The sequence below is a fragment of the Alosa pseudoharengus genome, unplaced genomic scaffold (assembly GCF_046254945.1).
Source record: "Alosa pseudoharengus isolate Yale_2024_CS ecotype anadromous, Long Island Sound unplaced genomic scaffold, YU_APseudo_1.1 YU_APseudo_1.1_scf_1, whole genome shotgun sequence".
NCBI classification, from domain to species: Eukaryota; Metazoa; Chordata; class Actinopteri; order Clupeiformes; family Clupeidae; genus Alosa; species Alosa pseudoharengus.
This window is the reverse complement of record NW_027468564.1, coordinates 23,725,405-23,776,331: the sequence shown is the minus strand read 5'-3', so window position 1 is coordinate 23,776,331 and position 50,927 is coordinate 23,725,405. Positions and strand designations below refer to the sequence as shown.

Below are 50,927 nucleotides of genomic sequence, written 5' to 3'. Positions count from 1 at the left end.
GCACGGTCAAATAGATTTTAATCAATAAAGTTGAGGAGCTGGTATCTATTAATGTTCGTGCAAATAGGCGGATTCATGTCCCTTGCAGTTTGCAACTGCGAGGTACATGGCAGGCGCCCCACAGAACGGTTTCATTTTGAGAGGTAGATATCCATGCTGGCACCCCCTCTGCGATGCGTTCGTTTCATGCGCCAGTTTCATGAGCTTTTATGACAAAACCGTGACTGTGGTAGTTAACAATCTACATCCTAATAGAAAACTGTTAGCTTTCCTGGTATCAAATGACAAATGGTATCAGTTAGGCCTATAACACAACATAAATTGTGCTGGCGACCCAAATAAAATCTCCTGCGACCCACCCGTGGGTCGCGACCCAGACTTTGGGAAACACTGGGCTATGTGAACTAAATATGCAGTTACCCCCCATCACCAGCAGAGGGCAGATCCATGTCATTCAGATAGACACCCATTCTGGTGCTCTTTTAAAGGGCAAGGGTTTTGGTGTGTGGAGACCTATTGAATCATGCAAGTTGTTGTGCATTGGCCATTTGTATATTAGCTTAGAAATCTAGACACACCTTAGCGGCAGCAAATGTAATTTGCAGCCAGGGTCGTCTAGCAACTCTCCGTTGGCTTGCGGGCTGGAAAAAACAAACTCTAGTCAGGCCAATCACGTTGTGTATAGTCGGCTTAACATAATGACGGCAGAGTTGCGATGGTTCCACGTGAATTCCCTGCTGCTGCTAAAACAAAGAAGATGGATGCTGCTGCTGGCGAACAGCGGTCTTTGAATCACTTTTGGCCGTGACTCGAGTTAAGTTTTTTTGAAGTTGGCAAAAGTTTGATCTACCAACTAGCTCCGCTGGGGGGAAAATGCATGGGACTCATGGGTTGTAGTGCTATCCTATTGCATGCAGAGCTTTTAATACAGAATGATGTTTTTGGTCTTGTTTTATTTTTCTTATTTATTTTTATTTATCTTATCTATTTTCTTGTTGCTGCTACTAATGCTGTCTTGCCTCAAATAATCACACTTTTGTGTAGATGTATGGCCTTTAAAGAAGATGTATGGTATTTTTCTTTGTTCAGGACTTTGGCTCAACCCCTGTTGTTTTTAAATGTGCTACATAAATAAATGACTTGACTTGACTTGACTTGCAGAGGGAATTTGAAAGACAACAGTTTATCCCGCCCCTCGGATTGAGCACTGCCAATGGTGAGTGTCCAAATAAATGTTGTGATATTACTGATCATGTGAAGATGTTAATTTGCTTGTCGGCAATATGGTCTGACGAGACTGACGTGCTGCACTGAATACCTGTGATGGTATTCATTCATTTTCTGTTCAATATTCATGGTATTCATTGATGTAATGCAAGACATTTGTAGCCTAACACGATGATTTGTGTAATCGGAAGTCTTATAATTTATAATCTCTTGGTGTATACATAATTTGCCATCTATCATTGTTTTTTTATCCTTTTTATTGTAAACAAACCACATCTGCAAGCATATACGTTTGTGCGACTTGTTCAACTTGTCATTGTCCATCATAATCTCCACTCCTGTTTGGGACTCTCTTGTCTGACCTACACGCACCGTTACATCTGTCACAATTGTAGAATTGGCACAAGATGCAGAGCAGTTTTTACAGATACCCTAATGGCGTGTCCATTATCCCATACATATATGTCCATCAAGTTTCACAAAGACTGCAACACAATCAGTAACAGGGCGTTTGTAAAGACACCAAAATATTACTGCCGTTCTGCTCCATGACAAGACATCTGAGTGACTGATATCACAGTGAGGGTAACATTATATAATACTAGATGTACCGCCGCCCAGTCCAGCACATTTTTTCCACAAAAATAAATCACGCTGAAAGGCATATATGATTCTAACTGTCTCACTAAATTGCATTATGCACACTCAAATCTCACTGGTATCTGCTAGACAACAAGTACCAAAACATGATTAGTTCATAGATTTCACATGTAAAATTCATTTTATACAACCCCACCCCCATCTTGCCTGTTCATAATTCTGAGAAATTCATGAGATATTCACAGAAAACTGTCTCCGGCCACCTACAGGCCAGTTGGTGTATAGTAACATAAATTAATTTATTGTGTGGCCCCCCATGAACGGAATTCCACGAAACTTGGCGTGCATACAGAGGGTGTCATAATGATCCTACACTTCAGTACAGTTTTGACTTTGTTAGGTCACAGATACCTTCAATTACAACACCTCATTTTTACTTTTTTGTGTTTAACTAGGTGGCGCTATACATGAAATGAGTGGTTATGGAATGGGTTGACATGGCCCCTTGAGATCAACATACAAAAAAAAAAATGGTCCTCCTAAACCCTACGGTTTTCGAGATATTCACAGAAAACTGTGTCTGCCCTACCCTCCTTTCGGGGGGTCCAGTCCAGCGGGGGGGCTACAGATCAAAACGAAAAACGATGGTTCCATGCTATCCATGTGGGGTTACATGCCCACCAAGTTTCGTGTACCCCGGTCTTTCAGTGTCCCGGGAATCCTTGACGGAAATTTGGCCATGCGAAAAAGAAAAAAGAAAAAAAAATGACTAAACCTATTTGACAGCCGCTTCGTTGCGCGGCGGTCATAATAAAGCAAATCCCTAGAGCGTGTGTGATTCTGTGGTGTGTGTGTGTGTGTGTGAGTGAGTGTGTGTGCGCGTGCGTGCGTGCGTGCTTGTGTGGTGTATCTGTGTACTGTATCCTAGTGCACACAACATATGCCATGTTGCCATCTATACTTTTTTATACTGTGCAAGCTGTATTAAGTATAGTACGATCTATTTTTGGACTCAGTTCTCGTAGACTGTGTCCATTTCCCTGTTTTGCTCAACAGCATCCTTATTGGTTTTGAACTCAGCATTCACGTAGACTGACTCAATTGCCCTGTTTTGATAAACAGCATCCTCATCAGTGTTGGACTCAAAGTTCTTGTAGACTGAGTCCATTCCCATGTTGTCGTCACATTGGTCATATAAGTAGATGTCATCACCCTGAAATGAAGAATGCATGGTGGCATTTAGACATTTTGCTCTTAGATCCTAAACTAAAATAAAAGGTTGGTACAGTTAAAAATTGGAAGTTTTAGTGAATTGTGGTGTCCCAGACTAGCATCTCCCTGAAAGAAAATATAGGTGGGCGTGGCTAAACTAGCACCAGAGACCAAGACTTTACAGCAAAAAGTGAACTTCTGCACATCAGATAATTCACTGCACAACTGGAGTCTCACCTGTTTGTCCGACGTGTTGGTCTTTGTATCGTTCAGGTCTTCTTCATTTGTCTCTTTAGCAGTGCAGTGGATCCTGTAAGGAAAACCGTACTTGTGTATTTATGTATTTGTGTATTTACAGTAATTTCCTGCGTTTTAGCCGCAGTGTGTATAAACCGCAGGACAGTGTTTTATGGAAGTTAAAAAAACGAAACCATATTAATACCATATTTAATGGCCTTGTGTATTATCCACATAGCTGAATACATTTTGCAAAATCAATGTATAAACCTAATCGTTGGGAATTACGGTAGGTCATTTAGAAATATATTTAATTTATATTATTTCAGAAAATCACATAGAGGACATCAATGTTTTTTCAAGTACTGTAATGTACTCATGTGTGTATGGTATCATGAAAAATAAGTGAACTCTTCATGAACTCATATAAAGCTGAAATAGGTTTGTTAGTGACAGTTGATCTCACCTCATCCAGAAAACCACACAGAAAAGGCCAGCAAAGCCACAGATTGTGGAAACTCCAATCACAGCATACATCATGATGCTCATGTCCTCTGTTGGAGATAGAAAAGATGATATGAAAGATGAAGAAAAGACACGATCAGAGAATTAACCGAGGAAGAGAGAGGGCTGGAACTGAAAACACCACCTGCAATTCTGATCGTCATGGCAGCAGATGTCCCGATCCCGAGTCTGTTCATGGCCTCACAGTAGTACTGTCCTCCATCCTCAGAGCTGATGTTAGTGATGCTGTACTGCTGTCCTGATCCTACTGGAGTGGACTCATTCACCTTAAACCAGGTGTAGTTCTCCACTGGTGGGTTGGCAACACTGCTGCAGGTCAGAGTCACTGAACTGCCCTTGATGATTGAACTAGATTGGTTGGTTGATGCAGATGTGTTCTTAGGAGAATCTGAAAGTAATAAAAAACAGGGATCAAGAGATATTTTCAAAAGTAGGTACTAAGGAACATTTCAAAGATAAGGAAGTCCTTATCCTTACCAGAAGCTGAAAAATTAACCCACGCTTTTGTGACTTCAAGGATAGACTAGTGCAAGTCTTGCTCTATACGCTGGCTGCAACAGCACCTGTCTAAAGAGCTTACAACAGGACCAAAAAATATGAACATATTTCCCCCAACCTAGCATCTTTACACTTACTACCTGTGCTTCGGTGTCCTGTGTTACTACCTTACTACGGTGGCGCATCGCATTTACATCACAAAAAAAAAATAATCAGGTTATCTCATAATTACGAGATAGTATCTCATAATTATCTCATAATTACGAGATAGTATCTCATAATTATGACATAGAGATAATTATCTCGTAATTATGAGATAATTATGATTTATGACACATTTCCAATTCTGCCCCCACTTGTGTGTGGCAATGACATGGTCTAGCTAGCAACATTAGAGAAGAAAGACCTATCAGCTTCCCAAGAGAAAGTCTGAAGCTGAAGTTCCTTTCAAACCTTTACTTAGGATTCATTGTAAAACTAAGCAGACCAACAGAGTACATCTCAGTTATTTCCTTCGATGTTTTGTTTAAGAGCAATCATGTAGACTAGCATTTCAAATTACAGAATATAAACGAATGTGTTAGCTTATGGCTAATGTATATGAGAAATCCCATAGAGATGCTAACGGTTAGCATAATCAATAAAAGTAGATATTTAGAGCCAACTTCAGTCCATTTACGAAAGGGTTACATAAGAAGAGTTCTTTGTTTACAACTGACTATTTTCTCTCAATATAATACGTGTAGGAAAAATGTGACTGTTTAACTCATCAATGCCACTTGAACAAGTAGCGTAGCTGCACAAAATAAAAAATAAGCGTGCATGTGACAACGTGGATGGAGGTAGCCCTATGTAGTAGTACCTCCACCTACTGGTAGGACTGTCAACGTGCAACATTGTATTGCCTTTGGGCAAAGAGTAGCCTTTAGAAGCTTCTATACTCTTTGCTTTGGGGTTGTTGGCAATTTGACAGGCTTATGTTTCATGCCACTTAAAGACATGTTAATCTTAAAGTCATTCAAAGCAGGAAATCAGTAGGAAATATGTGCTTGCTTTTATTGAAAGGCTGTTTACATCCTCAGCACGGATCCTATCCTTATCTCATAATTATGAGAACCTGATTTTTTTTTTTTTTTTTTGTGATGTGAATGCAATGCGCCACTGTAAAAGTCACATTTACTTCAAAACATTTCTTCTAACATACGAAGCCATAAATGGCTGGGCACGTGCAGGGGCGGACCTGCCATTACTTCATTCCCATATCGTTTTTTTTTTTTTTTTATAATAAATGACCACCGCATCCAAACTTGAAAAAAATATTTTGCCACATGATTGCTCATAAACTCATCATAAAATCAAATGACTGTAGGTCCGCTTCCTGTCATCATAGCAGCAACTAGCTAGTCTGAACGAGGTCTTGGTGAGGTGTGGAGTTGAGCGATTGACAGCAGCCATGAAACGTTTCCAGAGTGGAAGTGATAAATGAAAAAGAAAAAGGGATTAGGAAGAATTTAGAAAGAAATTGCCTAAATTAACCAACTTCTTCCAGTCGAAGAATTCTTCCACGGAAGAAAGTAATTTGGACAGTGATGCAACAACATCTGCAACATCTGTTGAGCTGGGTGGTGTAGCTAATGCTAGCTGCAGCAGCTGTGGTACTGATGCACCACCACCGGCAACTTGCACTACATATCATTCTACTGATGATTATGATGATTATGATGTTGATCTAAGTGAAACAGTCGTGAGGGACAAGATCACTGTCACTGCCGAAGTCCCCACTGGTGCTGTTGGTGCTGCTACGGACACCATTTCAGTAGCAGAAGCTTTGGGTGCAACGAAACCAGTAACGTGAGTAGCCCTAACACCATACATAGTAGCACTACAGTTATCATTGACGACCCTGCGTTATGGCAAGACACTGTAGGCTAAGAGATGCAGAGCGAGTTGAAATCGTTAAAAAAGGCCCCGTGCAAGTTAATAACTTTGAATTCCCCAAAAATGCAGATAAACCACCCAGAAGATTCACGGTTGAACATTATTACATGACCATGAAAAATGGAGAAAAAATAAACAGAAAATGGCTAGTTTATTCGGTCAGGGCATGCGCTGTTTATTGTTTTGGATGTCGGCGTTTTGGAAGATCGAACACCTCATTTAGTTTGCACGCACGCACACACTCACTCTCACTCTCTCTCTTTCCCTCTCTTCTACACTGCAAATGAATTCTAACCAAATGTTATTGATCTTATATTAAGATTAAAAAATCTAATTTTAAATCTAAAATCTAGTTTTTAGTATGAAAAGACTTACCTAGAGCCCTCTCAAAAGATCATTTTGACTTAATTTAAGAAGCCTTTAACTTATTTTATTCCACTGCTTGGTTGAATTTCCCATTGTCCTACGTAATTTAGAACGACCATTAACCGTATGTTATCTGCACACCTATGAAGTAGATCCATTTTTTTGGCCGTATCACACTTGTATATTAATTCGCCGAACTCGTTAAGTTTAAATGAACTGTCACGTTGCATCCGAGCTGTAAAATGCATACGTTCAGAACATTGCAACATTGTAGCATATGACGGAGGTGGCTTTTAGCTAGATGGATGACAGCAGGCTAAGTAAAATAGCGATGTTTCAAAGCTAAAGTTCATCAGAATCTTGGGATACGCCCGCTTGACAACGGGAGAGATAGAACTAACGACTGGCCTTTGGCCATAGCAACCATCCATTTAGAACTAGTAACGGCAGTTTATCCTGTGAGTTGAGAAATTAGTTGTGTCGGAAGAAATTAGTTCTACAAACAAGACAGTTTTAGTGATTAAAACGTTTAAATTGAAACAGGAAATGAACACAACGCAAGTGGCAACAGTGGAATAAGCGGGATAATGGACTTCACGGTGGTCTGTTCACAGAAGTTAATGCACTACGAGGTTTAAACGGCCCTCTGCTTCGCGTCGGGGCCGTTTTACAACCTCGACCGTGCATTAACTTCTGTGAACAGACCACCGTGTCGTCCATTATCCCTTACTTAAGGAGTCTTATCAAGACAAATTTGCTCAACGCACTGTCAGACAAATTTGCTTGTTTTCAAGATAAGATGTCTTAAAATAAGTGAATTATTTTTTAAATTAAGTCAAATTATTTCACAAGAAAGCGCTAGCTAAGTCTCTTTATAGTGAAAACAATACCAACTAGTTTTTCTTATCTTGATATAAGATTAATAACACTTGATTAGATTTTGTTAGATAAGCAGTTTTTGCAGTGTACACATAGCCTACACGGACAGACTCTCATACAGTACATAGCTACATAGAGTATATTCACACACGCCCCTAGCCTTCACCCTCTCTCTCTCTCTCTCTCTCTCTCTCTCACACACACACACAGACAGACACACAACATTGATAATTGTAGCCTAATACTTTCAAAGGTTTTTACTACCGTTTCTTGATTGTCATCTATGGCAAAAAATATTTGTTGTATTTGAGTATGCCTCAGTGTCCCATTATTACAGAATAAAGAGTGTTTTAGTTTTAGGGTTGTGGTGTGTGTGTGTGGGGGGGGGGGTCTCGGAGGGGCCTCGGAATCCTTTGCCTTGGACCTCAAAGTGTCCAGGTCCGCCCCTGGGCACCTGAATATATTAAAGATCCCCTAGTGTCTTATAACCCACCTAGACCCTTACGATCACAGAATACTGGACTTGTAATCCCAAGAATTTCAAAAACTACAGGAGGCAGTGCTTTCTGCTACCGCGCACCCTCTGAAATAATCTCCCTCCCTCAATTTGATTAGTAGACACCCTCCCTGTTTTTAAGTCCAGACTTAGAGGGATATTCCACCATTCCCTGAGTCTGGCGATACCAGTTTTAGCTCCAGCCTAGCATAGATCATTGAATCTGATTAGACCATTAGCTTCTCGCCTGCTAGCATCACGTTTAAAAGTGACTAAGATTTCCGGGAATTTTTCTATTTAAAACTTGTCTCGTCTCAAGTTAGAAAGTGTAATAAGACCAACTGAAAATGAAACGTGGCAGTAGTCTAGGCTGACTTGACATGGAACTATACTCTCATTCCAGAGTAATAATCTAGGAACACCATGGGCACAGCAGCACAATGATATCATGCAGCACCTGAAAATAGTCCCTGTAGCCTTACTTAAAGCAACAAGGTTGAGCTGCAGCAGACAAATTGGTTAGTGACTGGATACGCCTGAATGAGAGTATAGTTCCATGTCAAATCAGCCTAGAAAATCACTACATTTGATATTCAGTGCTGCTTTCTGTTTGTCCTTAACTTTCTTGAATTGTAATGAAGCAATGTCATCCATAATGTTTGCCATCTTTGCATTAAATTGATCAAATAAGTCTTCTACAAAGTCTGACAGTTGACTTGACGTCTGTGAAAGTGCTTGCTCAAAGAGAGCACTTGTCTGATCGTTTATGATTCTCCTTTTTACCATTATAGATCTGTTCTGAGTGTGTGGGGACATAGACACATCAAAAAACACGCAGAAATGATTGGATAAGGCCAGGTCTTTAACAGCTGTAGAGACATTGAGACACTTGTGAACAAGGTCAAGGGTATGGCCGAGAGAGTGTGTTGGCACGTGTACATGTTGTGTTAGGGAGAAAGTATTGATTAGTGCAATTCATTCTTTGGCATAGTTGTTTTCAGGATTATCCACATGCAAGTTTAGATCCCCTGATATAATAAGACAGTCAAACTCTATGCAAATGACTGATAGCAATTCACCTAACTCTTCAAGAAAGAGTTATGTATAGAGCCTAATACGTCACATGAAAAACCTTAATGAGCTACACTAAGGTAGGTTAACAGTGGCTGTTTCAGACTGAGCACAGTGGTAGACTCCCTATCTCAGCCTAGCTGTACTCACACATGACAGAGACACTGAGAGGTGGTGATGGGAGACCCTCGTGGCCTCCAACTGCACAGCTGTAGCTGCCCTGGTCCTCAGCACGGACTGGGCTGAGATGGAGCTCACGGCTGCCCTGGGGGATCCCCTCCACAGCGCGTCCATTCTTCTCCCAGACGAACCAGGGGTCGCCGCTCAGACTGCAGGTGGTGGTGCAGCTAAGAGTCACGTGCGCCCCCTCTGTTAGCTTTTCAGGACCAGTCACCTTCAGGTCTACACGTGGTTGGGAAAATGGAACAGAACACATCATCAGAGCTGCACGATTTGTTTTCAAGACAGAAATACTATATTATGCACAAGGTGGCTCCGAGGGTCTTTAGTGCATTGTCTATTTCGATTGAAGAGAAACATTAAGATAAATCCTCATAGTGAATTCACCTGTGATTGACAGTTTAACACCTGGTTTCCCAATCCATTTCTGCCTCTCGTCATTATGGGTGGTCATCCTGCAGTAGTACAGGTGATGTGCGTCCACTTTGGTCAAGTTCTTCAGGTGTAGGTGACACGTGCTGGACTTAGTCTGGCAGTCGGCCCAGACCCGCTGGGAGTAGTTTGAGTCCTTGGAGAAATCAGTAGGGGAATGGCGGTCTTCATTTATCCAGAAAGCGTCCTGGATTTTTAGATGTCTGGGGTAGGTGTAGGAACAGGACAGGTTCATTGAAGATCCCTCTAATGCGCAGATGCTATTGGGGGTGTATGTTACCTTCCAATTACAATCAACGCCTACGACAAACACAGTGGTATTAGTCATGTCACAATCCAGCCATTTTCATTATTCTTGGGCAGACAAATTGAGCACACTAGGACACTCTATAACAGTGGTTTTCAAAGTGGGGGCCGGGGCCCCCTGGGGGGCCGCGAGGGGGTGCCAGGGGGGCCTCAGCAATTTGGAAGGAAAAATAGAAGCAACAAATAAATACATTTGAAAAGTTTAAAATATACCTATTACTATGAGGATTGTTATACAATGCCATTATAATAATGTAACGCATATCTGAACATTATATTTCCCATGATAATGACTTGGAATAATAGTAGAGCGATAGCTCTCATATAGCAGAAAGCCCCAAATACAATTTTTACACAATGTATGCTCCATCGCAAAGTGCTTGTGGCTAAAATAATTATTAGGATTAGCTTAATGTATTTTTACATTTGCTGTAGTATTGTCGATAGGTTTAATAACACATCAAGGGGGTCCTTGGCCAGAACCTAGTGGTATTTGGGGGGCCTTGTCGTGGAAAAGTTTGGGAACCCCTGCTCTATAATATGTTAGAATTGTGTTGTTTTTTGAATTTTGACTTTTAATGGAAATGGCAGGTGTTTCAAATGTATGCCACAGAGTTATATTCAGAATGTATATTCAATTCAATGTATATTCAGAATTATAGTAGACCTGATTGTTTTTTTTAGCAGAGGGCTCAAATATGCATGAAAGTCTACCAAGAAAATGTGCAGATACAATTTGAACATCATAATTAATAAGTTGAAAATCTGGCAACACTTTACTTGAAGGCAAGAGTGACATGACACGATCATAACCCAAAGTTGTCATCACAAAAACCAAATGACACTTAATTTTCAAATTTTAAATTAATTTTTATAAACGTTTATGACTTGTTTATCGTGTTTATGACACGTTCATGACAGTGTCATGTCACTCTTATGTACATACTGTACCTTCAAGTGAAATGTAACCGAAAATCTTAACCACTAAAGTTTTCCGTCAAATTGTTTTGGTCTTCAACACAAAAGCCACAAATATCCTACAAAATGATTTATCAATGATCAGTTGCCATGAAACATTGTTTTATCCTTCAACAGATGTAGATTAAAGAAAAATAAATATGTGTTGTATTTAAAGCGGCTGTATTATTTAGGCCTTGTGAAATAAAATGATTGCCCTGATTATGAAACTACTCATATCTACAACTGAATATAAATCTTATCAGCTTATGATATTGACAGCCAGTTTAGTTACTGTGTGTGTGTGTGTGTGTGTGTGTGTGTGTGTGTGTGTGTGCGTGTGTGTGTGAGTGTGAGTGTGTGTATGAGTGTATGTGTGAGTGTGTGTGTATGTGAGTGTCTCTCTCTCTCTGTGTGTGTGTGTGTGAGTGTGAGTATGAGTGTATGTGTGAGTGTGTGTGTGTGTGTGTGTATGTGAGTGTCTCTCTCTCTCTCTCTCTGTGTGAGTGTGTGTGTGTGTGTGTGTGTGTGTGTGTGTGTGTAGGGGGGTGGGTGTTTTATTTTAGGCTTTGACACTTATCACATCATAGCACTTAGCACTTTGCAAAGGGCTACTAAAAGGAAGTCTGCACTCTTCCTAGATATCATGTGAACACTAAACAATTAAAGTAAAGAATAATCTTCATTAGACATGTGACTTGCACACTTTGTGACTGAGGCTACGTTTACCTTTCATCATGAGTAGAATAACAACCAGAGATGGAAGACAAGTCATCATCAGTTTTAAAGGAACCTGTGAAAATGCCCATTAGCATAATGGGACAAAAGCCAAAAAGATCTATTTACACCTTGAGTTGTTTACAACATGGCCATTTGATATCACTCAATAAATACAAAATGGCATCCAACAGAGATGAAGAAATCAACAAATGACATAAAATACCACAAACGGCTGAACGCCACATACTGTTAGTAGGCATACAATGAATGTACCTAATGTCAAATCAGTTTAAACAAATATGTATTTTTAGTATTGAAGAGCAAACTTTCTCATAAAACAGCAAACTAGTGTTATAAGTTAAATCATGAGATTTGGGATACTGAATTTACCGTGTTGAGTTCCTGATGTATGTTGTTCATGTCCACGTATAGTGCGCTGAATGCAGAGGAAAGGAGGGAACTGAGGCCTTTATACACATCGTGGCTTGTGGTCAGTGCTAGGTGTCAAGTACACAGGAAAGGCCAATGAGACTTCACACAAAGACACTGTTGAGCTCTGCCTTCATTATAACAAAGACCAAAGACTTTTGTCACAGACTAAAGGATATTTGCCATACACCCAGTTTTCCTACCAATGTATTACATACGCAGTAAATTTCTGAGGAGGGTGGGGAATGTCAATGTTACACATACATACACACACACAAACACACACACACACGCACACACACACACACACACATACACATACACATACAAACACACATATACTCTCTGTATATCTCCCTTACACACACACACACACACACACACACACACACACACACACACACACACACACACACACACACACACACACAAGGCTGTGTGCTGTGCAGTGCTCAAGATGACATTGGGACATTGAAGGCCGTTGAACGTCAGAGTGTGCACAGCACAAGGTGACTGAAAGACCATGTGTGCTTCTAGTGTGACTGGTTTCTTTCTCTTTGTATGTCGTATCACTGTATAATCCACACAAGTGATGATTGCAGTCACTAACAGTATTGACACACACACACACACACACATATTAAACATATTGCAGTAAACATTGTAACACTGAATGTGTTTGTCATTAGTATTTTCTGCAAATGTTTGAGTTTTTAAAAAAAGAAAATTCCGAGTAATGGCGTGACATACAGTAACACACCACACAAAAGTGTGAATGACCTCACCTCATCTCTCAGCCATGGTGTCTATGACGACGTGGAGGGGGGGCAAATGTGTGACCTGTGTGGTTGGTGATATCTTGCTCTAATTTTTCAGCTACAAGTGAACATTTTTTCAAAAGTTATATATATATATATATATATATATATATATATATATATATATATATATATATATATATATACAATGTGCACTGCATTCTGCATACAGCTCATAATATCATAATGTTCTTATGACAAAGGTCAGAATTCATTCAGCAAGGCACATTCCACATACTGTACCTTACTGTATCTGATATAAATTGATACCATTTTATTGATAACAATTGTAATTTAATACTAGCCTGGAAAATCCAGACACTGGTAATTTAGAAAGGTTAAGGGTCTGGCCACGAACAATGTAATGGCCCAACTCGAGGGGCGGCACCAAGCGTGCATTTGAAAATCTCACTGCATGCAATTGGATAACACTACGACCAATGCTTACTCTGAATAATTCCATAACACTACAATCAATGTGTACTGGCCTCCAATGTTGCAGTGCTGTCGTCATCAGTTTAGCTCACCTCTGGCCCGCATATTAATTGGTTCCACGAGATGCAAGGGGGAAAAGTAACGTGCATCAATTGCTCATTGCCAGAGTGTCTTGCAGAGACACTTCCATTGTGCGCTTGCGAGAACTCTGGATTTCCAGGGTAATTTAATACTGTCTACACCCTAGAAAACAAGCTGCACAGAGCAAGTCAGACATGCCAAAATGTTTAAAACAAAACACACATGCGCACACACACACACACAAACAATGTGTGTAATACTGTGCTGTAAAGATCTGCTGATTCTCATGTTCATTTGTGTTCATGGTTATCTTGCTCTTCACCTGTTGGCCATGTTGTGCAATTACACGTTACAACCTCATATCTCAATGGCTCTTCGGAGACACAACTTGCAGTAAGACCTGGGTACACTGGTTACACCAGTGCACAATCACTTTCCACAAGCACAAATAAGAGATGTTAGATTAATTGTAAATGTAGGCATTATTGTTGAGATCCTGAGCAATCGGTTAAAAAAATGCTGTATTTTGGCCATTTGATTGAGCTCTCGATTTTGAGATTGCTGAGTGAGGTGTCTGTGAAATTAACTTTAGATCTTCAATGTTGTTGCTGATAAGGCCGTAGCTAAGATTGTTTTATAGGAGAGTTCAGCTGGGTAGAGACTTTTTATCGGGGTGGCACTTGGGAACCAATACTATATGAAACTATGTCAAATCTTTCAAAGATTAGGATAGCCTATTTTACAGTAAATAACACCAAAAGATCATGTAAAGCCAACACTGATGCACAGGTCCATTCACAAATGACCTGAACATGCTATTTTCTAACCTGACCGCTACCCATGAGCATTAAGGAAAAATGTATGCCTGGCCTGCTTTTTTGCATATTCAAGTATATTGTGGCCCTTGTTAAGGATGGCCCTTTTTGGCAGTGTAGCCTTATTTAAATCATTCACAACTTCTGTATGTTAAATAGGTGTAGCAGACTCTGTTCCCTTTAGTCCAAAAAATGGTTGGGTGTATGGCAGTTTAGCCTACAGATGGATTGTATTGGGGATTATGAAATAAGTAGTGTCACCTTATTTTACTCAAGATTGTTGATATCAATTAATAGCCTATTAAAGTAATCTTCAGTACTTCAGGCATAGTTTACCACTGAATCATGATAGCCCACTATGGTAAATTTGTGATTATATTGAATCATGAAACCCCACAATGTTAAATGTGTGATTATATTAAATCATGAAAGCCCACTATATTTAATATGTGATTATATTGGATAACTGTATGTCATTATTAATGATTAGCCATAGGAGAACTTCAAATCAAATAATAATCATATATCCCCATTCCCCACCCACCCACTCATCTCCTTGACACCTGACCAAGACCTCTGGTTGAAACGTTGTTAATAATTTTACAAAAAATCTAAAATACCATGTGTTGGCACAAAACACATCTTTCATTCATTTTAATCCTGAAATTGCCATTTCATTTTAAATCTACACCATTTCAACACATGATATTAACAATATTGTATGCATAATGCTGGAGCACACTAGGACATTCTGTGCAACAGTGGCGTTGAAGAAAGAAGATAATTATCATATGTCAATGTAAATAATTTAGCAGAGGAAATACTCCAAATATGCCATCAAGCCAAGTAACATACTACCAACAAAATTCCACAGTTTTAACATCATAATAGCTGGCCTAGTTGCAGGGACGTGTGGTCGGGGGAGTCAGTGTCTACCCTGTTATTTATGCTAATCCAGAGAACTATTAAAATCCATTGTGGATAACAGACATTCATATTAATATCAATGCATATTTTCTTAATTTGGTATTATTGTGTATGTGACACTGTTCGTTTTAAAACTCTTTTCCCTTAAACATAAAGCGACCCATCAAATGTGTTTGTTTTCAATGGCAGGAACGGCTCTTCTTTTCCCTTCATTGACTTAACGTTGAGTGAATTCTGGTCTTTGCACATGTGACTCAATAATGCTGAACTCAACAAGCGACCAAAGGCACATTTTCCATTAATACTGTAGGTCTATTCTATAAAAAATACATGATGATAATACACCTTACTTCATAAGTCTTACTCAAAGAACAATAATGAACACAACAAATATTGTATGCAAATATTAAATCTAATATTGACCCTAAACATTAACATGGTTATGATTATAGAACATGTGATTAGCATAGGCTATAGGCTAACTAAGCTGTCAACTAAAAAAAAAAGTGTGTAAAACTTAGGCCCTAAAATAATTGACTCTTATTTTTGTATTTTTTTACACACACACACACACACACACACACACACACACACACACACATTTCTGTAACATCATCCGGTTTTCGTGATGTCATCCAAGGTCTCATAGATTCCAGTGGCTGGCTCATCACTGTAGTCATTTGAGGTATTCCTGGCTTTCTGTATAGAAGGAAACAAGACAAGTATATACATAAGCAGCCTTTCATGCAGACTTCTGCTTCTTTGTACGAATTAAGATAAATAATCTGCCTTGCCCAAATTGCTTATTTCCACCAGTTATTTATTTTGTACGTTTGCAGCCAATGCCTCATGTTTTCAGTAAAATACTTGTCGCCCCTTGATGATTGAGCATAAGTGTCAGATCTGCCTGGAGCATGGAAATGCAGGAATACTTACCTCGAGCGTCTCATACTCGGAACTCTGGGATTTGAAGGCCAGTGCTGTGTAGGTGCTATCTGTTGGGTTGAGACCTCTCTCCTAGAGACATTACAGTAACAACAAAATGGAAATGTAGATGCAGGGATTAAATATGGAATCTTCCATATTGTGTCTGCCTTACACAGTGTAGTAGGTGACAGGAGACGTACTTTTGTGACACCTTTTCACTAACTGAACTGGGCTACTGTGCAGCATCCAAACCTTGTTAATCACTATAGGCCTGAACCACATTCACTTCCACACATGCTCTCATGATGAGATGCTTACCGTCACATCCTCATAGTCTGAACTAGTTAGCTTTAACTCCATATTAGAGTAGGTGTTCTCACTCTGACCAGGGTCTCCAGCCTAGAGATATAGACAGAGAGAGAGAGAGAGAGAAATAAACAAAAAAAAGTTCAGACATATTGATAGGTAGATAGACATGATACTCAAAAGTAGACAGTTGTTTAAAAAAAAACATCCGATCGGCAGTGTGCTTTCAATTAAACTCAATGGAACTGTTGCCATTCATCACCTTGTCAAGAGTTCCACCCTCTAGCATTCTATGTCTCCTACAGAAAAAAAGAAAGAAAGAAAGAAATATATTAAGAAAACTATTATTTTACCACTGTAAATAGACTAAAGTATCACAAAGTAATCAGCGGAAGTTGTTGTTGTCTGATTTATAAACACCATGACTGTAAATAATGCAATGTAATAGAATAAGTAAAAAAGAAAGTCATCTAACCTTTTGATTCCACAAATCACACCAATCCCAACAAAGATAGCCACCAAAATCGCAGCTACAATGCCCATAACCACTGGCAATGGAGAATCTGCTTTACCTGAAATAAATTACAACAAAATAAAACAGTGCAGTGCAGTATACTATGCAGTATGATGAATTACAAAAGATTCCCCAGTGACTTTATTTGTTTTTTTGTGTTTAATTTTAAAGTAGTACATCCTCTCTTACAGTTACAGGGAGGCTACACCATGTGCGTAACTGAAGCGTTCTTCTTCTTTTTTTTACTTTTGTGCCGTTATCACGTCTGGTGTAGCTAGTTCCATTTGTCATAGTGGAAGCTAATTGTTGCAGCTGACGCAACGCGAATGGAACGCTTCAGTTACGTGCCCTGTGTAGCCGCCCTGTTAAAGTGGATGTGTTGTGAGTAGCCTATGTGAAAGAGGAAAGACAACAGAGGGCAAGAAAACAAAAGATCTCAAGTATGTTCAACTGCCATTTGATGCTAATGCTGAAAACTCTTTACCTTGCAGCGTAACTAAGAGTGTAGGGGATCTCCCACTTCCAACTGTGTTCTTTGCCTCACAGTAGTACTGCCCTCCATCCTCAGGTCTGATGTTAGTGATGCTGTACTGCTGTCCTGATCCTACTGGAGTGGACTCATTCACCTTAAACCAGGTGTAGCTCTCCACTGGTGGGTTGGCATCACTGCTGCAGGTCAGAGTCACTGATGCTGTCCCTAGTGGTTCCCCCAAGACAATGGCTGTTGTATTCTTGGGAGAATCTGTGAAATACATGTTTTTTTCTAAATTGATTAAAATGGAAGTGATCATGTCATACTAGTATTTCATAATCTATATTATTCTAATATATTAGCCTAACGTTGTCATAGTCAAATTCTAGTCAGAATATGAGTCTGATACTGCTCCATTGGGACATAATTATGGAGCGTGTTTCAACCGATACAGGGGGGGAATGCCTCTGCACTCAATTGGATAGACCTAACCAATCAGAGCAACAAAATAGCTTACCGTGAGAGGTAGGCAGAACACACAAACCATCCTTATCCACAGATGTCTTAACATTGTTTTCTGGTCTTTTGTAAAAGTTATTGTGCCGTCAATATCTCCTACAACACTCGTTAGCGAAATATAAGAGATAGGCTATGTAGCAGGGTAGGCTATTAGGAAAAACTGATATTTTCCCTCCGTTTTTAAAAATAATTCTGTTAAAACAGCGATATGCTACAAACATGTTATAAACAGCTGAGGAAAGCTGTCGCAAATCCCTCGAACAGGTTGTCAATCAGAGATTTCAAACAAACGACGGAACAACATGTCACAATGAAACACGCTGTTTTCCCTTGATGAAAGTGAAACCATGAATTTTCCCACATCTCAACTTTGGCCAAAGTTTTCAGAAATAATCATTTTCAGTGATAAAACCTCATTGAAATAATATGCATTTTTCCATATGGGGTCTTAGAAGTTATCTGTCTCCTTCTAGCCACAGCGTTTTTGTTGCTCACCTGTCCATCATCGTAAAACCCGATTTGATTGGTCCAAACAGCTCTGGTTCGAGCATATTTGCTCCACAATGAAGCAATGCCAGACCGAACTTCCCGGGGCTAAGTTTGGCTGGCACCTAGGCTATATATAAGTATATGAGTGCTTAATCTAAATTAAAGAAATATGAAGCTTGTTTTCTTAAGGACAGTTTGTATAAATTGGAACCTAATATGTAAGAATGTTCAGTATCTAAGTAAGCAGCACTCACACTGGACCAAGACCTCTACGGCAGGCGAGTGAAGCTCCTGCTGTCCAGCCAAAGCACAGGAGTATCTGCCCGTGTCCTCCGCCATCACTGGGTCCAGAACCAGCTGTCGTCGGTGGTTCTGATCCGAGAGGAGACGGCTGTCTTTGGACCACTTGAAGAAGGTCTGGCTGCTGGTCACGGGACAGGTGATGTCACAGGTGAGCTCCAACTGCTCCCCCTCTTTCACCTGCCCAGGTGGCAACTTTACCTGCACCTGCTGTTTACCTGGATATGACGAGAAAGTATAATAGTATTGGTAAACCATTTTCCATCACTTACATGCACCTTTGGGTCCCTGCCGACAACCCTAAACTCTAAATATATTTTGCAGCAAATGTATACTAACTTAAAGTCAAATGCAGTGTGTGTTATTTACTTATTGTGTCTAAGGGCCCTATTTTCACAAACCGGTGCCGGAAAGCGGATTATTATCCCAGCGCAAAATTTATTCCTATCTTGCACCTTTTTTTTAGGCAACGCGCCAAGCGGTGTGGCAATTAACAAACTAAGGAGGGGTCTGGCAAATTTTGTCTAAAAATCAAATCGTAGATACGCCACTGACCAAGAGAAACTTGGTCAGAAGTCCATGGCGAGTTTTTAAGAGCGCATTATCAACAGTGATATAGGCGGGTGCACAACGCACTCTGTTTCTCTCATCCACAAACACACCAGCGCACATCCATGCAAAATATTACAAATACAGGATTACAATGGGAAACATAAAGAATAAAGATATAATACATCTCACAATGAGTAGTTATTCATCATCAATGGCAAATTGGTAATGATGGATAAAAGTGATTAGGTGAGAGGCGAAAGGCAAATATGAAGCAAAGGTGAAGACGCACTTTCACGAGATGTAAGCAGCAACTCCTCTGCAGGATAAATGTTTTTTATTCAGTTATTCGAACATTATTGGGATAAGTGCTACCCTGGAAATCCAGAGTTCTCGCGAGAGCACAATGGAATTGTCTCTGCGAGACACTCTGGCAATGAGCAATAATGCATGTTACTTTAACCCCTTGCATCCCGGGGAACCAGCTAAACTGATGAAGACAGTTTGCATGCTTAAATGCATGCTTGTTGCCGCCCCTCGAGTTGGGCCATTACATTGTTCGTGGCCAGACCCTTAATCTTTCTAGATTACCAGGGTCTGGATTTTCCAGGCTAGGTAAGTGCTGCTTTTTCCAGGCGATGTTTTTGATGGTAACCCATTGTCAGTCAATAGTGAAAGTAATTAACTGTGTATAACTGTTTTGTCGTTGACTGTCACCATGGTGAAGTTAGTTTCACTTTGCCAATGAGTTCAAATAATAGACGAGTGCAAATGTGTATAGGCTATACTCTGCTAGGTTTTAGTAAAGCATATTATATAACACTTTTATATAATAATCAATTATAAGGTGGACTACTCACATGACACAGTAAGCCTGACAAGGTGAGAGGGCGTGGCCTCATGACCTTTGACCTGGCAGGTGTAATTGCCCGTGTCGTTCATGCGTGCGGGGTCTATCAGCAGCAGGTTGGTTCGCTCCAGGCTGGCGAGTATGTGACCATCCTTCATCCAGACGTAGGTGGGGGCTTCACTCAGGATGCAGGAGCCGCAGTAGAGGTCCACCTCCTCCCCCTCCGTCACCGTCACCTCAGGGCTCACCTCCACCAGCAGGTCTGAAGGGCAATACACACACAATGTCTCATTTACTGACAGGGAGTGCAAATGAAACATGGTAACACACATGTGACTGATTTGAAATGAAACATGGTAACACACCTGTGACTGATTTGAAATGAAACATGTTTACACAGTTGTGACTGAGAGTGTAAATTAAACATGTACACAGCTGTGACTGAGAGTGTAACTGAAACATGTTAGCAGAGCTGTGACCGAGAGTGTAAATTAAACATGTTAACACACCTGTGACTGAGAGTGTAAATTAAACATGTTAACACACCTGTGACTGAGAGGGTAAACCCGGATGAGCTGCTCAGTTTCTTTTCGGAATGATCCGTCTCAAAGCTGAACCAGTAGGTTCCCGAGTCCTCCACACGGAGATTGTTGATTCTCACAGTGCAACTCTGGGTTCCATCACCTAAGTTTTCGACACGGTCCTTAAACACGTGGTCTTGTAAGATGTCATGTGTCACTTTGTCCAGCGATTGAGCTTTGAACCAATGGGTGGCTGTGACCTTATGACCTTTTGGGTAGCTGTAGCTGCAGACGATGCTCACAGATGACCCCTCCAGTGCGCATGTCTTCATGGTCTGGTATTTCACATTAGAACCAGCTGCTGAAACCAGCACATTTTGGAGTTGAGTACAACCCAAAGCACTCCAAACACACACACACAGACACACACACACTCACAGTAAGAGCACAGGCCAGTTCAAATGCTACAAAACTAAAAGCAGCAAGCATTGTATTTTTTGTTTGTGTTAGACTTTTGGAGACACTACAATCAAATGTAAGGGTGAAGTTTAAACATTTTGAACGTTTTTTTCTGCCTGCTAAAATATAAAGACAGCCAAGCATTTCCTTACCAATGGTGGTTTTGAGAAGGACTGTTAGAACCAGACAGCTCGACCACGGGAACATAGAAATGAGTTTCTAGTGGGGAGAAGAATTGTACACTTAAGAAGGATTTTAAGAAAAAAAGATATTTAGTCAAAATATGTTGTTTGTGTTTGGGGGGAGGAGGTTTATTGGTGTATAGGCTTCTGCATAAGTTGTTAAAACCTCAAATAGCTTGACAGGCGGAAGTTGACAGAAAAAAAGTGTGAACTATGCTTTTCCCCTAAACATGGAAAATATGTTTTCATTCTGTTGTTCTCAGTGACAAAATAATTATATCAATACATATTGAATGACTAGTATGATGATTATAGATTAAATGGAAAAGGTACTTCAATATTTCCCATAGCAGAGGCTAAAGGGAAGGGGAAAAGAGATGATATTTCCTTCACTGAAAACTGAATGTAGAGATGTAGAAATAATCTACTTGCGGAACATTATTTACCAAAGATGGGGGTGACAGTGAAGCAACAGCTTCTATGGGCTGATCAAATTCAACACCTTACCTGTTACAACTATACAAAAGCATGTGGACACAATCATCCACACAAGCCAGGATATACTAGCAACACTAGCCACACTGTCGGACTACGGGGCCTACAAATATACATTAGCTATGGATAGTCAGTTAAATATCGGTTGCATATTGCTTGGTAACACAAAACATAAATTGAGCTAATCTGAAGGTCAAAAATCAACACTAATATACAAACAATGATCTATCACTCAGTGTCCTTCACCATAACAGGCCTTGTGATTTGCTGATGGCCCTTAGTGTTAAAGTGCAACACTAGCCCAGTGTTTCATAAATGAATCTATCACAGTTTCCAAAATTGTATTTCCCAGAATGTCACATGTTCTTAAAGACATGACATCTCCCTGTAATTTAATCCTAACATACAATACATCAGTAAACAATAAAATAAGTATTAACAAAGTTCTGCCTTTTTCTCTCGTCTTTTAGTTAGTTTCCTTAAACTGACACCCAGTGTCCCTCACCATGGCTGAGCCTTGTGATTCGCTGATGATCTTGGCTGATGAGATGGGTGTTGGTCGCTCTACTCCGCAGCACAGAGTGGCAGGTTAACCGTTTAGAACAGAGCAGCAGCGCTGCATCAACTCTGACATTTACAAGAAAATGGCGTGCTCAGAAATGCTCTCATGGTTTAGCAGTAAGAAAGAGGAAGAAAACGTGTGATTGAGACGTGTGTGTGTGTGTGTGTGTGTGTGTGTGTGTGTTTGTGTGTGCGTGTGTGTGTGTTTGTGTGCGTGTGTGTGTGTGTGTGTGTGTTTGTGTGTGCGTGTGTGTGTGCGTGTGTGTGGGGGGTGGGGGAATGGGCTTTAAGAGGAAGCCTCAAACTTGCACCACAGGCTTAGAGCTAACATTAGTATTTATACAAACTAGGACACTGCTGCCTGGGAATGGTTTGACAGCAATAAAGTTCCCCATGTTCACGGATGCATGACCTTTGACCTTTGACATGACCTTTTTGCATGTGCACTATACACACAAATACACACACACACACACGTACACATGAAAAAACTGCTTATTTAAGTCTGTTAATTTGTGTTTAATTAGGCTCATTTATCACCGCCAGTATGTATATATGCTTTATAGACTCAACCTCATATGTTTGTTGTTGGTCCAACACATGACTCAACAGGACATATGTCGTTGTTATACAGTAACTGACTATCATGTTAACTGGCTGGACGGCTGACTTTGCCTCTGGAGTTAACGTAACCGCCCCCTTCTTTTGCAGATGTGTTCAGCCCATGGTTCAGCCTCTGATATCTGGTCACAGATTTGTGTGTTCAACTCCAGTTCAAATTGAAATGTTTGTGATGGTCCACTTTGTTGTTTAATAAAGGTTAGGTTGTCTTATACTGGACCATGAATATACCTGTAGCTGCCTGGCTGCGTTAGCAACCACCGAAAATACAGCTGGGCCTTGCAGATGACAGCTCTACGAGGAGGCAACACGGGGTGGGACGTCGATAACGGCAGCTGACCACCTGGTGATCGGCATGCTAAGGGACGGCCAGGAGTGTCGCAGAACCCAGAATAGGCTATCGACAGCCCAGGGGCTCAGCTTGTCCGGCTGCAGTGGAACTGTTGTTTTTTTTGTTGTTCTAGGGGGCAGTGGAACTGTACTGCAAGGAGACTGGGGCTGAACGAGAGCACGACCTGCGAGTTAAGGTGTTTGGTGCGGGGTGGACTGTGGTAGTGGTGGCCGTCGAAGGCCAGTTGGTGATGGGGCGCGACACGCCGCTGCTGGAGCAACCTGAGACTGGTCGCTGAGTTGGAGCTGAGGGAATGCGTGGCAAGGGCCATGCGACTGTCAGGGCGCCCAGGAGAGGGCCGCTTGCAGCCTGAGGATTCCCATGTAGTCTAGGAGCTCCTGCTGTGTGGACACTCCGTTTAGCATGGTCAGTAGTGCCGCAGACTAAGTGGACTGAGGTAATGAACTCCGACACCGACGCTTATGACAGTGGCTAAGCTGAGGAATCAGTGTCGGGGGCACTGCATGGAATCATTGCCTCAATATCAACAAATCAGGATGTAGGCTATGAATCTGATTGAATTAAAGTATTGGCCATCCCCAAAATGCATCAGAATACAGGAAATCACATCAAACAAATAAAAAAAAATTCTGGGGAGAACCCCCAACCCCCCCCCCCCCCACATATGCGACAATTAGTGGGGGGCCCGTAATGCATCTTGGCCCAGGGGCCCGAAAGTTCATAATCCGCCCATGAATACTAGTAATCCAATAGGGAGGCCATGGAAATCCAGCCGAGGCAAATGCCGGAGTGGATACTGCTCCGGATTGGTGCAGACATCATAAGTCCTTCCCCTTGACCAATTGCATCGCTCCCCGCCGCTGTGAGTCACAGACACTCGTTGTCTTCCAGACAGGTAAACATGGAAGCTGTAGGCTAAGGCAAAAACCTCCTGTCAGCAATCTGTTGACTCATAGGCCTGCAACACACCATCTCAGGGCTAGGTTAGGCTACAGAAATAAGACTTTCCTCAGCGGAATACTTGTGTGCGTTGGGGTGAAGAGCCTCCTTCATTCTCTCTCTCTCTCTCTCTTCCTCCCTCTGGCTCGTAACCGCGCTGCTCCGCTCCCGCACTGTAAACAACCAACAATCAGCTGAGCAGTCTCGATCATCTCCCAATCGCTACACCCCTGCACAAGGCTATAGAAGAATAAACTTCCCTTAATGGGATACTTAGTGCGCGTTGCTGGTGGACTCTGTCAGCTCGTCATCCCCGCGTTCGCCCGGTTCCTTGTGCTGTCTGCCTTCTGTGCGTAGCTCTCACCTCACACACGTTCACCTAATATCCCCATTGCTCAGGTGGAAGCAATCGGTTAATTAACCAATGTCTGATGGCTTCCCATTTCCCACAGGTGACCACAATCTCTGTCCATTACACAAATCACCCCAACCATTGTCCCACAGGCATGCACATTGTTCATTTCAAGTAAATGCCTCCAACAGCACACGTCAAATATTCCAGTCCTTGCAAATATTACAATTTTCATAATTCATAGCATAATTCCATAAAAACAGTCTATTCACATGGTACACACGACACCCCCCCCCCCCCCCCTTTGATTATGGTCGTCCCGACCATCACCCCTCATTCCTATACCTTACTGGAGGGCAGCCCAAGTTACTCATCTGGGACCGACGTGGGCCAGGATCCAGGGGGCACGCCACACCTCCATTCCCCTGGCCCTGAGGCTCCACCTGGGTCCAGTCCCCGTGGTTCCAGCTCTCGGGGTGTACCTGGGTGCACAGGAACCTGATTCAAAGTAAGTGGCCAATAACCTGCATTACCTGCCTCAGGGGAATACCGCCAGGGGCCTCCACTCTCCGTCTCCTAAGCTACCGAATCCATCCTCCACCCATTAGGGCAGGGGCGCAGATTGTTCCGATGAATGGTCCGGGTGGGTCCTTCTCGTCCCTCAGGTCGGATCATGTAGACGGGTTGGTGCGGGGCCACCTGGGACATGACCACAAAAGGCTGAGGCACCCAATATGGGGCCAGCTTACCTCGGTTCCTCCTAGGGAAGTTGCGTTGGAGCACCCGTTCCCCAGGCAGTAGTGGGAGGGCCCTTGCACGGCGGTTGTAGCGGCCTCGGTCCCACTCCTGTCTTTGATGTGTCCTTTGTCGCACTTGCTTGTAAGCTTCGGTCAACCGTTGGTGATGTCGTTGGACCCAGTCGTCTACTGTCCCTCGGTCTTGGGGCAAAGCCACGTCCAGGCGTACATCCACTGGCATACGGGCGTGCCTCCCGAATACCACATAGAAGGGGGCGAGGCCCGTGCTGCTATGGGGTGTATTATTATAGGCCTGTACTAGGGCTGGCAGCCATTCACTCCAACGATCCTGGTCATGGCGTCCCAAGGTGTTCAGCAGGGATAGGAGAGTTTGATTGACTCTCTCACAGGCACCATTTTACCTTTAAAAGGTAAAATTACCTTTGGTTTACTTTTAGTAACTTTAAACAGTGTGCATGCTTACTTGTGCTTCATTCATCCACACATCCAGCTCCTAACGTTTTGACAAGCATATGACCTTGTTCCTTGTGCACACGAAGACATACGGCCGAACACTATAGGTATGAAAATGAATCGTGCTCCCACAACAACCACGCTGTTAACTTAAATAGGTTAACATCACTCTAAGTTCGCCTTCAAGCAAGCAAAACAATGATTTGAAGACATCTGTTTCACTGGAAGGGCAAGTGGGTAGCAACAGGGCAACACAGACACAGGCCCGATGGCAGGGCTAATGTTATTAGAGTATTAAAATATAGGATATTCTATGGGAAATATTAAAATGGCAAGACAGCGGGGGGAAAGTTAAAATACGTGATAAACCCGGAACAAGTTGGCATGTTAGGTATGTTTCGGTCTCTGTGATTATTTGTGAAATTGTGCAAACAGCCTTTTCACGGCATTTGAGAAGGAAGGAGTGGTAGCATGCAAGCTCCCAAATTGACGCTCGTCTGAGAAATGGAGTTTTGGATAATGTTCTCTTCAGCAGCTTTACCTATGCTAAAATATACAATGACTGAGGAAGCCTAGAGACGAGTCCATAGCAACCAGTTCATGTGTTGAATTTGTTATTACCCAGTGTGCTTTGTTGAACGTTTCAATGTTTTATTTTTTTTATTTCATGTCAATACTAGTTTACTAGAGTACTAGAGTAACTTATTTGAAGTAATGCAGTTATGCAGGATGTGTGCATTTAGTTTCCATGCTTATTGTGTTTCCACAACAATGTTAGTGAGTAAATCTACTGAAATGGCCACCATCTTGGTGGAGTGTGATGTGTAAGATCAGAAAGCAGAGGCTGATTTAAGAACGTTATCCCAGTGTGTCTTCATTGCGCAAAGCAGCGTGGGCGGAAGACATTGACAAATGGCAGGGGAGGATCACTGAATATATTATTGTAGGCGAGGGAGGGTCATGCAACTTCTGACTGAAGCACTCAAAATCCCTCCGGTGGCCCCTTAAATAAATAACGAACAATCCCTAAGCAGATGCCAATGAATGTCAGAGGACAATGATCTCTTGACCACTAGAGGGAGCAAGGGCTTACAGTAACCTCAGAAACAACAGCAGAAATTCCACATGTGTATTTAACAACTTAAATTACAATGAAGAGAACCACTGACTTAAAAGTGTTTTTTTTTATCAATTTTTATTATTTATAAATGTCATACATCTGTATTGTTTGTTGTTGCTGTTGTTGTTGTTGATGATGAGAGAGAGGACAGATCAGAGGACTGAGATACCATTATCTTTCACCAAGGACACTTAACTACCACCAGGGGGCAGAAGAACTAATTATGCAATGGACACAATACAACATTGATAAAATAGACAAAAATACATATAGTAAATCAAATAAATAAAAATACTGTTGCCAGAAGATTATACCCTCATTGTTCCATAATTCTAGTTTGTCTGGACATTATAGAGGATAGAGAGGACAGAGCAGAGGAATGAGATACTATTGTCTTTCACCAGTTACACTTGACTACCACCAGGGATCAGAATAGTTAATTAGGACACAATAAAACATTGATAATAGTTTTATAATACATACAATATCAATAAAAATAGAAATACATATAGTAAATAATAATAATAATAATAATAATAATAATAGTAGTAGTAGTAGTAGTAGTAGTAGTAGTAGTAATAATAATGATAATAATAATAATATTAGTTAATAATAATTAGTTAATTACTGAATAATAATAATAAAAAAGTCAGTGGAAATAATACAAAATAAATAAAACAAAGATAATTTAAAGGAAAATAAGGAAAATAAAATGAATAACTTAAGCTATTAGCCACTGAGTAATGACAAAAAATATTGCCAGACATATTCCAAGTGCAGGGGGTACACTTGCAGTCATGTGACCCATGTTACAAAGAGACATTCTATTCTGTTTGAACACATTTATCTCATTTTGTAGTCTGACTATTTCCTGTAGATCCTGTCTCTTCCTCTCCTCATCTGTTCTGGTCTTGTTTTCACCGTCGATTCTCTTTTGTGTCTCATTATCTCGTATCTCTCTCTCTCTATCAATTCTCTTCAGCTCCTCCTCTTGTTGTATATCATTCACTTTCTCACTCAAGGTGTTTGATGCCTCTTCTCTCATCTGTTCTACTGTTGCATTTAGTTTTTTCTCTGCCATTACTGTGATGTTCTCAATCTGCACTCTCATCTCTTCTATGGTTTTATTTTGTGTTCTCTCTCTCTCCAATGCCTTGTTCTCTCTTGCTACAGACTTGTTCCTACAATCTGATATATTTTTCTGTGCCTCAGCTTTCATGACTTCTATGATGTTAGTCAGGTTTTTCTGAGCCTCCTGCCGTAGTTTGTTCTCTCTTTCTGCAGACTTGTTCATACAATCTGTTATATTTTTCTCTGCCTCAGCTCTTATGTTTTGTATGGCTTCAGTGAGGTTTTTCTGAGCCTCCTCCCGTAGTTCTCGCTCCCTCTCCAAGGCCTTCATCTCCATTGCTGCAGACTCACGCATACAGACTGTGGAGGTGGGAAACCACAAGCACTGGCATTAATGACATTGGTGACATATACAGTACATACACACACACACATGCGCATGCACACTCACACGCACACACACACGCATGCTTGCACGCACACACACACACATGCACGCACACACAAACACACACAAACACACACACACACACACGACCGCATGCACCCCCATACACACACACACACACACATGAACGCATGCACACACACACACATGATCACACATATATGAACGCACACACATGATCACACATATATGAACGCACACACACACACACACATGAATGCACGCACACACACACACACACACACAGGGGCGCCTGCAGGAATTAATGCTATGGTATATGGTACACACACCCATCACTATGCTATGGTACGCACACCCCCCCCCCCCCAGTTATGCTACCGTTTATGATCACTCCTGTTGTAGAACCCTGTTGAGCCTCTCATTAGTCAGACAGTGTATGTAAACCGACCCTAATGAGCAGTTCAAAAGTAAATAACTTACCAGTGAACATGACCCATCCTACAATGACAAGGATCAAGAAGATGACAAAAACAACCAAAAATAATGCTTTCCATTTTGTGACGGATCCTAGAGGAAGCAACAACATTATATTGTAAAATATCAACATATGATATAAATAGAGTAAGGCATTCACATTGTGGTGATAGTGAATTGATGAATTTTATTCACTAATCAGAAATACAAATATTGGCTTCACGGTCTAAATATTTTCACAGTGAAAGTAAAATATGAGGAAAACTCACCACAGCATTCTTTCAAATTTGGCATGAAACCTTTTGGTTCCAGGTGGTTATATCCATTGTTATGATTCATGTTTACTTTTAAATCTATGAAAGAGAAAACAATACCCTGTGTCAACTTGTTTTGACAATTTGCATATGACTTGCTTTTTTTTTCCATTTGGTAATTTGCACATAACAAACCTCTAAGTAATCTGGTTCGTCCAGTTTGTAGAGCGTGTTGTCAGGAAGGAGAATTCCCACTCTAGGAAATGGAACGGCGGGAACCAAATAGATTTTCAGTTGGTGATGTCACGTCCACAGTGTAGAGTAGACAGACTTTGTGTCCATTATCAAACTTCAAATAAAGTTCTAGTGAAAAGTTAAAAAGTCCACATATCATAGGCTATATAATATCATATCATATTATTTTTTGCTTAGTAGATTTGAATAAATTAGCCTGTGCAACACCAACCCACTTTGACAACCTGTTTTTCTGTGTGTCTTTTGTATATTTTGCTTAGTTAACTACAAATACAGTTTCAACTGGCTATCACCCAACTATCAGTATGATTGTGCTCTAGTTTCTCCACATCATTTAACTTCATCAGTTTCAACTACTGTAGGCACATGATATAACCTCAAAACCATATAGCCATTTTTCAAAAACAACAGAGGGGAAAAAAGAATGATTTCAAATGTCTATTATGGCTGAATTCAAAGCTGCTTACATTACCCTGTGATCTACTCTTTTAGACATACCATATTACCATAACATCAACTCCTGTACATGAATAGCCTACTGCCAAATAGTTGACAGTTTATAGGCCTTGTAGATCAGACAACACAGTATTTAGGGATCATCAAACAATAATATATTTAATCCATTTGCAAACAAATATGTATAATAATATGTTACCCTCATAAAATTCATTAAAAAAATATTTCAATAAACCGAATACATTTGCAAAGCTGTTGACAAAGAAATAAAAAACGGAATATTATCTTACCTTCCTCTGGTCTGTATCTCAAACAAACTGATTCAGGCTCTGTGTTGTAATATTATATATCTTCAGTAAGTTTCGATTCCTTTCTGGCAGGCGCGTAGCCACATAAGGGCCGCCCAGATTTACAGCAACCAGCCAATCAGAAGTGCAAAGCATTCGTCTCAAAACGTGAACTTTCAAAACTTGGAATTCATGGCACGGAAAGTTGCCGCTAAAATTGACAAATCCAACTCCGATTAAATGAAATGCCAAAAAAATGCAACAGAAATGCTCCCAGACACAAAAAACGACATGCTGGAGGCTACTGTCGCTTCGCTGTTGCGTGCAAAAGTGAGTTAAATGAAGCTAATGAAACATAGGGTTCTAGACCAGACAAAGCGTGATATTAGCCACCTGCATTGGTAGGCTAAGCGGTAGAGGCTATATTCACCAGACCCATGGCTACACTGGACATGCTGTGTTCTGTTCCCAGAGCATTATGCGTTGTTTGTCTGTATCTGCAGCGTTAGGGTCTTCTCTACGAAGAGATTGCTAGATCCGCGGAGCAGCGAAGTTACATGCGCATGCGTCTGTCACACGTTGGATAATTTGCGGTAGGCTACAATTGAATGGTATTATAGAACTGCTGGCCGAAAGAAAAATAAACTAAACGTTTTCCAGATTTGGACATATTTCTTAATTTAGTGTGATAAAATAAAGAGGCATAGCCTACAAGGCTGAACTTGAGACAACATTCAGAATGCGGTGGAGTTAAGTTTCGATTCCACATTAAATATTGCAATGTTCTACCGCCAGGGGGCAGTGTTGACCTACTTTCAGCGATGACAGACATTCGCCAAACAGCAGACGAATGCACTCTTCACAGACTTAACAGCCTCTATATATTTTTCTGGTGACTCCATTGCCGAATATTTTGATATATGATGTTTCACGTTAAATATATTACTCTTTCATATTTTTATTTTGTAATTTTTTTACATCAATATGGTCGTCACTGACAGGGACGTGCACATACATTTTGAGGGGCAGTTGATCTGAGAATAACAGGGTCTTTATTAATATATATATACACAAAGAAGTAAAACACTGAAATACAGCACTCAATCACCTTAACTACTACTAATAATAACACAGAAAAACATGACTTGAGTCATGCAAATCCCTACATCAATATCCCTATCAATATCCTATGAAGTCACTGATAGGTTTCTCCAAATTTGGGCTCATCATCTGTCCAATTACATATTATTGTTGTTATTGCCATTATTATTTTAATACCCACTAGTGGTATTTATGTTCTGCTCAGGCAAGATCTTTGAAATGACCTCTAATATAGCCTATGTTTTTTTTAGATTAGCAAGCAGCTCTTTAACCCTGTACTTTCTAGCATGGTCCTCACATCTCATTTTTGGTTATCATCACTTAGGCCTACCTGCCCTATGTGCCTCCTCCTGGTCCACATTTTCCTTACATAGTCTCAAACTTCAAATACAATTCTAGTGAAAAGTTCAAAAGTACATCCACATATCATATCATATCATATCATATCATATCATATCATATCATATCATATCATATTTTGCTTAGTAGAATAAATTATGCCACACCAACCCACTTACTCACACTTGGACAATCTATTTTTCTCAACAGTGTGTTGTTTGTATATTTTGCTTAGTTAACTACAAATGAAGTTTTAACTGGCTATCACCCAACTATGATTGTGCTCTAGTTTCTCCACATCTCATTCCTATTCGGCTTCATCAGTTTCAACTAGGCACATGATATTATCTCAAAACCATATACCTCAGGTATTTATCTCAAACAAACTGATTCAGGCCCTGTGTTGTTGATTATATCTCTTCAGTAAGTTTCGATTCCTAGCCTAACTTTCTGACAGGCGCGTAGCCACATAAGGGCCTGGGTGGGCTAGTGCCACCCTGGGGGTCGTTTCTAGAAAAGTAAGCAACGACGTTGCTCAACCACCATGGTATGACGCAACTTGCGACCAAACAACAACATTGTTACACCTGTTTCCAGAAAGCATCGTACCTGTGTCGCAATTCGCTACCTCCGACGTTCGAACACTGTAGTTCCAACAACGTTGTTGATGATGCAGCGATGCATATCATTGGTGGAAACAGTGGCAACGTGTAATACCCCACCCCCTAGAAATTCTCTGCCACAGCCTATGTTGACATTTTTCTAATTTAAAACCGAGTGATTAATGCTGGCATTGTCATTGTCATCTGCAAAAACCTAAACCTATTGCAAGTATATAAAACATTTTACTGAAGCCGACCAATATGGGCCATTATTTGTGTTAAATATCTATGTTGGAAAAAATATATAGCCTGGACGAATGTCTGGGTATCGTAAAGGTTATTAATTGTCTCGTGGCTTAACGGCAGCGCGTCAGTACATTACGCGCTCGGCCGGAGTTCGCATCCTATCTCTTCTTTTCACTTCTGAATAAGAGTAGGCCTACGAGACACAACAATAGGTTTTGACCATACATATTTATGTATATAGTTACTCTACATCGAGAGACCATAGGTACAAGACATCAGTCAAAAACTATTGAATCTACGTGTCACACTAGTTCACCTGCAGGTAGCGAGAAGCAAATCTCACATCCCAGTAAACAAAATAAAGTCCTGGCGACGTCCCCTAAAGGTCCCCTGGCGAACGTCACCTCCTCGACATTGTGTAGGGTTCCCTTTACGTCCCGCGGACCTCTGTTCGGGAGGTCTAAAAGACTTCCACGAGACTTTGAGAGGACGTCCTGTAATGGTCACCGCGACGTTATGCATGCGACGTTTATATTTGGTAAAAAAAAAAAACATGAAGCGCGATTTAGTACGGTAGGCTATTACATCCTGTAAGTCTCAGCGTTGCTGGAAGAGAGGTAGACGGAACATGAACACGCATTAATGACTTGTTCTACAACTATACAATCAACTTTACTCACCTCATATTTTCACGCATGTATGCAATCACGTCCTCCGAATGCATTACACTAATGATGAGTAGACTTGGATATTTATACCGTGCTAGGATGTCCTGCTTTCACATCTACGGTGTCATTTTCTTAATAAACTAATACGACGTTTTAATGGGCATATCCCGTAGCATATTGTTCAAAACATCATCAGAGTATGCCAAGTAGATAAATTGTTCAAACCATATTGTTTCAAAATATTAAAAACTAATAATAGCCAAAATTACTAAATTAATCGCAATGCCTGCTGGGAAGCAAAACTCAACATGAAATAAGTACATGGAACATGGAATGCATTGACGTTATATCCACTCGTTTTCTTGGACCTGTGAGGGACAAAGAGGGACAGCCTATAAATGTAAGCCTATCTTTCTGGAACATTGCAGATAAAGAAAAATGTATCGTTTTCTCTAGGCTAGGGTTTCTCAACGGGGGCGGTACCGCCCCCTGGGGGGCGTTCGTACAACCTAGGGGGGCGCTGGGAACGTGAGTTTTTTTTTTTTTTTTACATTTTAAACTTTCATGGTTTTCACATATTTTTGGTGCAAAAATAGGCTGCCTGAAATAAATAGGCTATTTTCATTCATGGGATTCTAACCCCTCTACCGTCCCAGCTACATTTTACTGTTTATCTTTGCTCAGTGGTCATACAGTGCAGTTCGGGCCTGCACACCATAAAAGACATAGACACCATGTCTATGCTGCACACGCCCGGACTCACGTACGTCCCCCAGCCCCAGCTATCGTCATCTCAAATGCCATCAGGAGGTCAGATTGCAATATTGTACTTCGCTACCCACGGCTATTCACCCCTACGGAGTGGGTAGACGATATGCGGCAGTGGCCGCTGTATCGTATGGAGAAACCCGCAAATCCTTATCTGTTTGGTAACTATGGTAACTAGTTTAGAAAGGCATTACAGAACAGCCGCTCCAAAGTCAGTGTTTTCCTAACTTCAGATAGGAAAGGTGTATAACAGAAATGTCTTAAGTCACCAAAATCCTAAATAAACGTTCCTAACTTTAGGATGACCCATAACATATGATGCCAGTCATCTCGATAGAGCTCTGCTATCTCAATGTATCGCTGCTCAAACGGAAGTTCGGTGGGCAAAGTGGGCAAAGCTAGCGCCCTCCATGTATGCGCGCGGAATAAGGTGAATAGTAACGTCGATAAACATAACCCAATTTCGCGGCTTAACAGTTCAATAACCAATAAAAATGTACACAATTCAATGTGACGTCTTCATCTTTAATAAAACAACACAAACAAACATGGCGGATAGCAAGAAAAAGTGCCGACAGTACAATGCAAATTACATCAATTATGGATTTATTCCTTCACCGATGAACACTACTTTACCTATGTGCCTGCTCTGCGATCACGTTTTCTCGAATGAGGCCATGAAACCTTCGCGGTTACAGGAACATTTAATTAAAAAACATCCCGACAAAGCATCCAAAGATCCGGCCTACTTCAAGTCTCTGAGGGATCAGCATTCAAGGCGTCCTACCATCAACACCCTGTTTGCCCGGAATGCCAATCAAAGTGAGAGCGGGTTGGTGGCGTCTTACAATATTGCCTTATTAATTGCCAAGTCTGGCTTACCGTTCACTGTGGGTGAGTCTCTGGTAATTCCGGCAATAAAAGAGGCCATCTCCACTGTCATGGAGCGGGACGCTACGCCAGTCACCAAGGCCATCCCGCTCAGCAATGACACTGTTGCCCGGCGCATACGGGAGATGTCACTCGACACTGAGCAGCAGCTGTGTGCCACCTTACGTGTGTGTCCCTTCAGTATCCAGCTTGACGAGACAACAACTGCCGACAACAATGCCCTATTAATGGGCTATGTGCGTTATTTGTCTGGGGGGGATCTGAAGGAGGACTTCTTGTTTGGGCAGTATCTCGCCACCGACACTCGAGGGCAGACCATATTCGCCGCCCTGACTGAGTTCCTGCAGGAGAGAGCCATCCCGATGGAGAACATCATCGCCTGTGCCACAGACGGAGCGCCAGCTATGGTCGGCAGATACCGTGGCTTTGCGACGCTCCTAAAGCACCAGGTCCCTCACGTGCTGACCGTGCACTGTGTACTGCACCGTCACAACCTGGTAGCAAAAAACATATCCGACTCACTCCATCAGTCCCTTAATGTAGCGGTCAAATCAATAAACAAAATTAAATCCCATGCTTTGAATGACCGGCTCTTCAGGCAGCTATGTGGGGAAAATGACGAATCCTATCAGCGCCTTCTTTTCCACACAGAGGTGCGCTGGCTCTCCAAGGGGAACTGCTTGGGCAGGTTGTGTGAGCTGTTCCCCTCGGTCCTCGAATTCTTGGGAAAGGCCGATGCTACGTTGAAAGCTCAGCTATGGTCCTGCCGCCACGATGTGTTCTATCTTTCGGACTTCTTTGGGAAGATGAACGAGGTGTCGCTGAAGCTCCAGGGGAATGGTGTGACTCTCATCCATTCGAGGGCCGCCATACGCAGTCTTCTCACAAAGCTGGAGCTGTATGGACAAAATTTGAGCAGGCGTCAGTTTCACAACTTTCCACAGTTGACCAAGGTAGGCTAATAATTAATTATTAGGCTACCATTGTCATCATTCTTTTGACTACACACCAATTACCTCACATACAATTTCCTTGAATTTCCCCAGGGGGATCAATAAAGTTTCTATCTATCTATCAATAAAATAACTTACTGTAGCCTACTCACTACTTACATTCAGGTGCTGGATGAACTGACTGATGGCCATCTGCTGGTTTACACGGACCACTTGAAGGCAGTCAAGGCAGATATGGAGGTCCGTTTCAGAGATCTGGACCAGTTAGCCGTCCCCGATTGGGTGATGGAGCCGCTCCAACAAGATGTTGCCAGCAGTGAGGAGGCTATCCAAGAGAGCCTCATTGACCTCCAGAATGATGCAGAGGCGATGGCCACGTTCCGTACCTCTGGTTGGCGAGCGTTGTGGATAACCCATGGACAGCGTTTCCCTCAGTTGTGGGAGAGAGTTCACCTTCTCCTCCTCGCTTTCCCCACGTCCTATCTTGTCGAGCAGGGATTCAGCCAAGCACTGCACATGCAGTCAAAATATCGCAACCGCTTAAACTTGATCAGCTCTGGTGCTCTCAGATTGAAATTGACCTCTCAATGTCCAGACGTCAAGACGCTGGCAGCGAGCCATCAACCACAGGGCTCTCATTAATTTTGTTTCATAGCCCGTTTTCCGTTCGCTTTTGTTCTGCAGCTGCTCTGAGCGTAGTCTGCACGAAAAGACCGTTGGTAATTAAATACGAAATATATATAGGCCTAAACTGGCCTCACGCGCGGAATCTGTTTTTTGATTGGTTGGATTGTTGCGATGTGCATATGTTGTTCACGTGATGTGCACTTGATTTTTATCCATGATAAAAATGACGTCTTGTTGCCTACATTTATTGTTCCCTATTGATAAAAAAAAAATCATTACAACCAATGCTGATGTGGTAGTGTGTTTTTTGTTTTTTACCCAACCAGTCTCCTATTGCTTCTAACAGTGGGCTAAATCTGCTTAATAATAAAATAGGCATAGGGACATTTTCTTACAATACCAGAAGAAACCAAAACAGCACAGAAATGGGCTCGTTTTTTTATTTAAGCAATATAGCATGAGTGTGTGTGGCCTATAGCCTACCCAGGGGTGTAGTTTTTTTTTTTTTTTTTTAGTTGTGTGTGAGTGGGGGGGCGGGGGGGGGGGCGCCAGAGGATCAAAGTAAGGTCAGGGGGGCGTTTGCTTAAAAAAGGTTGAGAACCACTGCTCTAGGCTATGAATGCTCTTTGTAGCCAACTTTAAGATGAAATAAATAGATTCCAGATGTTTCTATTCTATATCATTGTTTTATTAATAAACAGTAAGGCTCTGGTGAGGCAGAGAGCTTCTGCTCCCCGTCAGAAATCTCATCGGATACGTGCACTCTTTGCTGTTTCCACAAGGAGCTGCTGTAACATCGGGGACAGCTATGCGTGACACTTTGAAACGCGAGCATGCGTCAAATAAATTACAATGACATTTAAACAAGTCATGAAGAAGCAGTAGCCTATCCTTAATTTTTCTGCAATGTAGCATTAGAGCTAGATCGTTTTGCTTTACAAATTAAGTAGTCACTTCTGTTGCTAGACAACCCTAAACAAATGCTACGTGGTCTGTTTTTAACATTTCTCTAGTTTTATTGCATAGTATTCAGCTCCAAAAGTCGGTTCAGTCCCAATTCGGCCGTGTGTGTTTCTGAAAATAAAACAGATAATAAGTAGGCTACGTGACTACGTTAAATAAACCACTGTCTATTTAGAGCATGTTACATGAATCACGTAATGACAGTTATCTGAAGAAATGCGCATTGTAGGCTAAGCTAGAAGCTAAGAACAGTGACTTTGCTAACGTTACACCAAGCATCACATCAGCTAACATGAATTTGATAAAATCCCTTCCCTAGTTTGTAACGTTATACATTAACGTTAAACTCAAAATGTATGTGCTACATAATTCAGCATGTCACATGCTGAATTATAGCACATACATTTTGAGTTTAACGTTAACAACCCTTTCCCAGTTTGAAGTTGTGCGTCTATGAGCAAGTAGACATAGACGCACAATTTCATAAACTGTATGATATGTTGCCTTAGACTACGGTAGGCTGATGCAGCTACTGCTAGAGAGACTAGATAGATAGATACTTTAGTCATCCCCAGACGTGTAACGTGAAGTCGTGCATGGATGTGATGTCTCCGTCCTGCAGGCGGTAGCCAGAGCGCTCTCAACTCCGCTGCCATGTGTGAATAAACAAACGTCCCCCCCATGTCCCCGATATAACGTTATTGTCGGGTCCTTAGGAGGTATTTGAAATGACCAAATGCAAATGTCATCCGAGGGACCTGACGGTGACGTCCCCAGAAAGTCCTGCACCGGACGTCACGCAATATCCAAATGATAACTTGCTCCGGACGTCAATAAGGTCACCGGAACGTCCGCTAGAGAACATGACGTTCGGGACCAATCGGGGACGTCGTGAATGTCGGCATAAGGTCCGGGGGACGTCCCGTGTTTGTCGGGATCATAAGAAAATCGAGCCTACAACGCTGGGATAACAAGTCACCTGCTTTAGCCACTACACCATTCATCACTGTGCTGATTTTAAGTGTCTGTGAAGATTATAATACTAGCTTATCAAAAAGCAAGGCAATACTTGAATTAACATAAATAGCAAGAATGAGCCAAGTAGGAGAGTCAGTCTCTTAATCAAAATAAAGCTACAGGATAGATCAATCATTGAGTCACGAGATAAACATCCACTTAGTAATTTTTGGTTAGGTGCTCCGGACACCAACAGGAACTACCAAGGAACGACACAAGTGCGACTGCCTAGGAGCAGTAGTTCAGACGACCATCCTTGTTTGCGATTGAGAGTTCGAACTACCCTTTATAGAAACACCAAATCCAAGAACGATGGAGCGAACTACCAAGGTTGCGACGCAAGTTAGCAAACGACGCCTTCTAGAAACGTGCCCTGATTGACAGCTGGCCAGGCAATCAGAAGTGCAAAGCATTAACTTGAAATTCAAGGAACGAAAAATAAACTAAACAATTTCCAGATTAGGAAATATTTCTTAATTTAGTTTGATCAAATAAAGAGGCATAGCCTATCACACCCATACATACAAGTAAAAAATAAATACAACAAAGTCTAAAAAACTCTGTGGAATTAGTTATAAACAGTATTGTCTCTCATAATATGAGTTTCCTCTCGTATATGGTAAAATGCCTACCACATTTTGCTGACGGCACAGGTACGGGCTAGCAGACAAAGGCTCAGCGTCTCGTGCCAGGTGAGATGGACATGACGTTATATGCCCTAGGTAAACGCTTGCTGCTCTAACTGTGTCCTGTCGGGTGGTAAACCCCCACCACACACACGTACACTCACACGCACACAGGTTATCAGAAATCACATGGCCTGCATTTGCATCCCTCTGCTTCCTCCAATGGAATGTGCGGATCAAAACTTATCCAAGAGATAACATGAACAACACAGACTTTGATGCAGTTTGTGTGAGAGACAGACTTGGAGAATGTAGGAGAGTTTAATCATTTTATATAATTATTATTTGATTGCTATCCATACAAGTATGTTTCTGTACATAGATCTAACCCCAACAACTGGTTGCATTTTCATGTTATCACATATTACAGTTCTTTCTGAATGCTTAAACCCTAACCGTGATTCTTATAGCTCAATATCTAAAACTATTAATACTTATAGCAAAACCACTCACTGAGTTTGCAAAACTAAAAGCACAAACACTGCTTTGCACTCAGTTTGCAATTTTGTAACACACACTTTGCAAAACTGTAGGTACAATCCACTGCACAGCACTCTTTTTGCGGAACTGTAAACACAACTCACTCACTCACTCAATTTCCAAATGATCAACACACTCCTAGCAAATCTATACGTGATTGCTTATTTTTATAACTTAATCTGTTAAAGCAATACAACAAAATATTGCTATTAACAACAAACATCACCTTGTCACTTTCAATTTAATGATAACAAGCAGAGAATGTCAGTTGTTAACACTGTATGCTGTTAAATATCTACTTTGAAATGCCTGCTTCAGGCCGTGTAATAGTCTAAAAGTGGTGGTAATGACACAATATAATCCTACACCTTTAAGTTGTATGTTTGTATTGGTCAGAATAAAATCCTTGATTAACTTTGAAAGGCTGGTTAATTTTAATATGAAAAAAAAGTCTGACTTGTTCTGCCTCTTGAAAATGATGCCTTTGGAGAACATTGAGTGAGAACAATGAGTGAAGTCGTTGAGTCATTGTTCTAGCTGTACTTTATCTCGGGGTGTTGTTTTTATATTCTATTGTGATGGTCACTAAATCCCTTCATGGCTTTATTTTAGGGATGACCCTGACATAGTTTTCATCACTTGTTTGGTAAGTAATGAAACAAAGTAGTATGACTGATACACAGAGAACAAAATGTTAATGGTGTGTGTGTGTGTGTGTGTGTGGGGGGGGGGTTGTCTGAATCATGCATACAGCTACTCACAGATATCAAGTCCAGTTATTTATTCCTACTCACGTCCAAAGTACATTGAAATACTAAACTTTGAAATAGTAACATACTCATTTTAGAATCAAAAGTCTTGAATCAAAGAATGACTTTTCTATCACCAGGTAAGTCATTTTAATATCAATTGGTCCTAACCATTGTTTCTTCTGATTTTTTTTTAAGATAAGACTTCCAAACTTCCTAGACCTAGATGATATGACAATACTTCAATGCAATTAATGGGGGGGGGGGGCTGTAATTGCAAATGCTGTCATTTACTTACAACAGTCATGGAGATATGTGTATTGACAGGTATGCTGATGACTTGGCTATGTTTGATTACCTCTCCAGTACAAGGACATGTTGTTTCAGGTTAGATTTCACTCTTTTGCCATAATAATATAATGTATGGAAACCATAAACCCCCTATTTTGAATTCATTTGTAATTGCATTTTCTAGATCGTGATCCTGCCGTTTTTATCTTGTTGGGATCCGAAGCTTCAGTTCCTGGCTGGGTCGGGTCATCCGTCACCTTACCCTGTCGCCTTTCTCCTGCCATCAGCGCAGTATCGTTTGAGGTGCGCTGGTACCAGCCCAACGGGTTTGACCACCCAGTTCTGCTCTACAAGGACCAGCATATCCAGCAGCAGGCTGCCGACCCTCAGCACACGGGTACTCGAGCGTCTCTGGTTGGGAACCTGGAGAACGGGAACGTCTCCCTGAAACTGGAGAACCTCACTCTGGCAGACAGAGGAGAGTACATGTGCTACGTAGAGAGTGATGTCTGGTACGATATGGCCAAGGTCAACGTAATAGTGAAAGGTAGGTGCCATGTTAAAAAAAAGGCTTTAAAAAGGCATATCTCATATCCCCATTTGAGTCATTCATACAATATTTCAAGGTCCACGTAAAAGTAAAAGGTAGGTGCCATGTAAAAAAAAAGGATTTAAAAAGGCATATCTGATATCCCCCTTTGAGTCATTCATACAATATTTCAATATTGATACTGCTTACATTAGCTACTGCTTCAATAGCCTGTTTTGTTGCTCTGCTAGTAGTGGGAGATATTCCTGTGATGTCATTTAGCGATGCTGATGAAAGGGGTCAGGTGACCGTTACCTGTGTGTCCGATGGCTGGTCTCCTGAACCCTCTCTCTACTGGGCACTTGGAAATGTACACGTACCATCTAGAAACCATCTCTTCATCACAGGTAAGCATATCTACATATACTCGAACTAGATCAGTATGTTTCCTATGAGAGTCAATTCTGTTAGAACTGAACAGGCATGATCTCCAATGTGCTTGTGGGAAAATCCTTCTGTTTTGCTCAGGCTGGGCTTTGCCTTGATCAGTCAACTGTTGTGGCATTCCCACAGCAGGGCTATGTTGTGCTTTATGACTTCTGTATTCACAACGAACATTTGTGCGGTATGTGTAATATTATTATGAATGTAGCTAGTAAGATCATATCATGCACAAATACTTGCAATTGTGTTATGCATTGCATATAACTGGAATTATTTAGTGTTATCTGACTATGTTGTAGCAACCAATGTGGTATGTAATCGCAACATTGCCACAACGTAATAGTGTTAGGTGGGATGTGCTTTTACTATTGTGACCACATAGTTCCATCTTTCAGAAAATCATGGTTTGGGTGAGTTATTGGCTACTTGTCTCTCCCTGATTTGTGATCAGATACTGTAGTAATCGGAGAATTAAACTGCAAGTAGTGAACAGGTGATGAGCAGACCTTTCCACTTTATTTGTGTCTCTCAGGTGCTGGTGGTTTGGTGAGCGTGAGCTCCTGGCTGCTGGTCTCCCCCTCTGAGTCTGAGTGGGTCTCCTGCTCTGTGGGTCTGTCTGATCAGGACAGGAGAGAGAGCAGAATAGCACCACACTCCCACAATTGTGAGTATTTAAAGAGGCCCTAAGGAGATTTGGGGTTTAAGGGGTTATACCGTACTATATACATTGATTTTGCTAAATTTCTTCAGCTAGAGGTTAATACACGAGGGCAATTAATATGGTATTATATGAAATTTGTTTCTTTTAACATTGCATAAAACTGTCCTGTGGCTTATACACAATGTGGCTAATACAGGAAATGACTGTAATAATGTATTATTTATCTTTCCAGACATGCAGGCTATCATTGATGCCATAAACAACAATGCGCCCCCGTACCATCACAGATGCAGGCTTTTGAGCCGTGCACTAATAGCAAGTTGGACGATCCTTCTCCTCTTCAATCTGGATAGTTTCCAAAAAATATTATGATTTTTGATTGGTCTAATACCGTTTTTGGTGTCTTATCATTAGTTATGAAAATGGTTTTCTGTAGTATTACACAACATTTCCCTTATTCCAGCTCTTTGAGAAGTTTTGCTAGCTTCAAATACAAAATAGTTGTATATTTTTCGTAATAGTAAAATCGATCAGTTTCAACATGTTATATGTTGTTTATGTTGTTCATGAGTTGATATTATTTGCACACCATCACATTCTGTTTTCATTTTTATTGAAAAATTGAAATAACATTTTTGGAAATGGGCTTGTACGATACAACCAAAATATAATATGCTATTTGGGTTGCACTCTGTGCTAAGAAAAGTACTGATACCTGCTTGATTTTAGATTATTTTTAGTAGTACTAGCAGCATATGTTCTGATTTATTATTTTACTTCTTTGGTTTAGTTTTGTTAACTGATTACTTCTGTATTACCGGTAAGTATTATTGTTTTCTTTCCTCTGCTTGTTTTGTTTTGTCTTAATGTACTTTGGTCAACTGCTGTTGTATAATAAAAGTGGTATAAATAACTTGGGTGCTTCACTTGCATCTAACACATTGTTTTCTTTTTTTCTTAATTTGTGTAGCATTTTCATTGACTCTTTACCCAGGTCTTCATTGCCTTTTAATGTCATCAAAATGTATGACTTTCACCATTTAACGACTTTGAATCAGTAAAAGTGTTGCCTATTCAGTTTCAAACCATCAAATTCAATTCATGCAATTCACTATAGCAATAAACCTGTGTGACTTTCACTGCTTTTCAGTGGTATATTATATTCATTTTATAAGTCAAACTTTTTGGTTGTATCAACTATTTGACATCTTGAACCTAGTCTACTTATCTGCATTGCCTGTTCTTCTGCTGAATGACAATGATCCTCTCTTTGTACTCATTGTGCCAGCATGCTGAAGGCCATTGGACCTGCCAGTTCTGATCTACTGAAACACTGTCTCTTTTCCACACTCAGGACCCTGAAAAACAAGTATAATGAAAGTGAAATTGAATATCAAAGATATCATCATTATAAGTTCGGACTGGAAACAGGAACAGGGTTAGAAGATACATTTTTCAAATATATATTACATTATATTATATTATTCAGAAAACATATTGCTTTGGTGTGTGGTACTGGCTACCAGTACCAGGCGCGCCTGCAGGTGAAAGTCCGTACGCACTGTGCGTACCATCACTCAACAACGAGAGAAAATTTACCTTGTGTGTGTGTATATTCACACCATATTGGCCTACCATACCTTTCCAACTATGCACAGTATCCCATTAGTTGCATGCCATCAGGCTATTTACAATTTTCTATTAAGTAAAGTTAGTGAACACTTATTAAAATTAACGCGCACACATGTTTGAGCAGGAGAGAATACGCACGCAGGCACGCATAGGCTACTTTTTTTCTTTTACTCGGCTTTCTATATGGTTATCAGCACACAATGTTGAGCTAATTCACTAACTCAATTCATGGATATCACAAGTTTAAACAACGAAAACAGAAAGGATGGAGGCAGCAAAGCTAGAGCTATTTAAGATGGGCAAGAACAAGGTTGGCTAAGCAATTGGTGTGCTTGTCAGAACGACTGCATTACAGCCGTTTAAAGCCAGACGTTACGCTATAACACAACTAAAGGTAGCTTTAGCCTGTATAGGGATGTATAAAGTTGCCCAAATGAATAGGTAATTGTAGACGTTGTTGTTGCATTATTGCATGTGGATGTTGTGCTATGTATGCACGAACCTAAAGGAAAAATACTGTCCACGCGTGAACGTTTTTTTTTTTCGGGGGGGGGGGGGGGGGGTGCGGATGGGTGTGCGTACCATAGCATTAATTCCTGCAGGCGCCCCTGACCAGTACCACATATAAGTCCAAGTACCTAGGGTTGCAAAGGGGTGGAAAATATCCAGTAAATTTCCGGAAACTTACCATGGGAAGTTAAGCTGGGGAATTTTGGAAATATTCCAAATTGGAACCTTTCATGGAATTAAAGGAAATTATGGGAATTAATTGGAATTTACGGGAATTAACATGGAATTTTGGGTAATTCATACAAACTGTATCATATACAAACATTAACATTTTGTTTCGTAATAAGCAATATGATTTGTATGTTTGGATTTTTGCTTAGCTTAGCATACAAAGCTAGCTAGCATGCTAGCGGGAATCCCATTCTCTGCCTATGGTTTACTAGTGTGCTGAACTAGCAACACTGAACTGCCCAAGATACACTACACCACTCAACAACAAAATCCGATTGGTTGGAACATTTTTTCCCCATGCATATGAATGCACCATAGATTTCCTTTATGTCTAGCAGCCTATGCCGATTGCTGTGTGCATGTGATTGACATGTGCAGGGTAGAAATTTGACTGAAATTGCATTAAATCGCGTTGTTTTAACTAATATTATGCTGCAAGATGGGGTTTTGTCCACTACATTTAAGGTCCCTGTTATAGACTAACTTGCCATATTAAAAATTCCCAGTTTATTCCCATTAATTCCCGTTTATTCCTGTTAATTCCCATATATTCCCGTTAATTCCCATGGAAAGTTTCCAACTTTGAAAATTCCCGGAATTTTGCAACCCTACAAGTACCATAGCCTGACGAGCCAGACCCACATTAAAATGTAGGGTCTGGGCACTCACCGTTCACAGTGCTCAGTCCGAGGGGCGGGATAATCGGTTGTCTTTCAAATTCCCTCTGCACGCAATAGGACAGCGCTATGAGTCCCATGCGTTTCCCACCAGCGGAGCTAGTTGGTTAGTTCAAACTTTTGCCAACTTAATAAAAGCTTAACTCGTGTCACACTGTTCGCCAACAGCAACATTATCTTATTTGTTTTCAAGTAGCAGGGAATTCAAGCCAAACCGTTGCAACTCTCATTATGTCTCTCATCAATCATAATGTTAAGCCTGCCTATCGACTCTATACATGATTTGATTGGCCTGATAGAAGTTTAATTTTTCGAGTTCACAAGCCAACGGAGAGTTGCTAGACTAGCCCTGGCTGCCGCTAGGGTGCGTACAGATTTCTAGGCTACAAGTACCAGGGACTCAGGTTAAATTCTGGCCCGATCCCACCCATCTCTCTCTCCTACTCACTTCCTTGTCAGTCTCTTTCCTATCAAAAATAAAGGCAAAAGGCTACAAAACAAATATTTCATAAAAAAAGAGAGACAGCATCTTGCTAGGGGTTCTCTAGGGAGGTTGGGATACTTTGAATGGTGTCACTATTGTCAATTCTCTGAAACAGAGTCTAAACATGTTTTAGGAATTATCTTTTCTCACTGCAAGAAAGAATTCATTTGTGTACATTTGTCAGCAGAGGTGCCAGTTTCATTCTTGTCCAGAGCTACATTTTCCTCCTACAATAACATACTGTGAAGACCCTGCTTGTCCTTGCTGGGTTTGTCTTGGCCATTGTCTTGGCCATTGTCTGTACTTGTACTTGGAGGACTGTTCAAATCCACACTTGAAATGTGTTCAGGAGAACGAGTTTTTAATTTCAGTGTAAAAATTGGTACATGCACACAGTGTAAACTCTGGCATCTCGAGTGTGATGAGGACACTTAAAGGGAAACTGGAATGCATGTTTGTTTTTCAGCTATAACAATGCTCAGTATATCTACTAACTCCAGGTATGCCAACACTGAATCACCGACCACGTTGCATACTCATGAGATCCCAGTAACAGCTTGGCATCATGAGGTGGACAAAGGGACCTTTCTTTGTCTTTTAATCTTAAATATTGTCTGATTAGTAAGCAATGTGTTAGTCAGCCCACTTTCAGAATGTACATGACTCATCAAGCTATTGAGTGTGAACTATTGGTATTGTAGATTTGCCAATACAACCTTGTTTCAAGGCCCTAGTTGGTGTAAAAAAAAAAAAAAGGAGCTCATAGACTAAGGGTCTTGTGCCTTGTGCTAAAGTCACTTCTCCCACCTCCCTTCTTAACTGCCGCTCTCCATTCCCTGTCCCTAAATGACCTGAAGGGAAAGATATTTTTGGACACACCCACCACCCTTCTCTGTTGGTTTCTTCCATTTCATAGTAGTAATGTGAACCACATTAGTATTAGTAGTTGTGATAGTAACATTTAAAAAATCATTAGTTTATTAGATTAGATAACATTTATATTTGTGTAATCTAGTGAACTTCTAATAGTGCCTACATTGACCATGCTTACTTTTTTCCTGTTCATTTTGATTATTCCCCTGGGCTATGACGGTATGTACAACAAATATTCCATTTTTTTCTGAGTGATACAGATATATACAGTATTTACAATACATCTTTTCATTTCAGATCCTCCAATATTCTCCCTGTCTGATTCCAGTGTTGTTATTGGCTGGTTCGGGTCTCCAGTCACTTTTGCCCTGTGGACTATCCCCTCCATTGAGTGCAGTACTATTACAAGTGCGCTGGTATCGGACTGATAGTTTCAACAACCCAATTCTGCTTTATAGAGACCAGAAGATTCAGAACCAGAACACCAACCCTGAGCACCAGAGCAGGGTGTCTCTGACAGGGAGCCTGAAAGAAGGGGGATGTGTCCCTCAAATTAGACCACCTCACACGGGCAGACAGAGGAGAGTATGTGTGTCACATCAGTCCAACAAGGTCTGAAAAGGAAAGAATGTCCCTGACAGTGAAAGGTACAGTAATCTATCTCTATTTCATGTGCACATTGGCTAAAAATATCTGTTTTTCTGTGTAGATTGCAAGCTGTATAAAGCAGAGATCAAACCTATGTCAAAATGTTCTTTCATCCGCTCACTCCCTATTTATCTCAGCAATAGGTTCCCTTCCAAACACCTCAGTAACAGCACCTGAGAGAGACTTTGATTATGTGAATGTTTCCTGTGTGTCCTCTGGATGGTTTCCAAAGCCCACAGTGATCTGGAGAGACAGCGACCTAGAGAGGATCACACAGAATTATGGCCAAGTACACTGGACAGGTAATGTGACAGGGGAGGGAGGGGGGGGGGGGGGGTGTGATATTGTAAAGTGTGTGTTTGCTTGTAGGAAATTGCTATAGATAGCATGTTTGGCTGCACCTTAGTTTCATCTTTTTATTTAACCATTTCATGCCTAAGATAATAATGGTTTGGTGAGCGTGAGTTCCTGGCTGCTGGTCTCCCCCTCTGAGTCTGAGTGGGTCTCCTGCTCTGTGGGTCTATCTGATCAGCACAGGAGAGAGAGCTGGGTGGACCTGTCCTCTTCAGCAGGTATGACTCTATACTGTATATATATATATTTATATATACTATATTGTACAATATAAATAATATTTGTTTGTTAGTGTTTGTTGTTTTTATTTTGTTGTTGATTTTGAACAATTGTGTGATAAGTAATTTCATTCAAGCAGTGTACATATGTCATCCCTGGTTCCTGTGTGACCATAGGTCCATGGAGAATGTGCTTTGGAATCATCTTGTTCCTAACTCCCATGGCCATCTTTGTGTCTGCACTTTACTCTTGTTGTGAGTTCATTCTCAACATCAAAAGAAGAAAAGGTGGGACAAACACATCTATGTACATGCTTGTGTTTTTACTTTGTTTATTATTGATGGAAAAGACAAGAAGCTCTGTATATTTGTATCATATTATTACTTTGCTGTAGACTGCTATGTGTTGGATGTATATGTTTTGAATCGGATGGTGGGTGATGTATCAGTTCAGATCATACTCTAATGTGAAGATAACAATATCACTTTATATGTATTGATACTCCTGCTTTACAGTTTTTTTTTTCATGAAATGTGCTCTCACTCATTTTATGTTCTTTTTATTCTATTCAGTTAGACCGTTGCAATTACAAAGAGCCATGAAGGCAGGTCATAACACAGGTAAATCTGTATTCAACCAGGGGTGCCACCCATAAACTCTGGCCTCCCCTGTGGCCAACCCTTGCTACAGTATGTGGCCGACCGATGCAAAATGTGTCCAAATTCACACCTATTATTCTCTGTTGAATTTCTCATGGAGTACTTATCACACATACTTGAGTTTTCCAATTATATTAGCGGCTCGGTGCTGTGATAAACAGTTTGTGAGAAAAATAACGTATTAACAGATATACATGAAATTTAATCTATATTTCCAATCTGCACACAGCACTTTGTCCCTCTCCACACCCATTAATCTCGGCGGTGTATCTCATGAACACTTTAGTTAACACATGACAAACCATATATTAAAATAAAAAGAGACCTTAACGGATATGAGGATATGAAGCATTCCTCTTTACAGCAAGCCAATCCCGTGTAATCCAGTTTTGAAATTGCAGCAAATTTCTACATGTTGTCCAACTTTGGCCTGAAATTCTAATGTAACAGCAGCCCACAATAATGAATTTGATTTCCAAATTAAAAGGATCTGTGCTTTTGAATAGATATTTCAACCAGCATGCTTCAGGTGTTATGGATGCAGACACAAAGTATTGTCCTTAAAGGTGTCATGTGTAACAATTGAGGTAAAAATATCCAAAAAAATTAGCTACACGCATCAAAAGAATGAGAAGAAATAAGGGCGATGATGTCATTAAAAAAGGACACTGTATAGTGCTGCAGATATATCAACCTGAATTAGCATGCTAAAATACTAGCCACAGCCCAACAGGTGTATACTCTTTGGTTCAACTACGCCCACAAGCCATGCGAGTTATTCGTGTATTGCAATTTGGCTGGCGGTTATGTTGCCCGCATAATAATACCGTTGGCCGAGAAACTGATATTATGACACCTGTCGGGCTGTGGCTAGTAATTTAGCATGCTAATACCTCAATTCTTACGCATGGCACCTTTAATATAAAGGCTGATATAAGATATATGCAAGCATGATGATAACATCATACTTTCCCAGATGGGTAGACTGTGTGTGGTATTGTTTTGATTGAGTGAATATCAATTACCCACAGTTAATTACAGTTTTGAAAAACATTATTTGAGATATGAAGTATGTTTATTGTTAACTCTTTGCTTACTCAGTGAAGTTAACTCTGGATCTGGATATGACCATCCCCCCCTACCTAACCATGATCGGAAATGCAACTGGTGTAAAATGTTCCACGGCGGCGAAAATTGATAATGTAAAGGAACAGCTCCCTATTGTTCTCTGCTGCGAGAAGTTCAGCTCAGGACAGTATTACTGGGAGGTGATGGTGTCAAATATCTGGTATGCGGGGGTGTGCAGCGATTCAGCAGAGAGAGAGCAGGGCGTCCTTTTAACCCCACAGAATGGGTTCTGGGTTCTACAGTATGATGGGGAAAATGGACTCTATGTGAATACTGATCCTTGGACTGTTGTATGCCCCCAAAAACAAATTTTCAAACTAGGACTATTTCTCGACTGTGACCAGCATACTCTGTCCTTCTATGACGTGGACAGTGGATCTCATCTGTGTATAATGGTGGTGTCTGACACCAAAGTCATTCCCCTCATTGGCCCAGGGACAAAAGACCCCATAAGACTATGTTGAGTGTTTTAAATAAAACTTGAGTTTGTGTTCATTTTGACCACATTTGTTTACTTTCATTTGTGTCTTTCTTGCTGTATGATTTCAGAGATAAAGCTTTGTATTTTATATAGTATTTGGATGATAGTAATATGCATGGGTGGATTATGAACTTTCGTGCCCCTGGGCCCAGATGTATTAAGGGCCCCCCACTAATTGTCGCATATGTGGGAGGGGGGGTTTGGGGGTCCTCCCCCAGAATTTTTTTAATTTATTTGATGTGATTTCCTGTATTCTGGTGCATTTTGGGGAAGGCCAATACTAAATTCAATCAGATTCATAACTTACATCCTGATTTGTTGATATTGAGGCAATGATTCCATGCAAAGGCTTGGGCTTCAGGGCCCCCTGACCCATGGGCCCCTGGGCCTGGGCCCGGTAGGCCCGTGCAGTAATCCATCCCTGGTAATATGAAGAGTACAGTAAGGCTTTCACCTTCATCAGGGTCATTTTCACACACAACAAGTCATTCAGGATTCCTTTATGTTACACATGAGTCTCTTGATTGGACAGGTGTTAATTGGGGGTGTGGCAGGAGTCCATTCACAAATCCACATGACAAAACGCAGGCTCTTGCTGCTGCAACACAGTGTGGTTTTGATCAGTGGTGCAGACATGCAAGATGGTACACTTATGAACATATGTATGAAGAATATTACAAATATATTTACATTACATATGTCATAGAATAAATAATTGCTTCAAATACATAATCTCCATACATATCGACATACATTTATTCATACATCGCATCATAGAAAACATTTTAAATTAAATTCAGTGTTAAGACCATAAGGGGTTAGAGAGCCCAATCTATATATCCATTCAGCCTCTCTTTGTAGAAGGATTCTGTCCAAATCACCACCCCGATGAGGTTTCTCAACTTTTTCAATACCAATGTAA

At 40.9% G+C, this 50,927-nt stretch overlaps 4 protein-coding genes across 5 annotated transcripts; 2 read left to right on the top strand and 2 right to left on the bottom strand.

Annotated features, from left to right (window-relative positions):
- Window positions 1-15,715: 15,715 nt before the first annotated feature.
- LOC143123338 (sialic acid-binding Ig-like lectin 16) lies at window positions 15,716-22,352 on the bottom strand. 2 transcript variants are annotated; one of them, XM_076284663.1, is made up of 11 exons: window positions 22,238-22,352; window positions 21,208-21,274; window positions 20,622-20,957; window positions 20,086-20,337; window positions 18,631-18,894; window positions 17,381-17,638; window positions 16,858-16,954; window positions 16,645-16,681; window positions 16,395-16,475; window positions 16,086-16,166; window positions 15,716-15,848 (listed from the first exon to the last, which is right to left on the bottom strand). In XM_076284663.1, exons 1-11 carry the CDS (start codon window positions 22,238-22,240, stop codon window positions 15,762-15,764), a joined length of 1,563 nt encoding a protein of 520 aa, XP_076140778.1. In that variant the 5' UTR covers window positions 22,241-22,352; the 3' UTR covers window positions 15,716-15,761. The 2 variants fall into 2 exon arrangements, with proteins under 2 accessions (XP_076140778.1, XP_076140788.1); XM_076284673.1 differs by having other exon boundaries at window positions 20,622-20,954.
- A 4,592-nt stretch (window positions 22,353-26,944) lies between these two features.
- Window positions 26,945-30,664, bottom strand: LOC143123331 (uncharacterized). The gene is made up of 5 exons (XM_076284649.1): window positions 30,098-30,664; window positions 29,292-29,459; window positions 29,112-29,195; window positions 28,849-28,935; window positions 26,945-28,319 (listed from the first exon to the last, which is right to left on the bottom strand). The coding sequence occupies exons 3-5, from the start codon at window positions 29,179-29,181 to the stop codon at window positions 27,610-27,612; spliced, it is 867 nt and encodes a 288-aa protein (XP_076140764.1). The 5' UTR covers window positions 29,182-29,195; window positions 29,292-29,459; window positions 30,098-30,664; the 3' UTR covers window positions 26,945-27,609.
- A 3,702-nt stretch (window positions 30,665-34,366) lies between these two features.
- LOC143117488 (zinc finger BED domain-containing protein 5-like) lies at window positions 34,367-36,304 on the top strand. The gene is made up of 3 exons (XM_076279239.1): window positions 34,367-35,662; window positions 35,828-36,053; window positions 36,258-36,304. The coding sequence occupies exons 1-3, from the start codon at window positions 34,367-34,369 to the stop codon at window positions 36,302-36,304; spliced, it is 1,569 nt and encodes a 522-aa protein (XP_076135354.1).
- Window positions 36,305-46,117: 9,813 nt separating this feature from the next.
- LOC143117478 (butyrophilin subfamily 2 member A2-like) lies at window positions 46,118-49,988 on the top strand. Its single transcript, XM_076279229.1, has 6 exons — window positions 46,118-46,143; window positions 46,975-47,101; window positions 47,226-47,466; window positions 47,605-47,736; window positions 47,914-48,024; window positions 49,498-49,988. The coding sequence occupies exons 1-6, from the start codon at window positions 46,118-46,120 to the stop codon at window positions 49,986-49,988; spliced, it is 1,128 nt and encodes a 375-aa protein (XP_076135344.1).
- The last annotated feature ends 939 nt before the right edge of the window (window positions 49,989-50,927 follow it).

What these genes read in the sequence shown, in the direction of transcription:
- LOC143117478 (XM_076279229.1), top strand. Translation starts at nt 46,118, where the DNA reads ATGCTCAGTATATCTACTAACTCCAG. An exon ending in GGACCTGTCCTCTTCAGCAG is followed by an intron (nt 47,737 to 47,913) that starts GTATGACTCTAT and finishes GTGTGACCATAG; the next exon opens with GTCCATGGAGAATGTGCTTT. An exon ending in CAACATCAAAAGAAGAAAAG is followed by an intron (nt 48,025 to 49,497) that starts GTGGGACAAACA and finishes TTGCTTACTCAG; the next exon opens with TGAAGTTAACTCTGGATCTG.
- LOC143123338 (XM_076284663.1), bottom strand. An exon ending in CGTAGAGGTCTTGGTCCAGT is followed by an intron (nt 17,639 to 18,630) that starts GTGAGTGCTGCT and finishes TGTATTTCACAG; the next exon opens with ATTCTCCCAAGAATACAACA. An exon ending in AGGGTGGAACTCTTGACAAG is followed by an intron (nt 16,476 to 16,644) that starts GTGATGAATGGC and finishes CTATATCTCTAG; the next exon opens with GCTGGAGACCCTGGTCAGAG.
- LOC143117488 (XM_076279239.1), top strand. Translation starts at nt 34,367, where the DNA reads ATGGCGGATAGCAAGAAAAAGTGCCGACAGTACAATGCAAATTACATC. An exon ending in ACTTTCCACAGTTGACCAAG is followed by an intron (nt 35,663 to 35,827) that starts GTAGGCTAATAA and finishes ACTTACATTCAG; the next exon opens with GTGCTGGATGAACTGACTGA. An exon ending in GGCCACGTTCCGTACCTCTG is followed by an intron (nt 36,054 to 36,257) that starts GTTGGCGAGCGT and finishes CTCAATGTCCAG; the next exon opens with ACGTCAAGACGCTGGCAGCG.
- LOC143123331 (XM_076284649.1), bottom strand. Translation starts at nt 29,181, where the DNA reads ATGAATCATAACAATGGATATAACCACCTGGAACCAAAAGGTTTCATG. An exon ending in AAATTTGAAAGAATGCTGTG is followed by an intron (nt 28,936 to 29,111) that starts GTGAGTTTTCCT and finishes TGCTTCCTCTAG; the next exon opens with GATCCGTCACAAAATGGAAA. An exon ending in AGGATGGGTCATGTTCACTG is followed by an intron (nt 28,320 to 28,848) that starts GTAAGTTATTTA and finishes CCACCTCCACAG; the next exon opens with TCTGTATGCGTGAGTCTGCA.